The 52,491-nt window shown below is 36.9% G+C and overlaps 1 protein-coding gene across 3 annotated transcripts; it reads right to left on the bottom strand.

Annotated features, from left to right (window-relative positions):
* Positions 1–344: 344 nt before the first annotated feature.
* Positions 345–35,115, bottom strand: MLF1 (myeloid leukemia factor 1). 3 transcript variants are annotated; one of them, XR_006385000.1, is made up of 8 exons: positions 34,976–35,115; positions 17,533–17,683; positions 9,488–9,571; positions 8,269–8,397; positions 5,886–6,045; positions 4,181–4,319; positions 2,357–2,419; positions 1,586–1,662 (listed from the first exon to the last, which is right to left on the bottom strand). XR_006385000.1 is itself a non-coding variant. In XM_044251682.1 (7 exons), exons 1-7 carry the CDS (start codon positions 35,020–35,022, stop codon positions 1,557–1,559), a joined length of 816 nt encoding a protein of 271 aa, XP_044107617.1. In that variant the 5' UTR covers positions 35,023–35,115; the 3' UTR covers positions 345–1,556. The 3 variants fall into 3 exon arrangements, 2 of the variants coding, with proteins under 2 accessions (XP_044107617.1, XP_044107618.1); XM_044251682.1 differs by lacking the exon at positions 2,357–2,419 and having other exon boundaries at positions 345–1,662; XM_044251683.1 differs by lacking the exon at positions 2,357–2,419 and having other exon boundaries at positions 1,574–1,658.
* Positions 35,116–52,491: the final 17,376 nt, after the last annotated feature.

Below are 52,491 nucleotides of genomic sequence, written 5' to 3'. Positions count from 1 at the left end.
CTGAGCCGAAGGCAGAGGCTTTAACCCACTGAGCCACCCAGGCGCCCCAGTTATATATTATAACTATATATAATAGTTATTTATTAAAATGTGTTTTCATATTTGAATATAATGATTCAAGTTATCAGTGTAATGATTTAGGCAGAAGAGTATTACAGTGTCTATTCTATTGGGATTTTGCTCTATCAAGTAAATTTAGGCAAAAGTGTTATTTAGAATTCAGGCCTTATGACAACTTCCCAATATGTTATTAGTATACCAATGTACACATAAGAGGAAAATGTTAACATCTTTAATTAATACATGCTCAATTACTTTTTGTTATAAAAATGAATTGACATGTATGCATCTTATCTTGTAACTAATTACAGGCATCAAACACACCTACTAATAAAATTAATAGGATACAATGTGGAAAATAGGAAAGTATAAGCTCAATCACATAGTTCTATTTCAAAAGTGAAAAAAATAAGATATTAGGATTACAAGGTGATAGTGGATTTTCTGGTCTTTTTTCCTCTGAAACAACAAAAACTTAAGGTTAAGATTTAATATTCTCATAAACTTCAAACTTTTTCTAAAAACAGATTAATGCTTGAATTCTAGAATAAAAAAGCTAAAGCTGAATTTTTAAATGGTATAAAAGAGAACAACTGAATTATTAAGTACCTTGCTCAAGAACACATATCACCTGTCAAAGAAATTTGGAGACAATCAATCATTCAGGTTTACAGAATACCAAATGCATTTTTCTAAATGTCACAAAAAGGCTGAGCAGAGTTTCTCCAAGGACATTCCAACTTTAGAATGTTAACTGTGGAGACAGATTAAGCTGTTTGTGGGAAAGGAGAGCAGAAATATGCTACCTTAAGAAGTTAAAGAGAAAGGTCAATGTAAAGTCTGATGAATGTTAAGAATGTGATGTGGAACAAAAAAGAATACACCATATAATGAAATTATAAGAATAAAACTCATATATTAGTGATTTAAAATCTCCTTAAAATTCAGAATTCTTTGATTTTTAGGTAATTTATCAAAATAACTAATTTCTCATAAAACAGTACTAATATAATTTTGCTTTTTTTTTTAAATCTTAAGCTAGCTGGCTATATAACACATGAAATCTGATTTAAATTATTGTACCTTTCTTAGCATCACTGTGGTGGTGTGTTAGTGAAAACTGAGACTATTTTTTAATATTTTACTTTCTTATAACTAATACATATGATAAAACTAGCTCTACATTCAATCTTGATTATATAAAAGAAAACACAGCCAATAGGAAGATAATTGGGAAAGCAAAATCAGCCTTAAAAATTAGTATGTTTTAAAGAAAAGAGTTTATAGAATGTTTAGCAACTTGAATTGTTGAAAATCAAATTTTTATTCCTAAAGTATGGACAATATAAAGCTAGCACTTCCAAGAACATTCAGATATCAGAAGAAAGTTAAATACAGTACTGATTTAACAAAAGATTGGTCTTATATGTATTACCCAGCACCATTACTTTCTCTGTTAAAACAATCAAAACTAAAGAAATCAAATGCAAGGCTATTTATTTTTTGTTGATTTTCACAGGTGATCCTTTGATGTTAAGTTTGTCCACAAAAACATTTGATCTTCTTCCATGTTCAATGGCTGGACTTTGATGAGGTTTCTCCCTGAGAAATACAATATGAACATTAATACCATTTTCAAATGGTAGTTTACAAATCAATACAAACATGAGTAAAAAATACTTTTAAGTTTTATCTAAGACTTCCACAATAGCTTTGAAAAACATATGGGAGATTATTTCATTCACATTTAAGAAAGCAACAGCTGCTTTCCTGAGATAGATTTAACTGTTTAACCATGCTATCTATCTGACTGGCAGCCACTAGCCATATCATTTACATTTAAATCAATTAAAATAAAATGAAGTTTAAAATTCAGTTCCTCAGCTGTATCAGCCACATATGAAGAGTGGTTTAATAACCACATGTGTCTAATGGGTGCCATATTGGACAGTATAGATACATAACATTTTCACTGTTATAGAAAATCATTCCAGAAAGGGCTATTGGATAGTGCTGGTTTACAGGAAATGCCACGGACAGGGCCACAGATTTATGGATCATCTATAAAGAGTATGCTTTCTCTAACAGGGACCTTATTTCATAGTCAAACTTAGCGCTGTATTTTTTTTTTTATCAATAGAGTTTCCAAACTGAGACAAATATTGCCGGAAAGTAATATGGGAGCTAATTTTCTACAGAAAGTATTAGGGCTTTAAATTCCTAAATAAGTATTTAAAAATAAAAGATCCTAGCTCATGAAATTCTGCACAAGGCTTCTGATTTACTTGATACCCACTTGTCCACCGCTGGTTCTGTGAAGCCTTCCACCTTCTGCAGCAATCCTCCACTCTCTTAAGGCCTAGAATAGATTTCTATTTTAAGGCCTGGTGAGGCCTCCCTCTCTCTCAAGTGTAAATTTAATAGGAACTAGGTATTGTTTTCCATTTTTTCCCCCAGAGAACCAAATTAAATTCCAACTCTAGAATATACACAAAAACCTCTATAATCTTTTTAATTTTTTTATAAACATAAAATGTATTTTTATCCCATGCGTACAGGTTTGTGAATCGCCAGGTTTACACACTTCACAGCACTCATCATAGCACATACCCTCCCCAATGTCCATAATCCTACCCCTGTCTCCTGAGCCCTCTCCCCCCAGCAACCCTCAGTTTGTTTTGTGAGATTAAGAGTCACTTATGGTTTGTCTTCCTCCCAATCCCATCTTGTTTCATTTATTCTTTTCCTACCCCCCAAACCCTCCATGTTGCATCTCCACTTCCTCATTTCAGGGAGATCATATGATAGTTGTCTTCCTCTGGTTGACTTATTTTGCTAAGCATAATACCCTCTAGTTCTATCCACGTCGTCGCAAATGGCAAGATATCATTTTTTGATGGCTGCATAGTATTCCATTGTATATAGATATCATCTCTTCTTTATCCATTCATCTGTTGATGTACATTTAGGTTCTTTCCATAGTTTGGCTATTGTAGACATTGCTGCTATAAACATTCAGGTGCACATGCCCCTTCGGATCACTATGTTTGTATCTTTAGGGTAAATACCCAGTAGTGCAATTGCTGGGTCATAGGGTAGCTTTATTTTCAACTTTTTGAGGAACCTCCACACTGTTTTCCAAAGTGGTTGCACCAGCCTGCATTCCCACCAACAGTGTAGAAGGGTTCCCCTTTCTCTGCATCCTCGCCAGCATCTGTCATTCCCTGACTTATTAATTTTAGCCATTCTGACTGGTGTGAGGTGGTATCTTACTGTGGTTTTGATTTGTATTTCCCTGTTTTGAGAGATGTGGAGTATTTTTTCATGTGTCTGTTGGCCATCTGGATGTCTTTTTTGAAGAAATGTCTGTTCATGTCCTTTGCCCATTTCTTGATTGGATTATTTGCTCTTTGGGTGTTGAGTTTGCTAAGTTTTTTATAGATTTTGGACACTAGCCCTTTATCTGATATGTCGTTTGCAAATATCTTCTCCCATTCTGTCAGTTGTCTTTTGGTTTTGTTAACTGAAAAATCTCTACAATCTTAATGGTGTGGTTTCAGCACAGCTATTCCAAAGGTAATCCCAGAGGAGGCTAAAGTTTTGGGAAAAGTCTTCCAAAATATCTAATACCTAATATAGGTACAAATAATGTTATGTATTACACAAGTATCTAAAAATGCTTTTACCATTGACTTGTAAGGGGAGTTTTGTTAAGCCTTTCAGATACAGCCCCTCCTCCCTTATCAGATCTCTAGATACCAATATCTTACCTGGCATGAAATGTATAACTCCTCCTACATCCAGATTAAAATCTGTTTTAAGAAGAACTACATTATAATATTTCACTTTTTCTTAAAAGGATTTTAGCCTCTGTCTTCTGAAGCATAGTTTGCTAGTGAGTTACTAATCATGCAATCTTAAAATATTATTGGTTTTTAGATACAAATTCAAATTTGTGTGGAATGCTCAGATATAATATAAAGTCATTACATCCTTCCAAAAAGATACTGTTGATAGAAACAACAGATGTTAATCAAAACTTCCTGACAGAAGTAAAATTACATGACTTTTCTTCTAATTCTTGTTAAAAAAATATAATTTGTTTTAGAAATAATTTTACCTTCTTTTAAGTTCTCGGCAGCTTGAATTCTCATGACCAACACTTCTCATCCTAGGGTTTTCTATGTTGCGCCACTGTCCCACTGGTTTGTATTTCAAAATCTCATTTTGCCACTCATCATCAAAAGCATGAGCATCACCTACATTAAATATCAAAATAAAGAGGCAAGTATTAATATATGAACTGTCAGTAGCTGCCTTGGTTCCCACATACTTGATTCTGGCCTTGTGCTTCCCTCAGCCTAACCTCAAGACAGAGGTAGGGAACTGCCCCAAATATAAAGGTCTTTGATTCAGAGTACTATTTCCTTTTTTTTGCCTATTCTTCTTTTATTCCTATTCATAATTTGGTTATTGATGATCTGGTTTTTCATGTATCTGCCTGCATATCATGTTATTCTACCCAATGAACCCTTTGACTCAATTACACTGACTTATACTCTTTTTTCCTGGTCTGTACTTGGGCACTTCTATAACTAGCACTTCCTATTAACCTCACCATTTTCCTGCATAACTTGGCCTACCTCACAAGCTTCTGTTGTCAGTTTCCTAAGACAGGTTACTCATCTCAACTGTCAATTTGTTATGAATTAGGCAATCTAACTTCGATTAACAATAGGTAAATGGTAATACTTGTTCTATCAGATGGCGTTTATAATAATAATGTGTTCCCTCACTAAATTTTTCTTCAACATTTTCATTATTGTAAGTACTCTGTATAAATTTAATTATGACAAAACTATAAAGGTTAAAATTAAAAGTTAAGATGTTGTAGCTTCCATCTCATTGCATAAAAATAACTTTGTCCAAGCCAACCCTAAGAGAATTTTTTTCTGAAATGATACGATAATAAACCATTTCCATTTAAAAAATTTAAAGTGACAAAACACTTTTACTCAAAATACTTTTGGAAAGTAGAGGATGAATTTAACCTAAAAACTATAATAAGAAGAGTTCCGACACTGGAAGGACTTATATGCATTGAAGAATGAATATAAAATCCAGAAAATGGAAAGATGTACTTGAAATATATATGATATATTATCTAACAATACAAGAAATTAAAATCTTATCTATACAAAAACTGAAGTGTCCAATAATAAAGAATGTTTGAAATAAATGATGGCCCATTCACAAAAACTTTTAGGTAACCATTTAGAATGTTTTTGAAAAACATCATAGGTAACTGTTTTCACAATTATAATGGTGAATTAAAATAGGCACAGTATAAACTAGATAATAAAATACTAATTTTTAGAAAAAGTGTATGTGTTTACATATACATAAAACTACTGGGAAGAAATATACTAAAACATGAATAGTTGATTTGGATTGGGATTATGGATAATTTTAGTTTTCTTTATTCTTTTTTATACTTTTCAAATATACCTTAGAAATACATAAAAACTCATTTTGCCTACTGGCAATCTTACTAAATGACAACTCAAAAGATTCCATTTTCCAAGTATAGAACAAAAAATAAATAACATTACCAAAAATCAGTATAAAAAGCAAATCTCTATGAAACAATGAAACCCTAATTTTATTACTTTGATAAGATCGTCCCTGGTAGTCCCCACAAATATTATTCATAAACTACCTCAAAATGACACCTTATGGAATGTTTCTACAAAAAAAATTCATCAAGTTCTACCAGTACAGCTGGTATTTTAAGAAGAAGAATACTATTTTCCGTGACAACTTACTTTCATTCATATTGATGAACTCTTGATTGACCTCTTCATCTCCAGTCTTGTTATTCTTTGACTTTTTAATGACATGAGCTCGGTCATGAAGATGATGACCAACAGCCATTTTTTCTAGTCCACTATCGGAATCTCTCATTGCTTTCCTAGTTTCCTTTATCTGAAAAAATGAAGAAAATAAAAATTAAAAATTATTATTTAAATATATAGAGAATGGATATAATTCTCAACTCCTCAGGACCTATTTACTAATAGAGGTTAAGACCATAAATCTACAGCTCTAAAAACACTGGGTATTACTTAGTTCCACTATCAACTTGCAGTAGAATTGTGGTAATAATTCTCTGATATTTTCTGAACTGCTTAAAATTAATGTCTAGGGCAAATAGAACCAATACAATTTGAACTCTTTCTTAGTTGTAATCAAATAGTATAACAAATAATTACTTAATTATATAAGACTTAGTGCCTTCAACAGTGTCTTAACAGTTTCATAGTTGGGAGTACATCCCTATAAGTAAGGGCAACTGATTGATTATTCAGCAGTCATGTTGATCAGCTTGAATCTCATGGCTCTTACATATCAACTCTATGGGTTATAAAAATATTCATGATAGCCAAAGACTATTAATATTAGCATGGTTTGCTGTGGGATGTCTACAATTAAACTGTTTACATTTAAGATGTATGTCACTTATAGCAAGTGAAAATGAAAATGTCTGCACTATAACAAGAGCATCATTAAAATTAAGTCCTGGGCACCTGGGTGGCTCAGTGGGTTAAGCCGCTGACTTTGGCTCAGGTCATGATCTCAGGGTCCTGGGATCGAGTCCCACATCGGGCTCTCTGCTCAGCAGGGAGCCTGCTTCCCTTCCTCTCTCTCTCTCTCTGCCTGCCTCTCTGCCTGCTTGTGATCTCTCTCTGTCAAATAAATAAATAAAATCTTTAAAAAAAAAAAAATAAATAAAATAAAATTAAGTCCTTATATGTAAGAGCTATTCATACCCAGTAAACAGGCAAACTTTTTTTTTTTTAAACTATAAGTACTAATGAGGAAGTGTAGAAACGGGAACTCTCATACCAGGCTTTGTGGGAGCCAACTGTTTCAATCACTGTGTGAGAGTAACTTAGTAATTTTTACATAAAGATGAAAGCACCCTGGGGGGAGGGGGGTTGGGAGAAGGGGGGTAGGGTTATGGACATTGGGGAGGGTATGTGCTTTTGGGTAAATTGGAAGGGGAGGTGAACCATGAGAGACTATGGACTCTGAAAAACAATCTGAGGGGTTTGAAGTGGCGGGAGGGTGGGAGGTTGGGGTACCAGGTGGTGGGTATTATAGAGGGCTCGGATTGCATGGAGCACTGGGTGTGGTGAAAAAATAATGAATACTGTTTTTCTGAAAATAAATTGGAAAAAAAAAAAAAGATGAAAGCACCCACCTCCTACAAACCAACAATACTGTTCCTAAAACATTTGCACAAGAAGACGTGTATAAAGATAAGTAAGTGAAAAATCAGAAATACCTAAATATCAATCAACAGAAAAATAGTTTAAAAACTGTGGTACATTGATATTTTGGATAATATATAAAAGTCAAAATAAATAAATAGAGTTGCATATATCAAGCTGAATAAATCTCAGAAGTATATGCCTGAGCAAAGTCAAGTTGCAGAGGACACATGTAGCATGAAACTACATGAAGTTTAGAAACCCATAAAATAATTCATTATATTATTTACGAAGCATACATAAGTAATAAAATTACAAAAACACACATGAGAATCATAAGTTTGAGATACAAGAAAATGGTTCTTTTGTGGGGAGGGAGTGAAAGGGAAAAGGAACCAGGGAGGAATAGTGTACTGAAAGCTTTAACTGCATCTAGTATTTTTGCTTAAAAAGAAAACAAAACAGGAAAGAACTTAAAGCAAATAGAGAAAAATGTTATGATTTGACTAAACTGGGTGGAAGGAATATGGGTATTTATTATATTATTTTCTATATCTTTTCCGTATTCTTGAAGTATTTCATGAGTTTAAAAAAATTCTTTTGCTTCAGATATAAATTGAAAATAGACATTTATTTCATGAGACAAAGACTTCTTTTAGTGTCTACTTACCTGGTCAACATGTAAAGGTAAGAATAAACATCAAGAGATATTTACATGAAAAAAGGCTGTGAGGTGGAGGTGGAAGGGAGGAAAAAGAATGCCTTAAACTAAGTAAATACAGTTAGCATTATTGTTCTTCACAGTGATATGTGTCTTCTTCCCTCATCTCTACCCCCAGAATACCAGATCAAGCTTTCGTAATTAAAATCCAATACCGGTGACCTATCATTCCACAACTTTATAAAGTTCCAAGAATGCTCAGAAAATACTTACTCCTCCTGGAGCCCTACGGGTTTGAGTTGAGGCCTGGAAAACCTTTGGTGGTTCATTTCCTACTTTGGAATAAGTCATAACTGAGGAAGAACTAAATGAATGTCCATTTGGATCCACTGAAAGGTGACCCTAGAGGTAAATATAAATTTTAAGTCCAGAGAGTTTAGTCAAGTATGAAGAATTGACATCAGATGATTCAAAGAAGTCACAACACTAGTTAAAGTACTACCAAGGATACCAACCATATTATCAGGATGGTATATCCAAATGGCACCCCCAGGAAGGACCTCATTTCCTTCCATTTTAGGTATTGATTCTAACTCTGCTTGTGAGGAATAATAAGTGACACACTCAGAGATCCTTAAGTCTTTGTGATCAAAGACTTGCAGCTTAGGTTTAAATATAGCTAAGCCCTGAAGCCTATATGAAGCTTTTATAATCAGTGGTTGACCCCTGTGTGCAATTTTGCTAACGCTGACGCAATTAGCCATACACCAAAAAGTTTCATACCTCCTGTGGGTACCAGATTGCTAGATTATGAAGATCATTAATAATGCCCTACATTTGGACATTCTGAAATGGTCCTTAGATTCTAAACTAGATGATTAAAATGAGTCTTCTTCATATTGAATCAAGTTAATTTTTTGATTAACTTGATTCAATATGAATATTAATATTGTGAGTAGAAAAGAGTATCAGTACTAGTTTATAAATATTTGAACTCTATTGATATAATCCAATGCCTAAACATATTTCTGAAATTTCTGTTTTCAGCTTTTTAAAAGAAAATACTAAAACTTAATTTCCTAGATGCCACAATGTATCTTTAAGTAGACAAACTAAAAATAATTAAAAAGTCTAAATTCATATAAAAATATTCATTTACAATAGTGACCTTCAGCAAGATAAATGTTTTTGAGGTGGTTGTGTTTTTCAAACTTGTAGGTTATGAAATCAATTTGTTGGATTGTGAGCAGGATTTTAAAAATATGAGCTAAAACAGAAAATATAAGCACACACTGTAAATAGTATGATCATTTTGTCACAAAACTTTTGTTTCAGGTTTTTTAATACAGTACACAAGTATTATGTACTGGGTCATACTGTTAACATATATTTTTTAGTCACTGTGGACCATGATTAAAAGAAGTTGAAAGCCACTATAATATAGGATACCAATAACTGAGAATAACATTCTCATCAATTTTTTAGTACTTACAAAGTTTCTTTGTAATTCCTGCATACTGTTTCGCATATTTAACATCATTCGGTCCATTGCCTGAAAAGGGTTGACATCTGTACGCTATAGGACATTAGGAAGTATGTTATTAACTATAAGTACAACACAAAAGAAGCAAATCAACCTTTCCAAAACAGCTGAAAAAAATTTTTTTTGATTTACGCAGTGGGAGCCCATGCAGCAATCGGCCAGGCAAAGATAATTTAAGAACTATACAAAAAAGCAATTTGTTAAAGAAAAAATGGAAGCATATACAAAATCTCAAAGAGCCAACATATAAATGATTAGGGGGTTGCATCACTGTAAATACATGCATACATATATGTGTATACATACAAATAGGAACATATAAATATAAACACACATTTACCAACTTTCTCATAACAAATTTAGTTAATATTTAAATACTGAGCAGTGTATTCTGGGCTGGGACAATTCTAGCATAGACTAGTTTTCAAGTTTTTCCTTCTTCCCTCTCAATATCTCACTATGCAAATCAGTAAAACTTGGGTATAAGATACCAATGTCACTTCCACCACTACAACACAGCTGATAGAAACTGCCTCTGAGGTCTCCAGCTCTCTTTTACATCATAAGAGGTTCCAAGTAATAGAGGTTAATTCCCTCTACTGTAGGCCTGGAATTTGCTGTCTACCACAGAAGGCTCAGTAGAACATTCGCTTGAGGCATGGGATATGCTTCTTTAGAAGAGTATTAACATTTGTTAATATTATATTCATTTTTGTGTGTCACAACTGTGGAGGGTGTATAACTGTAATCTACTGAGTAAAGGTCAGGGACCCTGTTAAAATCCTACAAAGACTAGGACAGTCTCCCTAGAACAAGAATTATCTAGCCTAAAATGTCAGTGGTGTCAGGGGCTGAGAAGCTCTGCTCTAGAAAAATCTGCTGTTGATTTTAAGTTTTACTGTTAGAACACTCACAAGAAATTTAAAAAGTGATGCACACATTTTAGTGCGTCACCTGATGCATTGTTTACTATTATAAAACAGAACGAGTGTTTGATTCAAGGAATTCCTCCACTCAAACAGCAGTCTTTTAAATCCTGTAAGGCACTGTAGTTCAATGCCCGTATTTCAACCCCTCTAGAGATTCTTTTGCTGTATGCCAAGCTGGGACTCAATAAAGAATTATCAAAGGCCTGTCTGTGTCCCTGCCTTCCAGTGGGTTTTATTACTTGTAACAATGGGAAACAGATGGGAAAACCAAATTCTTCTTTAGAAGGGCACTTAACACCATAGGGAAGAACAAAGGCACATTTAGGAGATACTGATATCTTTGGATACACAAAGAACTGCAATAGAAGAAATCTGCATTTCAGAGATTCAACACAATTCAGGAAACATTCTGAATGCTTTGTTTCATCACCAGGTTGAGAAATCATGGCTATAAAAGAGATACAATTCACAAGAGTTGGAAGGGCTAGCCCAAATAAGAAGAGGGAGAGAAGGAAGAAAAGATAAGATGTTAAGGTATATTCAGCCCTTTCCACAATTCACTGTCAAATCAGCCATCCCAAATCCATCTGTACTTGCTGTGGGGTGGCCCAACACCTTGGAGTGACAAAAAGTATGGGTACAATTTAGAGCTAAGATTCCAGTGGGCTCCTAAGGCCTTTGGGAACTTTGTACACAAGCTCTTCTCTCTCCCTGAATGTTTTTTATCCTGACTCTCAGCATAATTTCTTCTCATCATTCCAGTATTACCTCCTTAGAAAGGCCACCTGCAAAAGTAATCTCTGCTTCACTTCCCATCTCTCATTATATGATTACCCTGCTTTATCTCCTTCATAGTACTTTGAAGTACTTCATCTGAAGTTATTTTATTGTTTATTGCCTGTCTTCCCACTCTAGAAATCATCTTTGTGAAGGTAATAATAATAATAATTTCTGTCTTATTCACTACTATATTCTCAATACTTTAAAAATAATTCCCTTGCACATAAGGAGGGCTCAGTAAATATTTGCTGAATGAATGAACAAATCATCTCTAGCTTGGCTTAAACACATATATCCAATTGTTCACCAGATAAATCCACTTGGACATACTACAGATGCCTCAAATACCAACACCCCAAACCAAAATGGTCTTTTGACCACCCCTGCTCTCATATCTGTACTGTATGAATTCACTGTTCCTTACCTCAGTGGTATTTTCACATAGCTAATTCTTCATGCCAAAAAGTAGGCATAATACTTTCCTTTTCCCTCTTTACTGTCCTTTCAACCCAGTAAATCCCCAAGTTTTTTTTACCCATTTACCTCTTTAACTCTCAGATGAGACACCATAGCCACTGCCTAAATAGAAGCCATTACTAATATTTCCCAGAACACTTTAACTCCTGCGATCCCTTCTAATCTTTCCTTCCAATAATCCTTCAAAAATGAGAATGTGCTTCTACTACCATTTTGGTGAAAATTCATCAACTGATTCCACTAGTCTTAGTGGCTCAGTTGGTTAAGCAGCTGCCTTCGGCTCAGGTCATGATCCCAGCGTCCTGGGATCAAGTCCCACATCGGGCTCCTTGCTCGGCAGGGAGCCTGCTTCTCTCTCTGCCTGCCTCTCTGTCTGCCTGTGCTCACTCTCTCTCCCTCTCTCTCTGACAAATAAATAAAGTCTTTAAAAAAAAAAAAAGATAATGTCTAAAGTCCTTACCAGGCCAAAAGAAGTCCCTGGTTACCATTCTATCTCTATTTACTCTCCAACTCATGCTCCAAAGCCAAGTGATCCGAAATATCTTTGAGCTCCCTAGCCACTAAGTCTATGCATGTGCTTCTGTTTCTTCTGTGTTGAACACTCTTTTTCCTCCTCTCCCTGCTTTTCCTGGCTAACTTCTATTCACCCTTAAGGTTCCAGAAATCTCTGATAAATCTCCACACCATCACCCTACCACCCCAAAAGGTCTGGGTAAAAGGCTTTCTTCTATCTGTGCTTCCACAGCATGCTGAACTTCCTGATCATTTTACTGATAACTCTGGCTATAAGTGGTTTTTTAATTTGTCATTCGTCCCACAGAAACTCTGGTCAGAAAGGACAAGTGTGGTTCATTCAACTTTAAGGAGACAAATGATTCAAGTCTAACACAGAAGAAACTTTTTCATATGAGCACAGAGGCATCCATAGGAAATGTTCCAAAGTCATGCTATTCTCTGCTACTCCTCAGGCTGCTTTTCAGTGTATTAGAAACTAGCATCACAGAAAAGAAACGGGAGTGGGAGAAAAGCTGGCTGTAGACTAGCCATACTTGGATGTGGGAAAGGAAAAGCAGCAGGCACAAACTAACTTTAGAGTCCTAGAAAGAGAAGACAATCTGAGCTTCTCCAAATGTGCTCCTCTAGCTATAGTTTGGCGCTTTTTCATCTTTTAGAAAGTCATCATAAATATGTGAAAATGTCCAAACTTTCAAACAAACTATGGGGATCCCTTTTGTAAATCAAGTAAATATTTATCTATTAAAATGTATTTTTTCTTTCTTGGAAGACTGATTTTATCTATGTTGATATGACTTAGTTCAGAAAAAACATGCCTGAATACTCTAAGATTAACACATAAAACAGGTTTCAGTACAAATTCCAAAAAGCTATTTTGAAAATAAGTGAAACTGCATGCCAATTCACTTTTGCTTGAGTTAATTAAAAATAAGTATTTGTCAGAAAATATTGTTAAAATGGTTTGTGTCTCATGATACGAACCATACCGCCAAAACTGCCAAAAGGCACAAGAGAATTCATTGCCTAGAAAAAAAATCCAGTTAATTTTGGTTGATTTTTATTATATAATAATCCCTGAAAAAGAAATGTACTATATAATCACATAGTTCATAACTTAACAAAGTTTTAAAACCATTTAAAAAAATCCTCAAAATATATTTTAAAAAACTAGCCACTTATTATTCATCATAAAGCCTGACAGGAGCGTGGCAGATAAATAGGGAGACCATATACCACTTTTAAATATGACTACTGTAGTATTTACCAAAGGCAGTTGAATTTGCTACAGATTAAGACAAACATTTGTCAAAGGAAATACAATTTCACACTAAAATTAATTAAAACATAAGGTACAATAATTAATATCTCATATTTCCTTTGCTCAACTGTTCTGTATTTTTAAGAGGAGTTAATCTTGCTCATAACTGATTAAAAATAAGCAATTATTTACATTAATAACATTTCAAAAGTAGAAATACTGGGCAAAAAAATTAATAAATATCTCCCAAGAGCTAATACATAGAATAAAAAATATAGACTTCAGAAAGGATCACATACAGATTTAAAAATATGTAGGGTCTTTGATAGGCAAAAGAATGTTAAGTATAATAGGTGGAATTATCTAATAGTTCACAAATTGTATTCCTCAGTAGGTAACAGAGAAGTAAAAATAAAATTTTAGACATACATATATACATATTAAAAACTTTCATTACTTGGGAGTTTCAAATACTGAAAGTAAAATTTAAATTTTGGGGTAAAGGGTATATATAAGGTTTTACCATTATTCAGTGATACTTTTCTCCTTTGTAAATTATGCTGAAAAATAGAGAAAACTGTATATATATTAAATTTTATAATAAATTATATCAAATTATATCATCTGTACTATATATTTAGAACAATAATCTCCAAAGTGTATTATTATAAGTGTATTATCGTCAATACTATTTCTTTACTTTCTTTTCACTGAAAATAAAAACATTGTAGATTCTCTCTGGCACCATCACTCAATCTAAATGTTAGATGGTCACATGTCATACCGTGAATTATAAACTGCTTAAATATATTTACAGATGAAATTATCTAGTTTTAGGGGTGCTTGGGTGGCTTAAGTCAGTTGGACAGCTGACTCTTGATTTCAGGTGGTGTCATGATCTCAGGGTCCTAGTATCAAGCCCTAAGTCAGGCTCTGCACCTAGTGCTCAGTCTGCTTGTCCCTCTTCCTCTACTCCTCCCCTCAACTCCCACTCATGTTCCATCTCTATTTCTAAAATGAGTAAGTAAAATCCAAAATATTTTTTTAAAAAATCAAGTTTTAAATAAAACTAATCCTCCCAAAATGGAAAAGTGGCTTAAAAAATCCCCCATAAATAAGTCATGAACTGAAGAAAATGCTAATAATATAAATAAGAAAATAGCATAACTGATGCTTCCTCTACTTTTGTAGGAGTCTCTGTTTTCCTTCATAAAATGGCTGATAAAGATGATAAATGTTGGAGGGCCTAGGTGGCTCAGTTGCTTGGAAGATTAAATTTATAGATTAAATTATCTAGTTTTAGGGGCACCTGGGTGGCTCAGTCACTTGGGCAGCCAACTCTTGATTTCAGCTTAGGTCATGATCTCAGGGTCATGAGATGGAGCCCAACATCAGGCTGTGCGCTCGGCATGGAGCCTGGTTAAGATTCTCTCTCTCCCAGGGCACTTGGGTGGCTCAGTCGATTATGCATCTGCCTTTAAACTCAGGTCAAGATCCCAAAGTCCTGGTATTGAGCCCTGAATGGAGCCTCGAATGGAGCCCCAGATAGGGCTCGCTGCTTAGTGGGGAGTCTGCTTCTCCCTCTGATCCTTCCCGGCCTTGTGCTTGCTGCTCTCCCTCCCTCTCTCGAATAAATAAATAAAATCTTAAAAAAAAACTTCTCTCTCTCCCTCCTCTGTCTGCCTCTGCTCCTTCTCCCCTAAAAAAAGGACAAATGTCAAGTAATGGACCAAAACTAAAGAAAAAAATTATCATGATATCTATCTGAAATACAGATTTTCATCCACTATGCTTAAAAGCAGCAGCCTAATGGCTCATTGCTTAATGAAAACAATCATTTAAAAACTTATAGTTTAGGGCGCCTAGGTGTTTCAGTCCATTAAGTTGCAGACTCTTTCATTTCAGCCTCTTCATTTCCTCTCAGGTCATGATCTCAAGGTCCTGGGGTCCAGTCCTGTGCTCAGCACAAGTCTCCATACTGAGTCATCACTTAGGATGCTTAGGATTCTCTCTCTCTCTTTCCCTCTGCCCCTCACTCCACTCATGGGCGCATGCATGCACTCTCTCACAAATAAATAAGAAAATTCTTTTAAAAATTAGAGAAAAACTTTACAGCTTCACTAGAGAGAAAGAAGCTTTCTATGAATTTTTATTAAAGTTTAAATGGACTGGAACAGCTAGCATGCTCAGAAAAGTCTATTGTTCTCTTGGCTGTGCTCTTTTCAAATAGCAGCAATCTTTCCCATCTTCTGCAGTCAATTTTTAATTTCTGTTTCTACCTTCACATCTAACTGAACTTAGAAAAGTTCAGGTTGGCATAGAGGCCTTTTGTTGTTATTGTTTGTTTGGCTATCTTTTTTTTTTGTTGTTTTATTTTTGCTATTACGTTTAGTCTTCCACATTTAGACATACACATATCAAATATATCATACCCTATGGGATAAAAGGAGAGCCATTTCTTACCAGTATAAATTATAAAATGAGTTTGGCTAAAAGGGAGGCTGAATGTTCCTTGGAAAATCTGCTGTAACTCTGCTATAAATCTATTTTTAAAAATTTTTTAATTTTTTATAAACATATATTTATATCCCCAGGGGTATAGGTCTGTGAATCACCAGGTTTACACACTTCACAGCACTTACAATACCCTCCCACCATAACACATAACACATACCCACCATAACTCATACCCTCCCCAATGTACATAAACCCACTCCCCTTCTCACAACCCCCCCTCCCCAGCTACCCTCAGTTTGTTTTGTGAGATTAAGAGTCACTTACGGTTTGTCTTATAAATCTATATTTTAAAAATTATTACTGCCTTAGGACAATACTCAGTACTCCTGGCTGGTAAAGGGTCTTCATACAGTTTGAAAAAGAGAAAAGTGCACTGATGTTAGCATTCTAAGATGGTTGATACGATATAATGTCTTTTTCCATTGGGAATAAAATTGTCACTTTTTCCTTCTTCCACAAAAGCTACAAGTAGCTCATTTATGCACATAAATACAAAGTACTATATAGAGCCCTACTTCTGCCTTGCTATGCTTATAGCAAATAGACAAGATATTTCAATGCTCATTGAAAGACAAAATGTCAAAATGTCTTTATAATTGGTATTTCTGCCCTCGATAATTTTTCCTTAGATCTTAATTTTAGACTTTTATGGAAACTGATAGTCCTAAAAGTACAAAAATACAGATATAAATGCCACTATTTACTAACTGAAAGAAAACAAATTGGAATGTAAATAATCCATACTGGAATAATAAGAAAAGGATTGTGAAAATTTCTTTCATATGGTAAATTCTAATTTTATCCATCAAACTTCTTAGGACTGTTTGAAATATTCAGTCTCTCTTTTAGCCAAAACTCATTTTTTCTGTATATTTATAATTTATACTAGCAAGATATGGCTCACCTTTTCTTCTCTAATTTGCGATACATGTGACATAGTTTTGTCTAAGTATGAAAGACTTATGTAAAAACAAAATTTAACTAGTTAATAGAAACCAAAACCAGAAACTCCTGTGGATTTTTTTTCTAGAACTGCCACTTCTGAGACTGAAAAAGCAATAGAAATAAAATAAACAGAGAAGAAAGTAATTAAGATATATAAGCATCTGGGACTTTTTTTTCTAGTTGAATATGTTTGTAACCTCCCAGTTTGGCTCTCAGATAAAACTTGTGAAAATATTCTGTAGTTATGCAAGTTAAATACAATTAAAAGTTAATCTAAGTTTTGAAGGGCCAAGGTAGCCATGCAGAACAAACTATAGACACATACGTAAAATAATGCTTTAAGTTTGGCTTATAATATGATCCTAGAGTTTTGGTAGCATCATGGAATTCCATACAGCTAACAATTCATTTTTAAAGGATTCAGCTTTCCAACAGGTCCATCCTTTTATACAATAGTTATTTCTATAACAAGCATTATTCATACCACAACATCAAAGATATGTATATTCTTCTGTAATAATTTTCTGCAAATCCCATAGGGACTTCTCACTAACTTAAAATAAAGAACTTACAGTCAAGGAATTTTCACCATCATCATGTCTCATATGATTATGATGAGCTCTTCCTCTACCATCAGAGATGCTGAGCAAGTCTCTTCCAAAGGGTTCAGAAAAACTTCTCATCATCTGTCGCATACTTTCTCGGTGTGCAATAAAAGAATCACTGTTGAAAATATATATCATCCAAGAGTAAGTTTTGGAATTTAAGTCATAAGTAGGTAGCTAAATACTACAAAGAATTATTTTGTGTTGATAGTCTTGTTAAAGAGACAAAAGAATTTAGGCAAATGGAATTATCTCCCAAAGATCCACTATTCATGAATACAAAAACTATTCCATTTCCTATCTACTATAATTAATCTATATATAATAAAAATTCATCTTTATTTAACCTTTATTGTATGAAAATGGCAAATACAAAGTAACACATCTCAGGTAGCTTAGGCCAGCCCTAAGGGAAATGGCCAAAAAAAGGACTGAAAAATACTAGTACCAGGTAGAGGTCATCTTAGGCAGCCAAAAAAATATAAATTCTAGTAAGAACCAATAAAGAATGCTGGCTAATTTATTTTTTTTAACTCTTTATTTATGAAATATGAGCACTGAGAAATATAGCTAGGTTATGACTACTGTAAATATACATTATTCTAATAGTCAAAAATAAAGCTAGAGATCACCTTTATGAGGCTAACTTTTGTTTCTTTTTTTTTTTTTTAAAGATTTTATTTATTTATTTGAGAGAGAGACAGTGAGAGAGCATGAACGAGGAGAAGGTCAGAGAGAGAAGCAGACTCCCCATGGAGCTGGGAGCCTGATGCGGGACTCGATCCCGGGACTCCGGGATCAAGACCTGAGCCGAAGGCAGTCGTCCAACCAACTGAGCCACCCAGCGTCCCCTAACTTTTGTTTCTAAGAACTCTTAGTATCAGAGATCACCACAGAAAAAATATCTCCTATGTCTTAAGATAGCCGTTCTCAAACTTTTTTTGAAATTACCGAGCAACCAATGAGCAGGTTAGAAATGCATATTTCTGTCCCCCCAATGATATCTCAATCTAATTTACTAGTTCTGGGTGTGATTTGTGGACATGCATCCCTGGTGATCTTACTTCAAGTAGTCCCTTCACCAACCTTTGAGGAATAGTATTCCTTCTGTATATGTAGTACATGAATTAATTAGAACTCAAGCCTTTATCCTGAACCTAAATTTCCACTGCAATAAAATGAGAATAATATTGCACATCCCTGTTGTTGAGATTAAAGCATGTAATCTGAAGGCACAAAGCACAGTATCTGGCCCACAGAGTATGTTGAAACTTAATTTCCCTTAAATTCCCCTAATTTCCCGTCCTTTAAGAGAAACTTTTCTTCTTAATTCATTTATGAATGCCACTCCCTATTATTCTATTATTAATATTAAACACCTTTCATTGAAAAATATTTGTGTTTTATTTAAAAATACATATAACAATAATCATGTTTTGTATTTGTATAAATACCAGTGTTCATAACCTGATGTTATCCCATTCACAAGTCGCATTCAAGAGTGTAAAATTTTGTCTCTGTCAAATAAATAGAGTCTTTAAAAAAATTGTTTGATATTATTAAACTTAAATTCAGTCAGGAACATTATAAACTTGATTATTTAGTCTCTGGTAAACTAATGAACTCACTAATTTATATGTGTGGTAGGCAGCTTCTAAGATGGCCCCCAATGATCCCCTTCCCTTAAGTATGGGCTGGATTTACTGACTTGTCTCCAAAAGAATGTGGCTTCTGCTTAGGCATTGTCTTAGCAAGATGACTCACTGTGGGACAAGCGCTGCTTTGCTGTGAGACAGCCCTGTGAGGGCTACATAGGTGAGCTTAGATGCAGATTTTTGAGACCAGCCAATAACCATGTGAAAGAACTTGGAAGTAAATTCCCCATCAGTCAAGCCATGAGATGACCACAGCCTTGAATCACAACTTGATGCAGCCTCCTAAGAAGCCCTGAGTCACAACCATCCAGGAAAGGTGCTCCTGGATTTCTAAACAACAGAAATTATATAATAAATGTTTCTTGTTTTAAGCTACTAAATTACAGCAGCAATATATTACTAATAAATATTACATCCCAAGGAACAGTACATAATACATCTAAAACTGTCCCCATTCTAAGTCTTCAATTATACTGGTTTTTATCTAAAGACTGGGAGGGAAACGGATGTAAATCTATAAAAATAAGTAGTTTGTCTGCAGGTCCTTTTCTGCATTTTGAGAAAATATTTTTTAAAAATTTCACCAAATTTTGAGACTATGTTTGGGATGGTACAAATTAAAATATGAGCTTCTATAAGCCTCAGGAGGATGGGGTTTCTCAGACAGGCAGTCTTATTATAGAGCAGTTGAAACCAAGGCACAAGAAGCCCATGAAACCACTGATTAGAAGATGTCTCATGTACTAAAACACTTGAGCCAGAGAAAACCAACTGGTTGAAAAGAGTACCTCTTCTCTAATCAAGTCACTAAGGAAGAGGTTCAGAACTAGGTATTGATTGCAATGCAGCTGCTACTCACAGATAGCATGTAGCATGCACCCCAGTGAGTAGAAAGAGTTGGGCAAATAACTCTCCCCAAATAATGGAGAGAACATGTAATATATAGAATGGTTCAAATTCAATGAACATTTATCATGTATACTGTGTGTCAAGCACAGAAGTTGATTATTGGTCTAGAGGAACTTACAGTCTGACAGAGAAATGAGACATATGTTTTAAAATTAGAAATATAAAACTTGGATATTAGTTTAGTTAATGTAAGAAATTGCCATAAATTTAGTGATTAAAACAATAAATTTATACTTTTACAGTTCAGGAGGTCAGAAGCCCAGAATAGATATAAGTGGGCTACAATCAAGGCATTGGCAGGTCTGGGTTCATTCTAGAGGCTGTGGGGGAAAGTCTGTTTCTTCCTAGCCTTTTTTCAAGCTTCTAGAGATGGCCCTTATCCCTTGGCTTGTGATCCTTTCCCGCCCCCCCATTTTCAAAGTCTTTCAAAGTCTCTCTGACTCTTCCACATTTAAAGGACCCCTGTGATTAAATTGAGCCTACCTGGGTAATCCAGGTTAATCTCTTATTTTAAGATGATTAAAATTTTTAGTTTCATCTGTAACCTTAATGCCTCCTTGTCATGTAAAATAATATATTCACAAATTCTGGTGATTAGGACATGGTCATCTTTGGGAGAAGGGGAATTATTCCACCTACTACTGATATATTCCTAAAATCACATTATTTAAATCAATTTCCAAGTATTTCTCCCAGTCTCTATAAAAGTCTTAGAAGACTGAAATGCTATAAAAAAAAATGCCTGTGATTAACCTGGTGCTAGGAAACTGAATGGAATTTCTATGACTGATAATTAAGTGTTCGGGCATATTAAGGTAGGCTAGGCAAAGCTATCATGTTCAGTGGGTTAGGTGTATTAAATGCATTTTCAAATCACACTGTTTTCAGTTTACAATGGGTTTATCAGGATGTTAATTCCATCTTAAGTTGAGGGAGATCTGTACTTCTTCTGGGCTTTATCTTTCATCTGTTCTTGTTTTCCCTGGCCTCTGTGGGGCTATTCCTTTCAACCTGAACATGCTTAAAAATCACTGGAGGTACTTATTAAAATACAGATTCCTGAAACATACAACCAAGGATTTTTGATTCATTATATCTGGGGCATGGCCCAATAATCTGCATTTAAGCAAGCATTTCTATCAACCCTAGTGAAGACATTCTAAGAACCTCACATGAATAAACACAAATCTAACCTCTTCAACCATTTAATCAGGGATGACCTCTGTTCAATTTCAGCTTGTTTTGATACAAACTATCTCCATTTGGGGCGCCTGGGGGGCTCAGTGGGTTTAGGTCTCTGTCTTTAGCTTGGGGCACCTGGGTGGTTCAGTGGGTTAAAGCCTCTGCCTTAGGCTCAGGTCATGATCCCGGGTCCTGGAATCGAGCCCCGCATCTGGCTCTCTGCTTAGCAGGGAGGCTGCTCTCCCCCCCTTCTCTCTGCCTGCCTCTCTGCCTATTTGTGATCTCTATCAAGTTAAAAAAAGAAATCTTAAAAAAAAAAACAACTATCTCCATTTATTTAACAAATATTTACTGGATACCTATGTAAAAAGCACTGTGCCAGAAGTAGAAATAGAGAACTGATCTTACAATAGAAGTTGTAATTCTTTCTAAAATACTCAGAGTATAAATTACAAATAATAATAAAGTAATTTGGGGACATTTGCCTATTACTATTGTAGTAAGTCTTTAACCTAACACTTCCCACACTGTCTTTTCCCTTAGCCAGCTCTTCCTCTTTATGGCACAGCCATTATTCTCCAAGTCATCCAAATTAAAAACTTCAGAATGGGATGGATGTTAGTTGGGTTTTTATCTGTCCTGCTACCTTCAAGAGAGGAAACAGGTGAACTTTGTTTCCATGGAAAGAATCAAGGAGATGGCAAGTGCTCTAGTTCAATCTCCCTCTATCAAGAAAAGTTGGGGTTAGTTTACTTCTGAATGATCATTACTTCTTATACCTTACTATTTCTTTTCTGGATTCTAACACCTAGTAATTTTGAGCACAGTAAATTTTTAGTCGTCATGTCTAAGTTTTCTTCACACCCAAAGTGAAACAATGTCTTATCTGGGCATAGAAATCTGGATCATTTCTCCTCACTATTTTGAGAATCTATATTGTTTCATTACCTTCCTTACTTAGTGTTAAGAGTGATGACAATGTGGTTCTTATTCTTTCTAAAAAATCTACACTCTCAGAGCCCCTGGGTGGCTAGTTGGTTGAGTGTCTGCCTTCAGCTCAGGTCATAATCACAGGGTCCTGGGATAGAGCCCTGCATCCGGCTCCCTGCTGAGTTGGGCGTCCTCCTCTCCCCCCTGATCATGCTGTCTCACTCACTCTCTCTCCAATAAACAAAATCTTTAAAAAAATCTGCACTCTCTGAAAGATCTATGATTCTTTTCTGTATATATTTTTTAATGTATCAAAATTACATTATTATGCATCTGGGTATAGAATTTTAAAAAATCCTGACAATCCTCAAATTTCCCTTTTCAATCTATGTTCTAAGGATTTAGGTCTTTGTTTAGTTTTAGAAAGTGTTCTTTAAATATTTCTTTGCATATTTACTATTCTATCTGTTCCTTCTTTGTAGAACTTTGAAGCCTCTGTGATTTTGTCCTACATATTGGAAGAAATTCTTTGGTTCAGTTTCCCAGGTTGCTTATTTAGTCTTTGATTGTGAAAATCCTACTTAGCTAATTTTTTTTTATTTTAAAATCAAAATTTTAATTTCTCGTATCTCTGGTTAGTTTTTTCAAAATGAATGCACTATCTTCCGACACCTCTACAAAGCTCTTCACATTCAACCCATTTCAATCTCTTTTCTTTTTTTTTTAAAGATTATTTATTTATTTATTTGACAGAGAGAGAGATCACAGGTAGGTAGAGAGGCTGGCAGAGAGAGAGAGAGAGAGAGAAGCAGGCTCTCTGCCGAGCAGAGAGCCCAATGTGGGACTCGATCCCAGGACCCTGAGATCATGACCTGAGCCAAAGGCAGCGGCTTAACCCACTGAGCCACCCAGGCGCCCCTCAATCTCCTTTCAATGTGCCTTTCTATACCGCATAAAAAGAAAGGTTAAGATTTAATTTCCTAGATTCTACTGCAGCAAAGTTTCTGGGTTTAAGTTCTGCCAATTATGGGCCATTATTTGAGAACTAGAAAGCAGAAGTGTGGCAGAGTCTGTATGTACTATTACTTCTCTTATTTGGTAAACATGATCACAGAATAACATAGTCTTTTTGTTGCAGTGTTACCAGAACTGCGAGTGTGATCCCTAGAGCTTATTAGGGGCCAGGGAAGGGAAATCCATTTTGGTGGTATGGGTCCTCACAGGTACACCATGACTTTAGAGCCAGCAGCAGTAGCAGCAGCTTCCCAATTCAACAATTCCTAGTGTGGGAAGTGGCCACTGCACCCCAACCCCCTGGTCTGGACCTCTGATGTGGCTTTAGGAGTCATTCTTCAAAGTTCAATTTAGAGTTTGTTTCTTAAGCCATCACAATCATTCTATAACCTGTTTAATGCCCTGTAATAAATTCTTTTCTGCCTAAAGTCAGTAAATTTTGTTTTCTGTAACTGAACCAATCTAAGTAGGAAAGGACACACTTTTGAAGCTTTAATCCTAGTCCAGTATTTCTAAGTAGTATTGACTATTCAAACTATTTTATCATTTTTCTTTTAAGTACTCTTCACTATTTTCTTTTCTACTTTTCTTTCCTTTCCCACAAAAAGAAGGCATAGGTTACCATTATTGAGAGTCAAAGGAGAAATTTTTTAAAAGTTGAAAATAGTCTTGCTATCTGTGTTAGGCCTCTTTATAAGTAAAGACTATTGATAATAAAATAACATGTAGAAAATATTGTCTTTTCTGCTAGATTAAAAGCTTCTTAAGAAAAAGGAACATATCTCTCTTGCTCACTCCACTATCCAAAATTAGCCTGAAGATGTTTCTTTACTGATTGATAGAACAATAACTAAAAAAGAATAGGAAAAGAGCTATTAAAAGCTCTTCGGTACTTTTAAAAGAATTTAAATGGATTATTATGCCACCTTTAAAAGAACAAGGCAGATGTTTATATGCTAACATGGAAGGATTAACAAGATATATAGTATACCTCCATCTGTATAAAAAATTCAGATATATATGTTTATAAATGTATAGAACATATCCCTAGGAAGCTGCACAGCAAACTGGTCACTGTGGTTGCATTCAAGAGGGTAACTAGATGGTTGAGGGCCAAAGGTGACAGGTGAGAGGGATTCTTTTTGTTTTTTGGTTTTTTGTCTCAATAAGCTATTTTATTGAAGTATAGTACATACAGAGAAGTGCACAGATCATTACTGTATAACTGACTGAGCTTTTTTCCCATCTTAAGCATTTTTAAATGCACAGTTTAGTATTAAGCATACTCACATTGTCATGAGAAGTGAGTCTTTTAAACATGTACTCTTCTGTACATTTTGTTTTTGCCTAAGCATGTATTACATATGCCAAAAATGCACTTTTGAAAATGTAAAGCACCTTAATACCTTATGTTATTACCAAATGTTGGACGTTACTGAATTTTAAGATTAAAAAAAATTTTTAAGTCTCCTAGGGCACATGTAACTATGGAAAATTGATATGGGAAAAGAGTCTGCAATTCCAAATCTATGCACATGTTCACTCCAGACTGTATAAATGTGTTTTTTCTTTCTTAATAGTAATAAAGCTTATCTCTCAGCAAATCCCATTAAAATGCTGTAAAATAAAGTATGCCAATTTATCCTATCCTGTGAAAACCCTAAAAATATATTAGCTTGTCAAAGTCTATGGTGAGAAGCTTCTAAATGTTATGTTTTAATAAAGTAATTTCCCAGCTGTTATTACTTAGGCATTAGATTTAAAAAATATTCTAGGGCAGAAACTGCACTTCAAAAACATTGTATAGTTCTGAGGCCTTATTGCCTTAATTAAACTTGGGACATAATTCCTGAAAATTGAATGCAGAAATTTGTTATATTGTTTTGAATGATTGAGACTATCGTATATGGTGCAAAGTATTTTTTTAAACTACTATGGTTAAATTAGATCACTGCTTTGCAGTTCAGAAACACAGTATCTCAGTAGTAAAGTTTTGCTAAAAATAAAGAATAAGGTGTCAATAGTTCCAACAATCACAATTTAATCTTCTCAGAAAGCAGTGCCATTGACCAGGTACACTTGATGATATTACAAAGTATTAAGAAATAAAAAGATGAGTAGTCTCTAAATAAATCTAATACAGAGGCTGTGTATGATAGTGTTTCTAGACTGTTTTATTCCATAGATCTGTTTATTCTTGACCAATATCAATTCTTTTAACAGAAACTGTTGAATATAAAAATAGAGTTAATAATGACTTAAATAAAAATAGCAGGTTACCTGCAAACCTGACCAATATGATAATTTCCAACTGCATCCACATTAGGATCACCGCTGGTCTGGATGATTGATAACAACTTTACAAATCACTTGTTTGACAAATCCATACTCTAAAAAATTGCAACATGTCAGTACTCTTAGTTCTCCATTTCCTCTCCTGCCAAGACTCTCTTGTCCTTTACATACTGATCTGCTTAGGAACACTACTGTACTGCCTCTTTCCTGCTCACTGACAAATCTTATGTAAAGTCATAAAAGGAAAGTGCTCTCTCCAGTGTGCACAGGTTGAAGATACTCCTAGTGCAACTGAATACAAAAATTTCTACAGGAAAATTAAATTATTCTTTTTTAAAAATATTCATTTATTTTCAGCATAACAGTATTCATTATTTTTTCACCACACCCAGTGCTCCATGCAATCCATGCCCTCTCTAATACTACCTGGTTCCCCCAACCTCCCACCCCCTGCCGCTTCAAACCCCTCAGATTGTTTTTCAGAGTCCATAGTCTCTCATGATTCACCTCTCCTTCCAATTTACCCCAACTCCCTTCTCCTCTCCATCTCCCCTTGTCCTCCATGCTATTTGTTTTGCTCCATAAATAAGTGAAACCATATGATAATTGACTCTCTCTGCTTGACTTATTTCACTCAGCATAATCTCTTCGAGTGCCATCCATGTTGCTACAAAAGTTGGGTATTCATCCTTTCTGATGGAGGCATAATACTCCATAGTGTATATGGACCACATTTTCCTTATCCATTCGTCCGTTGAAGGGCATCTTGGTTCTTTCCATAGTTTGGGGACCGTGGCCATTGCTGCTTCTTAATCAAATTAGTAACTGAGTCTCTCAGAATGAAGAGTCGCTTTAGATAAATGCTGGGTATTAACTGGAAAAACGTAATTGTACTAAGTCCACTCAGGAAATACAATAAAATGAAGACACCAGACATTAGATTTAGATATTTTTAATATCTCATTCTTCTCAACTGAAAACACACTCTAACATACTAAGAAAAATACAAGTAAAGGTATTATACATACGGTGCAGAAAAATATCATAAACAAGGTCAGTTTTCCATGAATACTTGTGGGATTTTTAGTCTGGGATTTTTGTCTTATTGGTAAGAGTGACAGGCATAGAAAATTTGACAGACTACTATCACTACTCTAACAGAACTGTAGGCAATTAGCATTATAGGGAAGTTATAACAATTTTAAAATTTAAATGGATCAATCGCACAGAAGGAGCCACTTAGGTTTGAACACATTGGAGAGCAGAAAGGGAGTTGGTTTATGCTTCCGAAAGCAAGAACTGAAGATCAAGCTAGTTTAATATTAAGGAATCAGAATTTGGTGTCTGGATCTCCTTCTTTACACTTAAAGAACAGAATTTCAAGTAGTTCTAAGACCCATAAAGAGTTGTCTAAGAAACAATTTTTTGATTCTTACCTCAAAAACTAGATTATTTCAAAGTATTTCATATCTTGATGATACTTAAGCCAAAGATGCCAAGCAATTATAATTGTGTTTTATTCCATGTGCTATGGTACTGTGGTTATATAAGGAAACCATATTTTTCAGAAATGTATTTGGAAATACATTGAGGTTAGATGATAAGAAATCTGGAATTTGCTTTAAAATACATTTGAGATATCAGCAGAAATGGAGATGGATAAAACAACAAGTATAAATTTTGAAATCCTGGGTGACAGATACACAATTGTTATACTTTTGTAGTGTATATTTGAAATGTTTTATTAAAATTTTTTTAAACAAAGAGAAATAGAACTATGTGGAGTTAGAGGATTTCACACCACCTGATGTTTTAAAGTGGATAGTTCAAAAGACAGTCCTTTTGCTTAGAGCTCCATTATTCACTGGACATTTACAGCTTAGAATATGGGTACTAGTGTAGAGATTAAAATGTTTATTCTTATTAATATGCATCACTTAAGAAAACCAGTTAACTTTCCCTTTAGATATATGGATGAAATTCAACTGCAAAGAAGAAAAATACTTCAGAGAACACTAGATTTTGTTCTGTTAATAAGTGAGTATTCAGCAGCTATTATTTTCCCATAGGAATATAGAATTTAGTGAGATTTATTTTTCTAATTGCATTATAACTGGGCTACAAATTCAACAACTACATGGGCTCATTTAATATGTTGCCCAGGTTCCTCTTCATTTAAATAGAAGTAGGTATATTTGTATGTAGAACAACTGTTAAAAATGTATTTTTTGAGTGACATGAACAAAAGGCTGCTTGTTGGAAAAAGCATTAAGACAAAATTGTGCTCCCAGTCTGGCTTTTGCACCTGTCTAAACCATTCAGGAAGAAATCCGGCTGGGCCCTGAAGTGAGTTCAATTCTTGTCTACCCAGAACAGCAGCTGCTCAGAGATAAGACTTTAAAATTTCTCTTGTTCAAGCTTGAATTCTTTTTTATCAAAGCCAAAAATCTCTTGTCATAACAAGGAACTATTCTATTATTTTAAAAATTAACCTAATGCAGAGTTTGTTTTCTCAGGTAAGAGCTTAGTCATTTTTATATTTTTCTACCTATTCATATTATTCTCTTGAAAATTAATGTTTCATTCTAGGAAAGTAAATTGGAAATATGACGAGGCTTTATAAACTTCATACTTTATAAACTGGTCATTTCATATACATAAGCTATTCTAAAGTAATAATTTGAAATGTGGCTAAAGATTTATATGAAAAAATATTCTCCATACATCCATAGGATGCAATACTTTGCAGACACTAAAATCACACTTAGAGAATAAAGCTAGGAAAGTGATTGTGGCATATGTAGAGGAAAAACAGTGTATTTGTGATCATAAAGCTTTGTTCTAATTTTGGAAAATATTTTTCATATATGGAAAATGGAAACAAAATACACCAAAATGATAAAATCTTGGTTGCATGATTTCCTTTACCAAACTTTCTATAGTTTTCAGATTTTCCATAAAGATGCATTTTCATTTAAATCAGAAAAGATTTACTTATGCTATTATGATAGCCATACCTCTTTTAGAATTGCTGACACAAACCACAACCATACGGAATGATATTTTGCACAAAATGTACCTTTTCTACACCATATTATTTACCTATTACAAGCTATGAGAAATAAAGTTTGCCCCTCCACTACAAAAAAAAAAAAAAAAAAACCTCTTAGATTGGGAATAATTTCAACATAAAAGGTTTTTTTTTTTTTAAGGGACAGTAAGTTTTATTTCCAAATAAGGTCCTGTTTTTAAGACTCTCAAGTATATAAATATATTGATCAATTTCAATTTTTATTTAGCCAGTACAATAATACAGTAAAAAGCAATTTATTCTTTATACATAAGGGTCTCAGATAATTGACATGGCAGCCCCAGTCATTAAGAGAAATTCCTTCCTTCCACTATACATTGTGGTGGCAAAAAGCTTATCAGCAGATTGTTATGGTTCTTTTGATCATAAACAAATGTTCCCTAGTTCCAATGAGGTATAAAGGTCCATAAAGAAAATATATTAGGTGATCCAAGTTTTGACACTAGAAATAACGCATATTACATTCTTAACAGAATCTTGAGGGCATGGGGCATGACTTCTACAAATTAATAATAGAGTCCACAGCATTAGGCATATAATAGAAACCTAAGAAATATTTGAAGAATGAATTACATTTCCATAGGCAATTCTTCATTTCCCTGCTGTTTAGAAGCACAGTTTAACATGGTGGTATGCTGAGCTGCAGCAACTTCTTCCGAGAAACATTGCAAAAGGCAAGGGAAGCAAGGGCAAAAATGAACTATTGGGACTTCATCAAGATCAAAAGCTTTTGCACAGCAAAGGAAACAGTCAACAAATCCAAAAGCCAACTGACAGACTGGGAGAAGATAATTGCAAATGACATATCAGATAAAGGTCTAGTATCCAAAATCTACAAAGAACTTACCACCTTCAACACCCAAAGAACAAATAATCCAATCAAGAAATGGGCAGAGGACATGAACAGACATTTCTACAAAGACTTCCAGATGGCCAACAGACACATGAAAAAGTGCTCAACATCCCTCAACATCAGGTTAATACAAATCAAAACCACAATGGGATACCACCTCCCCACCAGCCAGAATGGCTAAAATTAACAGTCCGGAAATGACAAATGTTGGGGAGGATGTGGAGAGAGGGGAACCCTCCTACACTGTTGGTGGGAAGGCAAGCTGGTGCAGCCACTCTGGAAAGTTCCTCAAAAAAGCTGAAAATAGACCTACCCTACCACCAGCAATCGCACTACTGGGTATTTACCCTAAAGATACAAATGTAGTGATCCGAAGGGGCACATGCACCAGAAAGTTTCTAGCAGCAATGTCCACAATAGCCAAACTATGGAAAGAACCTAGATGTCCATCAACAAATGAATGGATAAAGAAGACGTGATATATATATATATATACATATATATATACATACACAATGGAATACTATGCAGTCATCACAAGAAATGAAAACTTGCCATATGCAATGATGTGGATGGAACTAGAGGGTATTATGCTGAGCGAAATAAGTCAATCAGAGAAAGACATTTTTTTATCATATGATCTCTCTGATATGAAGAATTTGAGAGGAAGGGCGTGGGGTCGTGGTGAGTAGGGAAAGAAAAAATGAAACAAGATGGGATCGGGAAGGAGACAAACCCTAAGACAAACATAAACCCATGTTAATCTCATGAAACAAACTGAGGGTTGCTGGGGGGATTGGGGTGTAGGGATAGGGTTATGGACATTGAAGAGGGTATGTGCTGTGGTGAGTGCTGTGAAATGTGTAAGCCTGATGATTCACAGGTCTGTACTCCTGGGGCAAATAATACATTATATGTTAATAAAAACAAAATAAAATAAAACAAAATGAAATATAATGGTGGTATGGCAGAAGCCTTTTATATTAAAAGGACTGCAGGAATGACCATGGCCCCCTCTCATTCTTTAAGTACTTAGAACTAAGCATTATATGATTAGATGCTACCAAATGGCATTTCTTGATCCAGCAACTATGTCATACTCCTGTTGTGCATCTTGGCTCCTAATTCAATGGTTTAAACCTACTGAACCACAGAAAGTCCAAAGTCTACCTTAGAAATTCTTTCAGTTCAAGGGTCATAGTGCTTCATTCTATCAAATGTGATATTGAAATCTGCAAAGTTCATTTATAAGAAATATCTATATTAACATATTTCTGAGAACAAATTTTTAGGTGTCAAAAATCACAGAAGCTGTGGGTGTTTTAACATAATATGGGATCCTGAAAATTAAAACCTTAAATGTTAGTGGAGTACTCTCAAGTCACCTCTATTAAATGATTAAAATTAGAGGTTTATTAGGCAGAATACTAATTAGCACCAAACTATGTCATCTTGATGAAGACCCTACCTCAGACTTTAAGTCTGGAAACAGGTATGTGTGTAACCCTGAACATTCATTGTTCACCAAAGCTTATTTAGAAAGGTGATTTTATTTTCTGTTTTATGACAATATTCTCAATCAGGAAAATAGCAGTCAAGGCCTATCTTGTACATGGAATATATTCACTTTCAACTCAGTGTGTAAGTCAAAGGCAGTGTCCTTCAATAACTTCCAAAGCACAAAATAATTTTTTTAATTTTAAAAAATTATAGATATATGTTTCAGTTCCTGCTAAGACCTAGAACATGGAAAAAGTAACACCCTGTGAATATACATAGGGGTTCTTTGACCAAAGACTGGTCATCATACATAGGATACCCTTAAGGAAATGCTAACGATTTATAATTAAAAATAAGGCTGATGGATTTGCCGACCTGCTTCTAAGCCTTTAATATCTAATACCTGATATGTGGTAACATAGCTATCCTTTGTAGACTTGCATGATCAGCCTCTCATTTCTGCAACTCAGAAGATTCAAAGTTCATGTTTCTGCACAAAGTAGAAATTTTCAGACCGTACCAGATATAGGTAAATTTTTATATTAAATAATCAATGTTTCTTAGGATATAGGATGGATGCCAAAATCATGTTGACATCAAATTGATTTTCCTGTCCATACGTATGCATTTCTATTTCTTCTCAAGCAAATATAAATGGGAAGGGAAAGTAGTATTCTTGAGAGTAAATTGCATGCAGAAGTGCCAGCTTTTAGCTTTCGTGTTTTTGATGAAATTACAAGTGTTATTTACTTAAGAAGGTATATATGAGAGTATATTGTATAGCAACTTTCACTGAATTTCAACTCTGCAATATCAGGTACAAAAAAAAGCTCCAAATACATAATAAAACACTAAACTTCAACATATCACTTTTTTTTCAACATATCACTTTTATAGTTTCCTTTTTATTTGACAGAGAGAAATCACAAGTAGGCAGAGAGGCAGAGAGAGAGAGAGGAGGAAGCAGGCTCTCTGCTGAGCAGAGAGCCCAATGCGGGACTCAATCCCAGGACCCCGAGATCATGACCTGAGCCGAAGGCAGCAGCTTAACCCACTGAGCCACCCAGGCGCCCCTCCTTTTAATTTTCTGATCAAACATTTAAGGTACAACATTTAGGGTAAACATTGAGAATGAACATTTTTGAATTCAAGACCATAGATACTATTAATTTTTTTTTACTCCAATCTTTTAAACATCGACAATTTGATTACAGGATTTTACCAGCCTCATATTATTTAATAATTCTAATTTTATATTTGCCCACCTTTGAATAATTAGTAAATTAATAGAGTGTGCTTATTATACTGACATCCTTGATATACTGAACTAGTGGTTATTTAGATGATGTTAGTGTTCAAATTAGAAAGTGTCAACAACAACAATAGCATATGTTGAATGCAAATACTTTCAGCAATCAACCAAATACCAGATTAACTACAATACAATACAAACTACAATACATATTAAATACAATACAATACAAAGTCCTTTACAAAGTATAAAGGACACCAGATTATCATTAAACAATATTTGCTGAATACTTTCTACATGTCAGGTATTAAGTTAGCAGTAAAGGAACACAGTGACACATTATGTTAGCAAAAGGGCTAATTTTTATACAAAAGATGGTGGGCATGGAACCCTTTTGTGTTCTTTAAGGTGTCTATAACCTTTAGGAATTTCTTATGTTGGACTTATATAAGTAATGGATACTCATTTTGTTTGGGGTTAGAGTAAAAGGGGTGGGTTAAATGACAGACTACTTGAAATAAATAGAAACACACATTCTTTTTCTTCTTTACTCTCCCCAGCCCGGATTGTTTACGTTCTAAACAGTTATTTGTGGAGAAACAAAACTATAAGGATGAATGTTTTATAAAGTTAAGTACAAGAAATTAATCCTAAATTTTTATGATATGGCTGTCTGCATTTGAAGAAGGTTATGGAAAGTGATGACTGAAAGACCCACTGACATGTAACCGACGGTCCTTTCCATCCTAAGCACAGGGAAGAGTGTTCTTTGATGTATGCCTACTATTTGTGGTCTGTTACTATTTCTGAGACTGACTCTTGGGTTCATTGCCTTTGCTCAGACAGTTACCCAAGAGTTTAAATTACACTTTTGCTAGACGTTTTAAAAAAGGTACTAATTATACACTCACAGTTTAGTTAAGGCCATTGCTATTTTTGATATAATTGCGGACATAATGCAACTTAAAAGTTGTCATAATCTTCTTAAATACTACCCATTGTAGTATTACATAAGAATCATTTCAACAGCACAACAAATCTATGGATATATTTAGTTAGTCCCTACTCTTCAGGACTTTTAAAAGAGCAAATCATATTATAGCACAAATTTTAAAACTTGTCAAGATGGCATTAATTGTAAATGTCCCAAAAGCTCCTAAACAAGTTAACTAAAACAGCACTATACATTTTTCTGAATCCACACACCCCTTAATTGTAATTTATAACCTTTAGAATGAAATGTTAACCATTTTATTTTTCTATATTAATCATTTCATCCTTTTTTAACCAATTATTCTTTCAATTGTTACTTTCATGTTATTTAGTTTAAAAATAGTGCTAACACATAAGCCAACATATTTCCCTTTAAAAACAACAATACTATGTAGAAAACTGTTGACATTTTAAACTTAAAAAAGAAAAAAAAACCCTCCAAGTTGCAAAGATGTAGAATTTAATCGATCAAAATAAATTAGGACACCAAGTCAAAATTCAAACTGGCAAAACACTTGGGCAAAAAAGTATCACAAAGAGCTGCCTGGGTGGCTCAGTGGTTAAGCCTCTGCCTTCAGCTCAGGTCATGATCCCAGAGTCCTAGGATGGAACCTGGCTCTCTGCTCGATGGGGAGCCTGCTTCCCCCTCTTTCTCTGCTTGCCTCTCTGCCTACTTGTGATCTCTCTCTCTCTCTCTGTCAAAAAAAGAAAGAAAGAAAGAAAAAAAAGTATCACAATGCCTCCCGTCTTGTGAATCCAACTGTTAAGCATTTTTATCATACCCAAAGGAAGAACTAAAACAAAACAAAACAAAACAAACACACAAAAACCCCCCAAACCCCACACACCCTCACCCAAGAAAACTAACTTATAATGAAGCAATTAATTAAGTTCTGGATCCCTTCTTCCTAAGGCATCACGTTAATTCACTTGGAACTGTCCACAGGTTTGACATTTGTTTACCTGAAGTGTTAAACGCACCCACAGTCTGCGTCCCTGCCCTATTTGTACTTCTGACAGAGGAGTCCCTTTACAAACAAGACTAGCTTTGTAACAAAGCAAGCCAAGAAAACAAACCGCGCACCTGGCAACCTCCAACCACGCCGACGTGAGAGACAGCACAACTCTCCGACTTTGCCGTGCTCTCCGAAACGCGTATTTATGAAAACCCTGTTTTAAAAATGTGTTCCTTTTCAAACAACTGTCATCTTCTAAGACATTCTCTGCCTCTCATTTGGAATTGAAACAGGTGTGGGAGGGGTCCCCTAAGCATAATTCTCGCCAGAAGTTCCACCTAGAGAGAAGTTAACCGTCACCTGCAACGCTCTGCGGCTGCGAAGGCGGGCCTCGGAACGCGGGAAGCAACCCGAACACCCCAAGTCCGGCCAAGTTGAGAGCAGCGGGCACTTGGGTTTGTGTGCGGGGGCTGGGGGGGGGTGCCGCCCGCACCTCTCTTCACCTCACGCTCCCAGATCCTTCTCTCCCCTCCCTCCCATACCCCCAAATCTTCTCTCCCTCAACCCCCTCAAGCCTTCTCTCGTCTCCTTCCCACATCCCTAAGTCCTCAACTCCCTTCCCTCTCACGCCCTCGAGTCCATCTCTCCCCCAAGCCGCCTCCTGAAGTTACTCAAATTCCCTCTAGCCTTCCTCAGCTTTCTCGCACTTTCCCTTCAATAGCTCCCTTCAAGATCCCTGAACTTCCGCGCGACCGCGGGCTCTCGACCCCAGACACTCACGAGAAGAAGGGATCATCCTCAAAGCTGCTGCTCAGCATCCCGAACATGCTGGCTCTGTCACCGGCGGCGGCGGACGCGGACAGATTGGAAGACGATGTAACTTGCCGCGGCCGCGACCGGAGCCAGTGTTCCCTCACGCACTCAATGCTACTCACCCGGCTAAGAAGGCGGTGCCCGCCGGGAAAGGCGGTGCGTGACGCCGAGCTGCTTTCCCATTGGACACCGCTCTCTCGACGTCACTAAGACGAGGCGGGGAAAACGCGCCGCTGCCATAGCAACTGCGATCAACACAGTGGAAGCGAGAGCTTTGGTTTCCCGCCAGTCAGGCAACCCTTCTAAAGTCTTCTGAGGGACGAGATAGCTTGTTCCCAGGACTGCAGGAACACAAAAATTAGACCACCCTCTGCGTGACCTTGGGCACAGCGCCCTCGGCCTCGAACCCTAACTCACTTTTCGGGAAAGTGGAAATGGGTCAAGATTTGGGCTAGATGGCTTCCAAAGATCTAGTCACTTGCAGCATTTTGTTATTCACGGGAAAGAGTCTTATATTCAAAACACTCCGTGGTACTTGGTCCAAAGCTGTGCACAAATACTGAGAATAAACATGCAGCAAGTTTTTGAGTACAGTTAATAATGTACTCAGTGCTTACTTGAAGGAAATGAGCCTTATAAAATTTCACAACCTTCTTTGCCTTATGTGAATCTAAAATTCAAAGGAATATTTCCCAAAGTGGGAATGCTTAAATTTTATGTAGACATGATATTTAAAAGCAAGATGAGCAAGTTGCTCTCTTTTTGGTCCTCTTTCCAGTCTCCCATTTCAAGGAAGAAGTCTCACTTCGATGCCAGTATGTCTTTAATACTTCTCCAGCAGTCTTTAACCCAACAGAGTAGGACTCAGACAAAACACCTGCACCATATCCAACTAAGATTTCACTACTATGTAGTTTTATTTTAGTTATATTTATGCATGAGCCTTCTGTTTATGGCAAGTGAAAATGGTTTTAAATTTAAAGCAGTGCTATACATTAATAACTAGTCTTTGCAAATGTAACTAATTTAAGGATATAGCACAGGTGGGATTTGGACATGATGCGGGGGAAGGATATATGACAGTGCTACTCATATTAATAAGTTTTGGAAAACACTCTCCTGAGGCCTACTGCTAGTCTAAAGGCAGGTGGAGAAGAAGGTAGAAGAGAGGATGTTAAAGAAAGAGAAGAATGATGAATATAAGAATAGAGAAGATGCACTTTGTACATCTACTTTAATACAGTGGGCTCCCCAGCCTCTCTAGGAGGCTGTCCTCTGGAGACAGAGAGCCATCCAGGGCTCCACAGGGCCTCCTGGGATCAGACCAGAGAGGTGGCACTGTTCCAGCATGAAGAAGCATGCAGGACCTGATTTGAGGTGACAGGAGTACTCAGGGGTTATTTTGGGAGCTGGAAATTTAATCCTTTGGACCTCTTACCTCCCCACCTTTAGCCAAGTTTGCTGGCAGCCTCCTTTTCCTGAGACTGGTGGTGTGAGGTAAGGGCAGATTTTACACTGTCCAAGTTCAGATAGCACAGCCTTTCCAGGGAATAGGCTATTTTCTTCTCCTCTGGCATCAGAATGAAGTTCAGAGGGGATATATATATATATATATATATATATATATATCTCAGGGATTTCTAAATTAGTTTCAAGGCAAATTTTTTGTTTTAGAAGACTTGTAATCATTTCCTCTTTAAAATGGTACAGTCCAAGATGTTAAGGAGGGCCACATTGTTTAAAAACTAAAAACAGGTGTGCCTAGGTGACACAATTAGTTAAGTGTCCAACTCTTAGGTTTGGCTCAGGTCATGATTTCAGTCAGGTTCCTGAGATTGAGCCCCACCTCTGGCTCCATGATGGGCATGGAGTTTGCTTATTTAAGATTCTCTCTCTCCCTCTCCCTCTGTTCCTACCCCTCCCCCACCCAAAATCCTTAAATGAAATGGGGTAAATGTTTGGTGTAAATGATAGTATTAAAATAGTTTTGGATTAACATTGAATAAAGCACCTTGTAAGAAGAATTTCCACCTTGTTCCCATGGGGATTTTTCTTAGACCTACAGTGTTAAAACCTGAAAGCTTTAGTCTGGGCACAGGTTAGTCGCAGAGTTACCTGGGGTTCCCAAAAGCAATTTGGGCCTAATAACAAATGCTTTTTTTTTTTTTTCAAAGGTTAATGGAAGAAAGGGGAGAGTTGAAGCTGAAGAAACAACGCAGTTTCAAACTGATGGGAAATGAAAGAAGAGGTAGGAGAGGATGAATATCCCAAAAGGGAGCAATAGGAATGGAGATCAGGATTAAAGGGGATAAGGTCCTCCATTTGGCTATAAATAGAATCACAATAGCTGATATTTATTGAGTGTGTACCAGGCACTGTTGTAAGATCTTCATATGCATTGACTCATTGAATCCTCCTAGGATTTTGTGGAGGAGAGATGGTTTTTATCTTCATTTATAAGTGATGCAAACAAAACACAGAGAGGCTAAATAAATTGCCAAGGTTTGCACAGCTAGTGATTGAACAGGGTTGGAGGCCTGGAGTTTTCCCCAGTGTGGCTGGTTGCATGGAATGTGGGTGATGGGCCACACTGAAAGAAGCAAGATAAAAGCAGGTAATCATTTCTCAAAATCATGCTGACCAACTAAATAATGGGTCCAAACTAAAAAGCATAAAATTCTGTGGGAATATATTGAACCAGCAATTCAATTTTACAAATATTTATTGAGTGTCTACCTTGTGTCAGGCACTGATCTAGACATTAAGGTGTTGCTGACAAAATAGACAAAAATCCTTGTCCTAGAATTTATAGTCTTGTGAGCACAGAATAAAAATAAGAGGCATAGAACGTACTATGTTAAAAGGTGACAGGTGTTGGGGGGGAAGAAGTACCAAGCAGGGTAAGGGGGTCAGACTTGTGAATTATGAAAGGGGAATCCTGTGTAGGCCACTTTGAGAAAGTAAATCTGAGGAGATTCACTGGAAGAAAATGGACATCTGCCAGAAAAACATTCCAGGTCGATGCAAAGATCCTGAGGTAGCATGTGCCTGGTGTATATAATATAGAGTCTATTCATATGTCCTGAAACTTACCTTCAGAGGAATAAGATGAGCTAAGTGAAAATTATATATTGGGATAATCGCTCCTATTTATACTTCCTATGCCCCAGGCATTGCATTAAGTGTTTTACATACATTTTTCTCATTTAATCCTTATAGCAATCCTGTATGCTAAGATGTTTATCCCCATATTACATGCAAAAAAGCTGAGGCCCGTCAAAATTTGATGAATGTCCATTCAGTTCAAATCCAGATTAACCTTCTCTCTGAAGATATCTTTATCAGTGGTAAAATTGTTTCATAAATACACTAATCTACAGTGTGTATGATAGGACTGGTGTCCCCATGGGTGTTACACATTTGCCCATGGCAGCCCCATTCCCCAGCCTGAATGCTTCCCACCAGACAGGAGTTGATGTGTACCAAGCTCCGGCCACTATCTTGCGAGTAAGAAATGTCAATTTATTTTCCTGCAACCAAACTTCATTTATATACTGGGTTCCCATTCCATTGGTACTGACACCCTCACCCCCAGGGAGTAGATGTCAAGCTGTAGTTGGTTATCGACCATGCCACTTCCCTGAAGGGGGTCTGTATTTCCCCTCACTGCATGGAGCAAAAGCAGAACCCTGCAGGGAAGAATTGTCTTACCCTAAATGCCCATAGCACCCTCTCCCTTTGAGAAATATACCCATGTTTGTCTTCCAGTGACCTACAAATTCAGAGCAAGTTTGAGTTTACAGAGAGGTTTTTCCAATATTAACTTCTTTTTGGTGCCTGCTACTGAGGCCAGGGCCTAGAGTTTTATTCACAACTGAACTATGAACAAACAGCAGACTTTCTCAGTCATGTTTATTTTCCATCTTTTTGGACATGCATATTCATGTCTGGCTGTTTATTTTTCACAAACTGTAATGGAGTTGTTTTATTTGGGAAAACGTAGAGAATATGTCATCTAGGATTTTGGTCACAATGATGTGCCTTTATGGAAAGATGCTTTAGGCAGTCTCCTGGGGCAGAAGTGGAGGCTCCAGGCCCTGGAGTGGGATTAACCTTCAGGTAGCTGACAGGGAGTTAGTTCCTGGGAGAAAAGCAAAGGAATGTTCTGTTGTAGTTAGTGATGGAAGGTCAGAGAGGAGGAAGATACTAGAATAGGCTGGGGGAGGGAATGAAGACTCATCGTAGGGTCAGGGCTAAAACAAAGATTATACTGTTCTTAATAAAAATGGGCAAGGTTTGGCTTTACCTACATTTCCTATATTTAGATATAAGTCTTTGGGGCTTGGATACTTTGGAGCATGTGTCATGCTCTTTTTAAAATAAATACTTAGAGGGGCGCCTGCGTGGCTCCTGGGTGGCTCAGTCGGTTAAACGTCTGCCTTGGGCTCAGGTCATGATCCCAGGTGGGTTCAAGCCCTGCATTGGGCTCTCTCTTGCTCAGCAGGGAGTCTGCTTCCCCCTCTTTCTCTGCCTGACTCTCTGCCTACTTGTGAACTCTCTCTCTATGTCAAATAAATAAATTCTTTTAAAAAGTCCACTAATCTTGGGGCACCTGGGTGGCTCAGTGAGTTGGGATGCTGCCTTTGGCTCAGGTCATGATCTCAGGGTCCTGGAATCGAGCCCCATGTCGGGCTCTCTGCTCAACGGGGAGCCTGCTTCCTCCTCTTTCTGCCTGCCTCTCTGCCTGCTTGTGATCTCTCTCTGTCGAATAGATAAATAAAAAATCTTAAAAAAAAAGTCCACTAATCTTAAGTGTACAGCTCAGTAAATTTTTACATACAAATAAACCTATGAAAACACCATCCGGCTGAAGATATAAAGCATTTCCAATGCCCCAGAGAATTCCCTTATGCTCTTTCCCAATCTCCTGCAAAGGTAACCAGTATTCTGAAGTTTCTTTTGCTTAATATTAGGTCTGCAAAACTCATTCATCTTGTTACATATAGCAGCACTTTATTCTTTTTCATTGCTGTGTAGTATTTTATTGTATGAATTTACCACAAGTTACTCATCTATTATTGATCAATTTTTGTTCCTTTTCTTTCTTCCTTTCTTCCTCTCTCCATGCGCTCTCGCTCTCTCTCTCTCTCTCTCGGCTTTTAAGAATAAAGCTATGATCCTTCTTGTCCACGTTTTGATTAGTTTTAAAAATTGATTTAACATTCAGCTATTTTTTAATCTTATTGTCATTGAGATTCAGAAAACTTTTTCTCTACAGGGGATAATCTCATAAGGAAGATTTTCCTGTTGAGTCAACACTTTGATATTCGTGACTGTCTCTATTTCTTTTGTGGATAGAACATTTTTTTGCTTCTTCTAAGAAATGAAAAATTTTAGAATCATTGAGCCTAAAACAAGTTGAGGAGGATAAAGTATTCTTTAAGAAATACTGTTGAGGTCATCTGCTCTCAGACACTGTTTAATGTGACTGTCTACAGTGCTATTTTAAAAGTTATTTTTAAATCTTTGATAAGATTTGGAGAGAATTCAAGCTGTGGATGGATGTCCTGCTGTGAAGGCAATGATTTGAGAAGCCTGTTTTGGGATTAAGGGATTATTTTGGAAAACATTAAGAACTTGAAATTCCTTCATCCTTTTGTCATATATGCTTAGATGCTTTTATTACTTGAAATGTAGAAAAAAATCTGCTTCCATCTTAGAAGAATTATTTTTCATTTCAAGGCAATGCAAGTTTTAATGCTATCTGGGGTATATATTTTGGGGTAACAAAATAAAGGGGTAACCGGGGATTAATTATGAGTGGCTCCAAGCTATATCTGGATTTCTCCTAATTCATATCTCCCTTACTGGGAGACCCCCTTGGGAAACAGCCTCCAGCCAGGCTCATACTACTGGCACTGTCAGCCCACTGGGAGGAACTGAGTGACCCAGGCCCAGGGAGATTTGATCTTCTTAATAATAAAACCTGAAAAAGCTGAACCCTGCCCTGTGCTAGGCTCACTGATTCATGACCATTCCCCATGACTATGTTACAGAAGTAAGTAAACATGGGCTTTAGAGAGTTAAGTAATATAAGGACATATTGCCAGGAAGTAATAGAGCTGGCATTGAAAGCCAGCTTGTCTGACTACAGACTCTGAGCTCTTACTAATACAGCCGGCGAATCTGTGCTAGCACTTAGTAGGACTGTCTCCTTCCCCCCCCCCCGCCCCGATTGAGGGCGGGGCTATACCTAGAGCCGGAGTCAAAACAATAGAGGCCAGGCAAATACTAAAAACGAAGAAAGTGGGATTGGTAAGATATTAAGAACTAATAATTAACCAAAATAACAACAGACATGTATTGGTTGCTGCAGTTTGTGTGGCACATTCTAAGTGTTTTAACGCCCTTAATCCCCTGGACGATCTCATGAGATGGACACTATTATTACACCCATTTTACATGAGAGGGAGCTGAGGGTCACAGGAGAGAAAGCACTTGCTCAAGGTCACACATGCAGGAGTGTGGTCCAAGGAACTGCGTTCTTATCCTGGTGCCACAGAGCTATGGGCTCCTGGAGCGGTGCACAGTGGGGCACTGGACAGGCTTCCAGCAAAAGGGGAAACTGCTATTCAGCTCCAGATGATTACCCTGCAGAAATTCATGCCTGCTGGTAATACAGAATTTCAGAGGAAATCTCCCAATTTTTAAAAGTTAGCAATTAATTAAAAACAAAATACCTGAGCAGGGCAAATAAAACAGCCCTGTGGGCTCAATCAGGCCCCCAGGCTTCGAGTCTGTGATCTAGTTACAGTGTGAGTTTTCACAGTATGAAAGGATACCTGAGCCCAGTAACCCCAGCATGCTGGCTTCTGAATGTAACTCAGAACTGTGTTGACAGCAAGTCCCGAGTGGTGAGAGCTGAGAAGTGTCCTGACTCTTCACAAAAGGCCTTTGTGAGTGGACACCAGTCACCATCACATCGCTGGGTGTCCAGATCTTAAAATATCGGGGCCATGAGGCAGTAGTTTCCTTTCTACAGGATATTTAGATAACAAACTAATGTTTTCATCTGGTTTGCAAATATCTAGTATACATTTATCAGGTTCTGGGTATTATATTACCTTTCTAATTCTGTTCAGTCTTAAAGTGGACTTGAAATCATCTTGCCTATGCCCTATCTGTTTGTATTCCAATTTTTTATTTATTGAAGAGTGTCCTCCCTGTATAGCTTCGGAAAAATTAGAATCTAGCAGTGTATGTAATAAAATTTCAAAAGCCCATTTATCCATATAAAAATAATCTGCTAAACTAAATGCGATTGAATGCTTCTAAGACTTTTTACCCCTCTTAATATTTGTCACTTGTTTACTTGATACTTGTTTTGTCACCGGCCAACATGCATAGGGGAGCCATAGGTTTTATTTATTTTTTTATTATGAAAGATTTTATTTATTTATTTATTTGACAGAGAGAGAGAGAAAGAGAGGGTGAACAACCAGGGGGAGGAGCATGGGGGAGAAGCAGGCTCCCTACTGAGCAGGGAGCCTGATTCAGGACTGGATTCCAAGACCCTGAGATCATGACCTGAGCTGAAGGCAGAGGCTTAACTGATTGAGCCACCCAGAGGCCCATGCCATAGGTGTTTTTTTTTGTTTTTTTGTTTTTTTGTAAAAGATTTTATTTATTTATTTGACTGACAGAGATCACAAGTAGGCAGAGAGGCAGGCAGAGAGAGAGGAAGGGAAGCAGGCTGCCTGCTGAGCAGAGAGCCTGATGCGGGGCTCGATCCCAGGACCTTGGGGTAATGACCTGAACCTAAGGCGGAGGCTTTAACCCACTGAGCCACCCAGCCACCCCCAAGCCATAGGTTTTAAACAAAAAATTTAGATAGGCAACATTTTTAGAAATTTTCTTTCTTTTACTTCATTTTTTCTCCTTCAGGCCTTTATATTCATTCTGGGCATATATTCTAGGCTCTTAAGGAAACACCTTTATGCGCTGTTTGTTATTAGCTTCTCAGGGCTGCCATCACGGAGGACAAAAAACTGGTTGGCTTAAACAACAGGAGTTTATTCTCTTACAGTTCTAGAGGTTCCAAGTCAAGCTTCAGCAGGGCCATTCTCCCTCTGAAGGCTCTAGGGAGGCATAGGTCCTGGCTTCTGCCTGGCTGACAGTCCTCCGTGCTCCCTGGCTCATCCGGGTATCACTCCTTTCTTCTCTGTCATCACATGACCTTCTCCCCTGCGAGTGTCTGAATCCAAACCTCCCTGCCCTTACAAGGACAAGCAGTCACTGGATTTAGGACCCACCCTAATCCAGAATGACCTCTTCTTGACTTGATTACACCTGCAAGGACCCTATTTCTGAAAAAAGGCACCACAGATTTGAGGGGAATTTTTGTGGGGGGGTGAACTTTTTTGGCGGGGAAGATACCCTTCAACCCAGCACATGCATCTATTAGTAACTTGCACAAAAGTAATCAGAATAGGTATAGAACAGAATTCTTAGAATTAATCATTACATAAGACTTGAAATATTAAGCCAACAATCAGCTGGCAGCTTGAAAGTGCATACCTTTATAAAATTTTACAGTATGCTTTTTGGATGTTAACCTGATTCCTTCTAACTTCTTCCTAAATTTTCTACTCTCATTCTTTCCTTTGCCCTATTTTCTTCATCGACTTGTTAAAATTTCTCTTTTATCTTGCCATATTCTATGCATTTTTTATAAAACACCTGATGCTTTTCTGGAAAAAAAAAGAATGTAGCAATAAATAAAATAATAAAATAACCACTGTTAATTTGATGGTAGTGTTGAGATATTGGCCTCCATTTGAGAACAAACTCATTATGAGATGCTTTCTAAAGTGATAAAATGCCAGTGTAGATCTCAGAGTGATGTCTCTAATTGCCCAGACCTTTTTACATTAGGTATCTGCATGAGTTATAACTCCTTTGTGAAGATAAAAAGCCTGCTGCAAGAAATTGCCCCAGTGCTGTGAGAGCTGTCAGACTGGAGGGCATCTCAAATGAGATTAATGATGTCTGCCTTAATATAAGAAGATTTAGCATAACCAAGATTATGGATTCTGCAGAAACCTGTCATCACTCATTTATTTGGAATAAATATTATTTTTAATTAAAGTCCTAAGGTAGGTTATTCCTGAACTAATGAGATCTATAGTGATTTCCTTCGGGAATTAATTTTCTTTCTTAATTCTCAGTCATTTTGATGATTATGGTTCATTCAATCTTGTATGTGGCAGTCAGTTTTATAGGACACGCTGATTTCTAGCTAAGGGCCCTAAATAACTCTGTATTTGTTTTTACATGGCACTCTCATTTTCTAATTATATTTATCATTTAATCCAAACACTCTTATAGGTCTGTCTGTCCAACTTAGCTGTATATGGTGACTTGGCTTTATAGAATAAGATCACTCACATTCTAAGTGAAATGTAGAGAACCTAAAATCAGAAAATTATAGCATTGCAATTCTCAACTATTTTTTAATTGATTCTGGCTCCTTGGTAGGTCCTGTGCTGGGTGTTTTACATACATAACTCTAATTCAATCATTTCTTCTAACAGAGGAATTCTGCAAGATGGGAATTACCTTTTTTTTTTTTTTACATTTATGTATGTATGTATGTATTTATTGAGAGAGAAAGATGGCTCACATGTGTACAGTGCGGGAGAGGGGCAAAGGGAAATGAAGAGACTCTCAAGCAGAATCCATGACCTTGAGATCATGACCTAAGCTGAAACCATGAATCCTCCCCGTGAATGGAGTGATCCACCCAGGCGCCCCCCCCCACCTTGTTTACTAGATGGTGGAACAGAGATTCAGGAAGTGGAGTCTCTTTGGCAGACAAAGCATGCTCATAGCACAATCCTCGAAGCCTTAACAGCGGCAGTCAGTCAGCTTCCCGCAGACCTGCAGGTAAACATCAGTGTTTACTGGTGTGTGGTTCAACCAGATTTTCAGTGACTCCATAGGGTTGGTGTTCTGACTACTGTTGCTGTACACCAAACCACCCCCAAGCTTTGTGGTGCGGAAGAGTCCTTTTATGACACTCATAAATTCCACGGGTGAGGAATTCAGACAGGGAAATGGTGATGGCTTATCTCTGGGCCTCAGCTGGGGGACTCAGAGGTTGGAGATGTCTTCACTCACATGCTGGCTGTTGGCTGGATCCTCAGATGGGACTTTCAGGCAGAACACCAACACGTGGACTCTCCCTGCTGCCTGGGTTTTCTCACAACAGGGTAGCTCCTGGGTAGCTGGTCATCTCTTAATGGCTGCTCTGGGCTCCAAGGGTGAGGATCCTGAGAATTAGGCATGGGCCTTTCCTGAACCAGCTTTGGAAATTATGCTGGGACACTTCTGATGGATTCTTTTGGTTAAAGGCAAATCACTGAGACTGACCCAGATTCAAGGAAGGGGAGCTGCACTCCCACCTCTCCATGGGAAAAGTATCAAAGAATTTGCAGACATGTTTTAAAGCTATCACAGCGTATAAGAAATATGCTACTACCCACTGCTATCTCTGTCTTGCATGTTGGATTTGGGCTTCTCATCTCTCTCTCTCTCTTATTGGACCCCATCCCCTTCTGCTGGCTCCTTTGGTTCCCAGAAATATAAGCAAGGGCATGCTCCAGGCAAATGTACCTCTACCACTAGTTGGGGCTTCTGCCCCTAATTTCTAGCTGATCTGCTACCTTGATACAAGCATTAGGAGGCCTCTTTTCAATAATTTCTTCTAACAGAAACACCAATCATTTCTTCTAACAATTCACCTTTCATTTACCTTACCTCATTTCTCTTGGCTTCTCAGGAGTAAGAGCAGGCTAAAAAATTCAAATTTATTGGTTCACTCACATGCAGTCATGCACCTGGTTAATTCAATCTTTGGCAAATTAAAATACTTGTTGACAAGACCCTGCTGGTGAAGACAGAAACCATTGATCAAAGGTTGCTTGCTAAATACAGAATTAGAATTAAATTCAGCATTTTCCATGTGCTTACAATGTAAGATGAATGAAAGGGTCTTTAAAGGAGAAAAAGTAGAATAAAGACATGGAAACTCCTTAAGTGTAAAAGCAGGTGGGTACGCACCTGACTTAAATTGATGATTTTGGTGCCTCCTTTCCCTGGGATCCTCACCCGAGAGATCACACCTGTGCGACATAAAGTCAGACTGAAACATCCGTGCCACATTTCTTTAAAGGTGATACATTCAGGCTCAGAGAACTACTCTTAACTGATTAGTATTAGCCTGAAATAAAGCTAAACAACAACAGTGATTAGGAATTCTTAGGGCCTAAATGCCACTCATGCGGTGTTTGAAATGTTTACATATAAACTATTACTGTTTATATGAAAAGGGTGTCTAGTCGCCTCTGGAGGGCTGGGAAAGGGAACGTGCTGCCAAGCAGTATTCCTCGAAATCGTTTTCTGAATTAATGAAAATTTGAACGAGTAGATGGGCTATGTAGCTGGATTTCTTTGGGATTTTGCTAGCTATATCTTTATTTTTAATTATGTTTTCATTTTAATTCCAGTATAGTTAACATACAGTGTTGTATTAGTTGTGGGTGTACAATATAGTGATTCAATAATTCCATATATTACTCAGTGCTTATCATGGCAAGGACACTCCTTAATCCCCATCACCTTTTTCACCCATACCCCCACCCACCTCCCCTCTGGTAACCATCAATTCTTCTCTATAGTTAAGTCTGTTTCAGGATTTTACTGTATTCTTAAAGGAAATATTTTATTATCATTGATTCATAATTATCAGGGTATTTTCTGCTCTGAGGAGCTAAAACAATTCAATACTTCATTTCTCAATCTTCCTTGCAACAGGAGAGCAAGTCATTTGATTAAGTTTCATTTGGTGTGATATAAACTTGCAGGAAGGAAACAAACCATAAGAGACTCTTAATCTGGGCGCCTGGGTGGCTCAGTGGGTTAAGCCGCTGCCTTCGGCTCAGGTCATGATCTCAGGGTCCTGGGATGCAGGCCCGCATCGGGCTCTCTGCTCAGCAGGGAGCCTGCTTCCTCCTCTCTCTCTGCCTGCTTGTGATCTCTCTCTGTCAAATAAATAAATAAAATCTTAAAAAAAAAAAAAAGAGACTCTTAATCTCACAAAACAAACTGATGATTGTTGGGGGGAGGTGGGTAGGGACAGAGTGGTTGGGTTATGGCCATTGGGGATGGTATGCGATATGGTGAGTGCTCTGAAAAGTGTAAGCCTGATGATTCACAGACCTGTACCCTTGGGGCAAATAATACATTATATGTTAATAAAAAAATGAGAGAAAAAAAAAAAGACAGGGAAGACATCCTTTCTGCCACCTGGAATGTGAGAATGCTAGCTACGGCCTCAGTCAGCCTGAGGCGTGTGGTGGAAGCCACCGACACAAGAGCCCAAGTCTCTGACATATGAATCCATCGTAACTGCCTATAAATGTCTTTTCTTTGTTAGAGAAACATTTTTCCTCTTTAAGCCATTGTTTGTTGTTTCTATTGTTGTTATGCTATTGTTATGGAACAGACATACTTAATTAATCCTAATTGATACACTGCCCTTGAAGACAATTTTATTAGCTTTGGTCTCAGTAGGAAACAGAGGACATACACAAAAGTGTTTAATGAAGGTATTAAATACAGGGATGTGGGCAGGGTTACAGGCCCCAATCAGGGAGTAGAAGCTATAGGAAACTCTTCCAGCCCCCAGGTCTGAAGGGGCAGGAGGAAGGAGCTGTTATTAGAACATGGTGAGAGATGCACCCTTGGGAAGGAGGCTGGCCTCCTAGAGCTGTGACCTTAGGAAAGCAGCCACAATTGAAACAGGGCCCAGCAAAGGTACAGATACCCAATTCTCTCTGCTCCTTCCTTTGACTTGCTGCCAGTGCCTCCTATTGGCTGAACCCAGTCAAAGGCTGGAGGGCAAGGGAAACCAGGCGCTGCAGTCTATGAAGGTCTGCCTCCAGGAGCATTGTGGCCAATGATTTTAGGGGGAATATGGAGATTATTTAGCTGCATAAAATGTATCCTAATTATAGAGTGTCTTTTAGTTCTTTTTTTTTTTTTAAACACTTTATTTATTTATTTGACAGACAGAGATCACAAGTAGGCAGAAAGGCAGGCAGAGAGAGAGAGAGAGACAGAGAGAGAGGAGGAAGCAGGCTCCCCGCTGAGCAGAGAGCCCATGCAGGGCTCCATCCCAGGACCCTGGGATCATGACCTGAGCTGAAGGCAGAGGCTTTAACCCACAGAGCCACCCAGGCGCCCCGTGAGTTTTTAGTTCTTAAATGATTTGAAGAAGAGAGTGATAACAATCTTAATTTGCATAAAATAATCTAATTTGAAAGTTTATTTACTGTTGCTATTATAGTATAAATACAAAAGGTACATACCCTACGGCTTAGCAGTTTCACTTTTAGGAAATCTACACAGCCATTCAGAAAGAATGAGGCACACAGATGTATGGCTTTAGAAAGTTATCCAAGGCATAATATCAAGGGAAAAAGTTAACTGCAGACCAATCTGTTTCCATGGTCTGAAAAGACAGCCCATATGTCACTATCTCTACAGAGATGTATTTGTTTAAACATAGGGCAGGGCTGGGAAGGACTGTTAACAATGGTCACTTGGCAGGGAGAGAGAGCAGCAGTGTAACAAAAATTGGTTGCTTATGGATGACTTGATTTTCCTGTTTTTTTAAAAAAATAATGAAAGAAAAATCTCAAGTCACAAAAATGTTGAAGTAAAAAATTACACTAGAAAGTCTGGTCTAGTGTAGAAATAGTAAGATCCTTCCTTTAACTCCATCCTACTGTTGTTAAGATACCACTTAAGAAAAATGCTAATTCTTGATATAATTTTCATTATGTTATTCTTTTATCAGGCTGATGTTGCCTGCATTGATACAAGGCTAGCAAATGAGCACATTTAATAAATTAGATGTGACCATTTGCTAGCTGGCATATTTAAATTATATAATTTATAGAAAACATATATATGAAGATTGAGTACACTTTGAAGTACTTAGAAACAGAATTAGCTTAATAAAGTAGTGGTCATTCACATTTAATATATACATTCTGCATTTGAACTAGAGTCCAATATTCAAATCTCCCAGTGACATTAAACATTAGATTGATTTTTTTAACTTCCAAAGTAAAAATACATTTTAATGCTATGCTGTCTTTGCTGGCAAGAGAACAGAGATTTTTCTCATAGATTGTGAGAATTTTAACGTATCTTTTCAAAAAATAAGAGAAAAAGTATATTTTTATAACTTCTTCAAAGCTCTTTAAGGTCTGTTTAAATGCCTTTCAAACGGATTTAGAAATTAATCAAAAATGTCTCTTGGGAATTACATTGCACAGTTATTATAGCAAGATGAGAATACTTAGAAATTGGAATTTCAAGTTTAGGACAACAAGTAAAAATGGAGTTTCTGGTAATTTCTAGGCTATGGTGAATACTAACACATTTGTTATTCTCTTATTAATTATAAAGAAGGGAAGTTAAAGCCTCATAGCATCTTTTTCTGAAAGCAGCCCACATGACCTCTGCAACACAAGCGTGGATGTAGGAACACTTAATGTGAATAGGTTATTTGCCTGGAAGCATGTCTGGTGGAACAGCTGTTAAGTAACATGGGACTTAGCATGCTGATTATGCTCTACGTAGGTCCACAAACTTTAATGAAATATTTTAAAACTTGGAGAAAACTGTATTCATGGGCGATGATCATTTTGGATGACCTTCCATTTTCACCTCACATAATGAGAGTGCAGGGGATTCAAATACACAGCATTTTGAAAAGAGTATTTTTACAAACTATTAATCAATTAGTTATGCGTTATCTTCTCCAGGCCAATTAGATGTACTACGGAGAGAAAAGCTACAATGGTGCTAAACAAGTAATCCAATAACAGAATTTGTTTAAACAAACCTGGGAATCTTTAACAGTAGTCAGTCATTCATCCATTGGGGTGGTATTTGGAAAATATTTATTTCTCAATTATTTATGTTTTCAATTCCATTTTAATTTTATGACATAATTCTTGTGTCATTCGCAGGTAGACTGTAGTTACAGACTTTACGTAAGACATGGGATTTTGGCAGCTCATTTTTAAAAAGATTAGGAAGGGAGTCTGCACTCTACTACATTTCTTCCACTGTAGGATTTCAGCCCAAGTCTCAAGTTACGAGATGCTGAAAGAGGGTCAGTTCAGTTCATCATCCTGGGAGTTGTCACAGGATCATTTTGCCATTCCTTCTCAAGATCTAAAAATAAAATGGTACACTGTTGAGTTTACAGTGGTGTATTACTATACTGGTAGCCTTTACTTCTTGAACATTGGCCTATAGCTCCCAAGGACAGCAATTATAGGAGCCAGCGGTGGACCCTGAATAACCACATTCACATCACTTGAAATATTATTTCAGCAATAAAAAAATTACACTAGAAAGTCTGGTCTAGTGTAGAAATAGTAAGATCCTTCCTTTAACTCCATCCTACTGTTGTAGCCACAATTACAACAGAAAGGCACTATGTACTCTGTACTTACCCATGACATTTACTTAGGATAGATTTTCATTTATTTATTTATTTATTTATTTATTTATTTATTTTTTAAAGATTTTATTTATTTACTTGACAGATAGATCACAAGTAGGCAGAGAGGCAGGCAGAGAGAGAGGAGGAAGCAGGCTCCCCGCTGAGCAGAGAGCCCGATGCGGGGCTTGATCCCAGGACACTGGAATCATGACCTGAGCCGAAGGCAGAGGCTTTAACCCACTGAGCCACCCAGGCGCCCCAATAGATTTTCTTTTATTGTGGCAAAATACACATAGCAGTTACCATCTTAGCCATTTTAATATCTACAGTTCAGGGTTCTTAAATAGACTCACAGTACTGTGAAACCATCACCACCATCCATCCCCATAACTCTTTTCACCTTATGAAACTGAAACTCTTTACCCTTTAAACAGTAACCCCCCATTTCCCTCTCCCCCAGCCTGGGCAACTATGGTTATGCCTTCTGTCTTTATGATTTTAACTAATCTGAGTAACTCATATAAGTGGAATCATAATAGTTTGTGTCTTTTTGTGATTGGGTTACTTCACTTAACATAATGTCCTCAAGGTTCATCCAAGTTGTAGTGTATTGCAGAATTTCCTTCCTCCTTTTTTAGTTTAACATACAGTGTTATATTAGTTTCAAGTGTACAATATAGTGATTCAGCAATTCCATATATCAGCTGGTGCTTATCACATGTATATTCCTTAATCCCCATCCCCTCACTCTTTCCCCTCTGGTAACCATCAGATGGTTCCCTATAGTTAAGAGTCTGTTTCTTGGTTTGTCTCTTTCTCTTCTTTTAATCTTTGCTCATTTGTTCTGTTTCTTAAATTCCACATATGAATGAGACCGTACGGTATTTGTCTTTCCTTGACTGACTTATTTTGCTTAATATTTTCTTCCTCTTTAAGGCTGAATAATATTCCATTGTGTGCATACGCCACATTTGCTTCTCCATTAATCCATCCATGGACACTTGGGGTTGCTTCCATGTTTTAGCTATTGTGAACAATGCCATTATGAACACAGGTGTGCAAGCATTTCCTTGAGACTGTACTGTCAGTTCTTTTGGTATACACATAGACACCTACTTATTTTTTGTGCTGGCTCCAAACAGCTTAATTTAAATAACCAGACTTAAATAGATGGCTCATTTGACACAGGCAAATTCATTCTTCTTTCACTGGAAAATACTTATTGAGTGCTTTCTTTGTGTCAGGAATGGGCTAGATCCTGGGTGTACAATGACAGCCAAAAATAACTTAGAAATAGAGATAAGAGTGTTTTGATTTAGAAAAACCCACCAGTTAAATATACTGACCAATGTCCACCCCTTACAGGGTCCACCCCTTATAGGTCTTTTATTACATAAAAGATGAAGATGATTAGAGAATTCACAAAATGTTCTTTCTTACCTTTATTTTTACTCCTGTTCTGTGGTAAAGACTCAAGTGTTTTCTTATGAAGATGATGTGCTTTTTCATTATTCCAGAATGGAGTTCCAAGGAGTTAAGCTTACATTTAAAGGATGGCTTTTAAACATTGTCTAAATAATTCGAGTACTGTATCAATTGAGTAATGGCCAACAGCTTGTTTAAAATTCCTTCTGTCAGGGCACCTGGGTGGCACAGTTGGTTAAGCATCCGACTCTTGGTTCTGGCTCAGGGTCATGATCTCAGGGTCTTCATGCTCAGCACAAAGTCTGCTTAAGACTCTCTCTCCCTCTCTCCACTGCTCTCTCTCTAGAAGAAATAGTTCTTAAATAAAATTCCTTCTATATTCAAAAGGAATTTGGGGATAGGGAAATGGGGGAAGGAGTAATACGGGTACAAGAATTCCAGATCAATTCATCCATAGTTCAGTGACCCAAAA

The sequence above is a fragment of the Neovison vison genome, chromosome 6, assembly GCF_020171115.1.
Source record: "Neovison vison isolate M4711 chromosome 6, ASM_NN_V1, whole genome shotgun sequence".
NCBI classification, from domain to species: Eukaryota; Metazoa; Chordata; class Mammalia; order Carnivora; family Mustelidae; genus Neogale; species Neogale vison.
The sequence above is the reverse complement of the archived record's forward strand: the minus strand, read 5'-3'. Positions and strand labels throughout refer to the sequence as shown.

Bases quoted from the DNA above. Each gene is read 5' to 3' on its own strand.
- MLF1 (XM_044251682.1), bottom strand. From the start codon at position 35,022: ATGTTCGGGATGCTGAGCAGCAGCTTTGAGGATGATCCCTTCTTCTC. The intron at 9,572-17,532 runs GTAAGTTCTTTA...AATGTCCTATAG, and splicing joins ATGGTGAAAATTCCTTGACT to CGTACAGATGTCAACCCTTT. The intron at 6,046-8,268 runs GTAAGTATTTTC...TCATTTTTTCAG, and splicing joins CCCGTAGGGCTCCAGGAGGA to ATAAAGGAAACTAGGAAAGC.